Genomic DNA, 72,089 nt, shown 5'->3' on the forward strand with positions numbered 1-72,089 from the left:
ATCCAGTACGTCCCATTAGTTAGTAGGGATTACTCTTCCCTACTTACTTTTGAGCCCCTCATGAAGGCGGGACTTGCTGCTTTTGTGGCCACTCCTTTTCCATTACTTCCAGAGAATCTGTCGTTATGTGATGAGTTCCTGGCCTCTTACAGCAAGAAGACAGGCGTAGTCCAAGGAATGTCTATGACTTTGACATCTCGAGGCTTAGGGAAGGCTCTGTCTCTTCCCTCCAAAGGAGAACCTTTTGTGACCACTCGTCAGCTCTTCTCTAATGAAGAGATTCTGAAGCTGTTGCAAAAGCAGACAAGGAAAGTCCTTGATGTTAAGAAGGTGATAAACTCTTCAGGAGTTTCCTTTTCTATGATTACTGATCCCGTATGGAAGACGCTGTGTCAGTTCCTTCAGGATAGGTTTATGCCTGCCAAAACGCCATCCCACTATTTGTCCAAAGAGCTTTTCACAGCTTCCAGGATGGTGCTGAAAGGAGTTGCTATTGATTGGAGCACATACCTCCTTACTAAAATGGATCAGCATTTTGTTAAAGTCACCAGGGGTAATGTCACCAATGTTACCTATGGATCATATTTGTCTGCCTTCTTGACCTATTCAGGTTTACAGAAGACTGTACCTCCACCTCCTCCATCAGATCCAGTACCTCCTCCTCCACCTTCAGAAGAGTCAGAACCCATTGACATAGAGGATGATGATTCTCCGCCTCCCCTGGTCATACAGCGCAAACGCTTGAAGAGGGTAGCGGATAAAGCCCCTTCTGTACTTCCCTCAGTGCCTATCCCTGCTACTTCTGGCAGTGAACTCCCTGGGTATCTCACTTGCAATAACCTGTTCCGAGCACATCGAGAAGGATCCTTGGAGATCTCAGTTCCTTCCCTGAACAGTCTCGTCTCAGGAGATACCATTCCTTTCCTCTGCAAGGATATTCAAAGTTCCATTGAGTTGTCAGTGACAGCCTGTGTTCAACAGCTGTACGCATCTTTCTATGAAGAGCTCATGCAGTCCAAAGACCAATTGCATAAGGCAACCTCTGAGTTAGCTTCTGCTAAGGATACCCTAGCAGATTTATTTAAGCAAATGGAACAACAAACCCAACTGGTTGCCACCCAAAGCGAGGAGATTTCTTCATTGAAGACCCAGTTACTCGAATCTCAAACACAAGTTACTAGCCTTTCAGCAGAGAAGGAGAGGATGTCCAGGGAAGCGATGGAATTCCACGCTATCTTAGATGACAAGCTTTCAGCTTTACAGATGGCTAATGACACAGTGGCCAACCAAGCCTCCCAAATCCAGCAGTTGCAAGATCAGCTTGCAAAGTCCCGCTCTGTTCCTCCAAGCCCTCATGTTCCATTAATTCCTTCTCTTTCACAGCAGGACTTGGTTGCCCTACAGAGACAGGCTACTTTGTGCCCTCTATTCCAAGATAAAGTGGAAAGATTGCAGTCCAGAATGGACTTGTTATGGTCTACCTTTGAACAGTTTCAGGAATATGTCTTACCAGACCATTATTTCTTTGTCCACTACCACTTACAGAAGTTGGTCTTCTATATGAAGCTTTCCACGATGGATTTACCTTTTCCAGAGGATGGCTGGAGTGGGGCTTGGTCTGCTGAGTTATTGACAGAGGTAGTCAGAATGGTCTTTGAAGATTCTGTCACGCCAGACACCATGTTGATGTCATACATGTATCTACGAGGAGATTTGTTAATTCCAGATGAGGTAGATATGGCATGGTATGTGGGGGATGTGGTCTTACAGGCTGTTTTGTATGTCAATCATTTAGAGTTGCGCATAGCTGATATGTTTCAAAGTTATTCCTCCAAAGTGGCTGATTGTCAGGATAATTCGTGGCATCCCATGATTGATTCAGTGGTCCTAAATCAAAGACAAAACACAGCTCCTACCTTTGCCCAGAGTACTAATCAACTGAGGATGGATCTCTTAACCTATCTTTCCAAACATAATCCATTTGATGCTACCTTCTTTGATGCCTATCATAGACGATCTCTCTTAGGACCTTCTGTTCCTACCCTCCTCTATTACCAACAAATGGCTCACCGCTATGCTATACATCTTTCCCTTTGTCAATCTAATTCCACAATTATTTTACCTCTTCTTTTCCAACCTTCATCTTTCCCTCAAATTCCTATTTTCACTTACTGTTCCTTTATTGAGGATAGGGTATTTTCCCCTTCTCCACCCTGTCCTTCACCCCTCATTAATGTACCCTCCACATTTCCTATTTATCAGTTAACACCGTTCCTTAGTGATTCCTTACAAATTTCTGCCACTCCTTCTTTAACCTTTTCTTCCTTTTATGATTTTTCCTATCCTTCCCTACATCCACTTTCCCTTATTCCACTACCCTCTCCTAACACTTCCATATCTCAACCACCTCAGTTGGTTAGTGACTATGACAGGTTTGATAATCAGATTTCCAGAAGAAGGGGATGGAGTTCGGATGATTGCCTTACAGGACCGCAGATTAATTGGCCCGTAATTTCAGGAGAATGGACAGCTTCCAGTCAAGCTTATCAGAACTATATTCATTTTGCCCAACAATATTCACAGTCTGCAGATCCCTCAGTGAGATTAACTGCTCACTTTGCTTGGTACTTGGCGTATATGCATAGGCACTCTCATAATGATTCCAAGCCTATTTCAAAGTTGTGCATGAATGTCAATGTAAGCATTGATTCCCAGCAGCTGGAGATACTGTATTTTCATGCCCTCTGTTTGCCTAGCAGATACCTGGTCCTGTTGGAAAGGATGTGCTGTCTCCAATTTTTTCAAAATCCTCCTAAAAACTTTGTAGATGAATCCTTATCTATGGATCGATTCCGACAGCATCAATCTTTTAAGAGGGATCATCTTCATTGATACCTTTCCAATGTATGGTGGAAGCTTTTAATGAACACCTCTCTTTTTGAAGAAGTCATTCAGATGGTTGTGTTGCGTATTAGTGTTTGTGTTGTGAGTTCATTTATGTCATACGAACGTGGTGGTTTCCTATTGGATTTCGTGTACGAGCTACGTTTTGGAAAATTGTGGTGATGGGGTCGTGGTTGGAGAGTTGAAGCTGATGCTGAAGAAGAAGAAGCAAACTTTTATATCCTTTACAAATTTGTGGTGATTTTTTGTTTGATAAGAGGTGTTAATGTATAAAGGGTTTTCCTTTCTTTGTATTTTTATATCAGAAACAGGTTATAAGTTGGGGTCGTGGTGGATGGATTATTTTTTAGAAGATATTGAAGATCAAAGTTGAGATTTTAAATGAACTTGTATTCCCTTTTTCCTAGGTCGCGAGGACGCTTCCTTATTAAGTGTGGGGATATGTTGAGTGTTGAAATGACTTGTTTTTTGGCTGATTTTTGTTGTTTTTGAGAGCTGAATGGTTGATTTTATGAGATGATTGATTGATTTGGAAGTGGATTGAGAGTGTTTTGGATGATATTGATTGTGTTTTGGAAGTTCATGATGTTTGTTGATGGTTCTGTGATGTTCTGATAGGTTCTGAATGGTTCTGTATACCTTCTGTTTTGTTCTGTTTTGGTCTGTTTTGTTCTGATTGTCTTCTGTAAGGAGGGAAGGAGTATTGATTGATGAAGAATGAGATATTGTGAAAGCTTATTGAATGGTTTGTGAGAGTTTGGAATGATTTGAGAGTGAGTTATGTGGTTTTGATGATCTTCTGTAACCTTCTGTAGGTCTTCTGTAGAGCTTCTGTTTCTGTTCTGTTTCTGTTCTGTCTCTGTTATGTTCTGTACTGTAGCTGTTCTGGTACTATTCTGTAGAATGTTCTGTATGCTTCTGTAAGTGTTCTGTGGAATGTATGTGTGACTTTGGGAAAGTTTTCTAGCCTTGGAAAGAGGTGAATACAAGTGCAAAAGAGCTTAAGGAAGTGGAAGAAGTAGCTGCTGAAGACTCAAGTGAAGACTAGAGTGAAATGACAGTAGTGAGCTATGAAAAGACACTGTAGTGGCTCTGGTGACCCTTCATATCAGACATACCTCTTGGGAGGGGTATCCACGACCTAAGAGTGATTATTGAGAGTGATTTTAGAGAGATTGTAGTGAGGATATGATGTACTATTGATAGAGAGTGAGAGAGAGAGAGTCAGAGATAGCCAATTCTACTGAAACAGAGTGATTGTATATGAGAGATTGAGAGAGAAGACTATGAAGATATTGAAGATGAATACTATGTGATGTATTTCCATTCAAAGATGGTGTACTTCTTTGCTTTCTTTGTTCTATTGATGGATTTTGTGAAGATATTGAAGAATATGGTTGATTCTATTAAAAACCGTGGGAGATCTACATGATGCTGCATGAAGATTTGTTGTGTCTGGTGTTCTTTTCTTCATTGTGATCATATGAAACATGATAAACAAGCTTGTTGATGTTACAAGATAGATTTTCTTGCAAGAGAATTCCCTTTTCCTTGGTGTTCCTCTTGGGGCTCCACTCAGTGTTGAATAATCCCAACTCTTGTGTTGCATGTAATAAATTGTATGTGCTCATTGAAGGTGCTCTCTCAAGTGTCTATGCAACTAAGATTTACTGCATATAGCTATAGTGGGTCTCATGCCATGCTAGTGCTCAATGATGGTGCAAAACATGTGTAAACCTAACCCATGGCATGGAAGTATTTGAAAAAATCAAGAGATGATCCCTAAGTGTAATTCATCAAACAAGTGCAACGTGAAGTGCTCATGAACCCATAATCCCCATGAAGTGCATGAGTCTCCACGAGAAAACACTTGTTCCAAAATATTCGATAGCCATCAACAAACTCTAGCTCCAACCTATCCAAAAAATTATCAATCTTGACTAAGGCTATCAAGTTTCCATACTCAAAAATATAATAACAAAAACAAATCTTAAGCTAAATAACCATAGAAAATCCAACTATGAAACAACAAAGCAAACAACCACACAACATCTAAACTATAAAAAAAACTTTCTGCCTAAAGTTATCCTAGGGGGTTTTTTAGTTTTCATGAAAACACTTGACAGTGCTTCCACTGTGAAGCTTAGATGGTGATCCAGACATATGATAGGAAAAGAGCTTAGGGTAGCTGGAAGAACTCTGACTAGGTGAAAGAGAGATTGGCAATGGCTTTATAAGGGTCTTCCTTTTATAGCCCGAGAAGGTAGTCTGGTTGACATGTCTGAGACCATATTATGAACCTTTCTTAATCGGCCAAGGAATATTCTAAGGAATATTTCATTTATAATTGAGCCAAGGGTGTTGCCTCTCCAAACCCCCGTCAAGGGGGGGAGTGTTGGTCCCCTTGAGATCCCCAACCAAGGGCCACTTCCACTGCCCTGGGACCCATAATAAGGGCCCCTAATATCTCCCACACCATGCAACTCGATGCATTATGCCTCGAGTTGCTACCAGCATAACTACTTTATCTAACCCAAAGGCTAGATCCACAAAGATCACATTTTTTTCATCTGGTCACATTGACCTTATCTGACATATGCTTACACATGGCTTCTCCTCATAATGGGGACCTTATAACTTAGAGCACCATGGATCATTGATAGCATCTCATGAGGGTGGGACATTGAGCATATCTAACACAAAAGGAATAAGAGACAAGTGCACTGTTGAGAATTAGGCCTGTGTAAGGTTTAAATTTCAAAATTCATATATAAGATTGAATAAAAACTTAATGTATGTATTCCAAACGATTGATAATCAAAAGATTATCTATTTTCTCCTTCTTTGTGTCAATCATCACTGGAGCTTTCTTTCTTGGTTGTGAGCTAGGCTATGATGAGTGGAAAGTGGTCTTAATAGGGCTTGTGAGCTATTATCCTACGTCTTCTATATGACTTCTCCATCCCTTCTTCTCTCCTTCTCGGGTTTTCCCTGTTTGAGAGGTAGAGAGAAAAAGAGTCTGTGATGGTAGAAGCTAGAAAGATTGAGGGGACTTTTGGGGGGGAGAGAGAGAGAGGACAAACTCACTTCAACTTGGAGGAACAAGTGGAGGAGATCGACTTCTTACATGCGAGGGAAAAAGGAGCAAGAAGTGTAGAGCTTGTAAGCATGATTGTTGGGATAGTCAAAGCTTTAGAGATCATCAAAACAATGGATATCTAAACTACAATAATTAATGAGTTCTTTAGATTCAATTATTCACTTGATCTATTATGCTTGTGTGATAGGTTGTAGATTTTAGTCCAAGGCTAGTCAAGTGAGTGGGAGTAGATGATAGGAGAGCTTGTGGGTGTGAGAGATTGCAAGATATCTCGACTAGAGGAGGGGGCATGATTGATATGTGTGTTTTCGTCTAGATTCATGACACGTAGTCAAAGTAACTCTATATTTTGGTTCTATTTTTGGGACTTGACAAAATCTCTATTGTCAAGTCTTTGACCATAGACTATGGGTGGAATACACCAAACTGGAGTGAGATGGGCTTTCTCACCATGAAGAGCTTGATACAAAAACCTCATGCATCTTTGTTTAGGAAGGATAGATTAGAAGAAAACCAATCCATGGTTGTCTTTTTTTTTTCTTGGAGTAGGATTGAATATCAAAAGATTGATTGGATTGAGGAAGCTTTCCTTTTTGACCCATAAAATTTTGAAAATACAAAAACAAGGCATTAGCGCTTGATAGGTATGGTTTAGATTCACATTCTAGGCATTGATAAGCAATCATAGAATCATGTGTGTCTAAAGGGATTTGAGTGCAATAAATATCTAGTTTTTTGCTAATTTTTCCTTATTTTCATCATGCTTTTTATGAAGAATCATGATCATACTATGGGCAAAGCACTAGAAAATAACTAGCTAGTTGTAATTGTTGGCAAGCAGCCCAAAAAGCACAAGCATGGATGCATAGATAAACATTGAGTGCTTACCTTTTAGCATTAGAAAACAAGGATGATTTTCAGTTTTCAAGGGCTAAGTTTGCATTAAAAAGCATAATTTCATGATAGTATTTGTTGAGGGTAAAAGGGCATGTGCCTAGCTGCCCATGTATTCATCACACTAATAGTAGCCACATACTTGTACACTGTAGGTGGTTGGCACCCATCATTGTCACTTTATCCATTATTCTTTTAATGGCATTTGAATAAGGGAAGGCCGGTCACACATTCTGACTATTGGAGTTCCCACATATGGTGTCTCTCTCTCTTGCTCCATCCGCCATAGCTCTTGCTTTGCTCTTACTTACACTTGTGTGCTTCCACTCGGGCTCTACCTTTCACCTTATATCAAATCCAACCATTTGAGGAGCTTCCTTAACTTTTTGCCTCAACCTGAACTCAAAGATTCAACTCAAGGTTTCATGGAAACCATTCTTTCTTTCTCTCAAGGTATGCATTGATTCTTCTCTTCTTCTAGCTTGTTTGAGTTTACTCCCGCTTGTTGAGGATCTTCCCAAGGCTTAGCTAAGCCTTGTTGAGTGCTTATCGAGCTAAGGAGTAGCCATTTTATCCATTTTGAATGGATACAGAGCATGTTGTATAAGTTATAGATAGCTATTGGCAGCTTGATAGCACTGCCATATTTTGGCCATAACTTTTGCATACAATGTCAGATTTAGGCATTCTATAGCTAAAAACAAAGAGTGAAATGAGAGATATAAATCTATGCACTCGTAGAATTGGTTCCATGTAATATTCTATTCTCTGTTTCACATAGAAAAAAACTATTTTGGTTTGGATAGCAAACAATAAATTCCATAATGCATATTTGATGCTTCGAGGATGCTATTTTGGTACCCGGATGGTATGGTTATGCTTTTGGGATTGATTTGAGATTAAAATAGCTTAGATCTTATTGTCATTTCAGTGTTATAACAATAGGGAAACAAGCATTTAAAAAACTTATGCCTAATGCTCGTTGATGCTTTATGGGATACTCAATGGATGTACCACTACTTCTATGGTTATGTATACTTTCTGGTATGCTATGGTATGCTTTTGAGCTGAGATTTGAGCTCTATTGCATTGATCTTGGCTGTAATTACATGCCTTGGTTACTTTAGGGGCTTATGTGTAGTTACGAGCTTGAAGAATCTATTGGGTTTTATGCTCCCCGCTTATCCTTCATGTATCTTGGATACTCAAATGTCATATACTTGATGTTTTGAGCTTGCATTACTCAATTGGCATTTGATTTTGCTCCAATGGAAGTTACCTACACTACTTTGGATATTCCATAGAGCTTTGGATGTATACAATTAAGCTTGATCTTACTCACACTGAGATTACCGTGGGACACTTACTTCATATATATAATCTCTTGATATGTATTGGATGCAACCCTACAATGGGCTAATTCGATCACTTACTTTGGACTTAGCACTTATGTTTGTCAGTGTGTTATCGATGATATTTATATGCTTTTGGGTTATGTATTAAGCTTTTCTCAATGGGTGTAGTTCTCTTCTCTTTGCCCTAAGATCTCCTATATCTATGATGTCTATGTTTGTTGCATATCTGGTTAGTGACACACTATAATTGTGACAACTTTCAATGCCGATTGTTCCTATTCTTTTTTTCTTCATTGCTCACAATTGGGCATACTACTACTGTTTATTATAGCAGTGTGTTATTTTAGGTTTATGCATTCTATGTAAGGGTAGTTACTTGGATTTGATTACAATTTGTGGGCAGCTCACCATTTTGGCAATTCATCTTGCTTAGCCCTTGATTTGGTTATGATTTTAGGACTATTTTACTATCATTTACACCAACCTATTTATCTTGGATTGTGCTTTCATCTCTTGCATTATGGCTACTGGATCAAATGTTCTAGAAGCTCATAAGAATTAAGGATAGTTCTAATTTAAAAATTCCACGAAGTGTAGTTTATACCATCTAACTTACCTTCACTCAAGGTTGGTGGATGAATCCTCATTGTTTGAATTGTCGGTATAGCACCACCTCTATGTCTTTTCCATCATTTTCTTTCTTCAATTGTCTTCATCATCTCAAATTGAGAGAGAGAGAGAGAGAGAGAGAGAGAGAGAGAGAGAGGGAGAGGGAGGGAGGGAGGTTTGTTTTATCTCCCCTCCCACTTTTCCTACTACCATTTTTTGGAGCTTACGTGACCTTCAACTTACATGCTCTATCCTTTCTCCATTCATCAAGATTGTCAATGAGTTGAGATGGCTACTTAACCTTACCAATGACTACCAAGAGCATATTAAATCGTTCTTTCGATTAGATTAATCAAAAGCAAAGCAACTAGCACCAAGCACCAAGCATGCTCTTGTTTTACTTTATGAGAAGGGTGTCCTTGTGACATTAAGGTTGCACTCATGGGGAGGTCAAGAATACTTTGCTTTCTTCTTGAATGTGGAGAGAATTTACGACCAAGAAAATTTTTATGTGGAGAGAGAGTGGAGTTTACCACCAAGTGGTGGAACTGTGTGTGTGTGTGTGTGTGTGTGTGTGTGTGTGTGTGTGTGTGTGTGTGTGTGTGTGTGTGTGTGTGTGTGTGTGTGTGTGTGTGTGTGTGTGTGTGTGCGCGTGCGCGCGCGCGCGCGTGGGCGCACGCATGCACACACACGTGTGCAAGCACACATGCACATGTGCATGACTCTTGGATACTTTTGTCTAGGCTCAAAGCATCTATAGTAAACATGTTAACATTGGTTGGGAAAGAACCCAATTGAGCCTTACCATTTTCTAAGTCCTCTACAATGCTATATCTATTTGTTATGGTTTCTTATATCCATCTTCCATGACTGGATTGAATTGTGGTTCTTGGTAGCAGTCAAGATATGTTTGCCTTGTTGATCAATCATGATGCACATGTTTTCATTGCAAGATTTCATATGAATTACATGTTTCTTGCCTTCATTTAAGTTTATAAATTACAATTTTGTTAAATGTTAAAACATCTTGAGTATTAAAAAGCTCAATATGCAAACTGAATGTGAATTTTATATATATATATATATATATATATATATATAATAATGTCAAAATATCTTGAATTTTAAAACTCAATATATAGTCTTGATGTGAATTATAAAAAAGATTAAAAATTATAGTTCATAAACATAAGTATGTTAATATAATGTGTTTAAATAAAATGCTACTTTGGAAAGTTATATTGTAAAGTTCAATTCAAAGTTATTAGAGCAAAGCCATGTTGTAGCTTAGCTTTGGGATTTTGAAAATACTAAATTCTCACTAGATTTTGGAGGTTTAAATATATATTTTTATATGTCAATGCATGTTTCTTTAGTAAAGATACAAAGTTACACCTTAATACTTCGTACATAACATATCTAGGTTGTTTTATTATAAATAATCAGAGCAAATATTTGGGGTCTCGCAATATTGGTTTCACCACCCATTACTCTCATGGATGTTTGCTCAACAATATTGAGTAGTTCATATGCAAGCCTTACAACCAAAATAAGATACCTTTGTGTGAACTCTCTTTCCACACATGAATTGTATCTTAGGACACAAGTGCCCTAACTATTACTAACACTAGTGTGACGCACCGGCCTAATACCAAGTACCAAGAGAATCTAGGCATGGAGCATCTAGTCATGATTACACATCAAGAAAGCATATCCATCAACTACAAGTTTTGTTAACACATTCATTTATGCATAGATTTTGGTGTGAATGTATGCTAGAAAAAGAATGTGTAATAGGCATAGAAGGCTCTTTCTTCTTCTCTTGCCATCTTCCTCCTTTTACTTGTCAACACCTAATGTTTCCTCACAGAAAGATTGTCCAAAATCAACTTTCAACTGGGAATCGCCATTTACTTTATCATTTCCTTCAATATGCACAACAAGAATTGATCACCATCACACTAGATATAGACTTATTCCTTTTGATCTGTTGTTTTTAATGTAGCAACAAACTTGCTAGCCTTTTAAATGAGACTAGATTCAAATTACCATGCATATCAAAGTATGCAATATACGAAAGGACTGACATTCAGAATGCCACAATTTACAAAATCATTTCTGATATGAATGGTAATCTGAATCTAGTCTCATTTAAAAGGCTAGATTGATGAAGCCATTTCTAATACCAAATGTTAGATCTTTTATGCAACTCTTGAATGCAATACAAAATGAACAAAAGGTTTATACTTAGCAATAGAATAAATAGAGTGCACAAAAAACTTAGCTACTCAAAATTGTATAAATTGCTTATTGAAACATTAGTTCTAGATGTACAAAGAACTTTGCTACACACTACCTTGTCACAAGTGCAAATATTGAGCAAATGACGTTAATAGAATAATAGTGAAGAGGGTAAGGCGTCATCTACATGCATGAGTTTGTATGGATGGGAATTAATATGATAGGGTTATGTAAGTGTTTATCACACTGTCTGCACATGACCATGTGCATGTCTATATATATATATATATATATATATATATATATATATATATATATATATATATATATATATATATATATATATATATATAGAGAGAGAGAGAGAGAGAGAGAGAGAGTGTGTGTGTGTGTGTGTGTGTGTGTGTGTGTTAATGTATCTAAAAGGCCAATGTGCCCCACAAGACCAAAGCAATACATACAATGAAAGTGTGTTTCTCATCTGGAATGAGAAAATATGAAAAACATGCCTATAAGACTAAAAAGTAAAATAGTGTCCTATAAAAAGAAAACCTATCGATGATCTAAAAGTAAAAGTATAAAAAGGAAACTCTCCATCAATCATATGTTTGTCCTTTACGGAGATGTATCTCTGCATGGCTGCGGCATCTCGACATTTATCTCATGTGGCACTCAATGATGGCTCTAATTTGTCTATAGTATAAAAATTACATGGTACAACAAACAAAATCTGAGCAAGGAGTAGAGAACACACAGAAAATATGAGAAGAACATAAACTACTTTAATTTCAAACAAATTGATACAAAGATGGCTCCGTCCACTCGTTCGCTTCCACTGAAGCTTATATGGTGATCCAAGTAGATGATAAGTGAAGAGCTTCACAGATAGCTAGAAGAACTCTAACTAGGTGAAATATAGATACTTCCTTTTATAGCCTCGAAAAGCAATCTAATTGGCCTATCAGACCATATTATGAACCTTCCCTAGTCAATCAAGGAATATTCCCTTTATATGAGCTAAGGACGCTACCTCCATGACCCCTCTCAAATGGGCCATTAGCCCCATTGAGACCCCCAACCAAGGGCTGCTTCTACGGCCCCAAGACCCCAAAATAGACATCCATGATAACTCCCATACCCTACAACTTGATGTATTATTCCTCGAGTTGCTACCAGCGTAACACCTCTATCTAACCCAAAGGCTAGATCCATAAAGATCACATTTTTACCATCCAATCACATAGACCTCATTTGACATATAAGTCATGACCCAACCCAATGTTTGTACTCACACATGGCTTCTCCTCATAATGGGGGCCTTACAACTTAAAGCACCATGGATCATTAGTAGCACCTTACGAGAGTGGGACATTAAGCATATCTAATAGTATGGATATTTAAGCCTTTATCCAAGTGGACGTGGACACTTAGACTAGCTGAGTGCCATTGCTCATCCAAAGAAACATATACAGAAAATGAGGTCCAATGATGATATACTCCTATAGGCTGTGTAGCAATAGTAGTGGTATGTGCCATACTCAATCGTGTAGCAGTGAAAAAGTCAGTGCTGACCACTCTCTATCTATATGAGCCTCGCAAGCTATGGGAACCTCCTACTACATAGAATAGCTACTCTGTGTTGAGATGGCAAGCTCAATATGTGCAAATATTGATGATGGACCACCTGGCTAGATTGGTCTGCATGTCTATATTTAGCACATTGGTAGCCATTATGATCCCCACATGGCCTCTAACTTATCACTTATTATATTTAGTTTGTTGCATCTACCTACAGCTGGCATAGTTATAGTGTTAGTCGACTAGTATAGTCAGTTATGCACTATTTGACTTTGTAGGTCACTTTCCTTTATCTTGTATCTAATCTATATTTTTTTACATTGTATTGTGTTTGGAAGAAGAAGAAGAAGAAACCAACAAGAAAACATTTTGGCTTCCATCTCTCTTCTTGTATTCTTGAGTGAGCTTCATCTTGTGTGTATGGTGTGTGTTTGGTGCAGTAGCTCAAGCAAGTCCCCCCACCACACAATTCGTGAGTAAGCTTCATCTTGTGTGTATAGTGTGTGTTTGGCATAGCAACTAAAGAAAGTCCCCCCCCACCATGCAATTCTTGACATGGTATTAGGGCAGGGCTACTGAGAGAGACTGGAAGGTTGAAGTAAAGGAGATAGAGCATGTGGAGGAACTGTAAGCATGGCAGAGAAACAATCTCAAATTCCTGTGAGATTTGGTGTGTAAGTAGAGCACTGTATATTCTGCAAATTTTTCATTTAGGACTCTCCCTTTGGCTATATCGGCTACTAAAAGTAGGTGCACAAGTTACAGATTTCAAATCTGTAAGTTTTGAGATATTTGTCAAGAAGCAAGCATAAGTTTTATTTGCAAACAGGTTGCAAATTACATGTATTGTTGAGCAATCAGTAAAAAAGATTGCTTGGTATATTGCTATCTACTTGTTGTGAAAGGTTGCAAGAGACTTCCTTGTTTTTTTGCATCAATTTTTGTGATAATGGCAAAGAACAGTGAAAACCCTATTATTGAGAAGCTGCACAAGAGCAACCACCCATCATGGAAGTTCTATGTGACAAACTTCCTTATTGAAAAGGGCATTTATGAGTTCATTTCAAGTGAAGAAAAGGAGCCAAGGCTAAGTAATCTTGAAACTCACTGATGAATTAAAGGCATTGGAAGAATGGAGTGCAAAGGACCAAAAGGTGATATATTGGCTATCTACATTCATTGATAATACTATATTGGGTCATATCAAGAATGCAAAAACTTCACATACAACCACCCATCATGGAAGTTCTATGTGACAAACTTCCTTATTGAAAATGGCCTTTATGAGTTCATTTTAAGTGAAGAAAAGAAGCCAAAGCTAAGTAATCATGCAACTACACTGATGAATTAAAGGCATTGGAAGAATAGAATGCAAAGGACAAAAATGTGATGTATTGGCTATCTGCATTCATTGATAATACTATATTGGAACATATCAAGAAGGCAAAGGACAAAAAGGTGATGTATTGACTATTTGCATTCATTGATAATACTATGTTGGGACATATCAAGAATGCAAAAACTTCACATACAGCTTGGATAATTTTTCAGAACATATTTTCAGTAACTATAAAGGTACGAAAAGTTCAACTCAAGAAAGATTGAATACTTTATTTTGAAGAAAAGGAGCATTGTGTTAAATATGCTCAATGCCCCACCCTCATAAGGTGCCATCAATGATCCATGGTACTCAAAGTTGTAAGCCCCCCATTATGAGAAGAAGCCATATGTGAGCATGGATATTGGTTGAGTCCTGACTTGTATGTCAAATGAGGTCAATGTGACCAGATGGCAAAAAGATGACCGTTGTGGGTCTAATCTTTGGGTTAGATGGAGTATTTATGCTGGTAGCAACTCGAGACACATTGCATCGAGTTGCAAGGTAAGGGAGTTATTAGGGGCCCCTATTTTGGGGCTCAGGGGCCGTGGAAGCGGCCCTTGGCTGGGGGGTCCCAAGGGGTCCAGCAAGCCAACGGTAAAAAAGAATATTCCCTAGAATAATTCATGTCCGACTAGTGGAAGCTCATATGGTAGGCCGGTCAGGCCGACCTAACCGCCTTCGCTAGCTATAAAAGCTAAACCCCTTCATAGCCATCCATCATCTATCTTTCACCCAGTCAGAGTTGTTCCAACTAGCCTTAAGCTCTTCACCTATCTTCTGTCTAGATCGCCATCTAAGCTTCATAGTGGAAGCGCACTGGTGAACAGAGCCATCTTTGTATCAGTTGTTTGGAGCTAAAGAATTTTTTTAATTATCCTCTTATCTATCGTGTACTCTCTATCTCTTTCTCAGATTTTGTTTGTTGCATCGTGTAATTTTTACATGGTATCAGAGCCCAGGGGACTCTAGGGATCGAAGAGTACAAAAGAGGCAAAGGCTTCAACAGCAAAGAGGAATGATGTCGTCTTCCAAAAGTGGTTCAAACACTAAGGATTCGTCCACCAACCTTCAGCGAATGCAAGTTAGATGGTACAAACTATACCTTGTGGAAGTTCAAAATTACAACTATCCTTGATTCTTATGAGCTTTTGGAGACTGTGCCGAGGACTGATGCAGAACCATAGCCTACCCTCGACCCATCAAATTCTAGTGTGATAGTTTCTCTGAATGCAGATCTTCTATGAGCTTGGAAACTAAGGAATGCAGATGCATTGTATGCCTTAGTTACAAGTTGTTCTGAGAGTGTTCTAACTTTGATTCAACATACAACCAAAGCATCAAAGGTTTGGAATGCACTGAGGAGTCAGTATGAAATGCGAAACCAAGAAAGGATTCAAAACTTAGAGAATCAACTAGTAGTGGAGAAGCTTGTTGAAGGAGAGACAGTTGAAGCATTCATCGCTCGGATTAAGAATCTACGCGACCAGATGGGTAGCGCTGGGATACAAAAGACTAGCGAGGAGATAGCAAGGAGATGTCTTCGGATTTGTCCACAAAAGTTTGATGGACTAGTAACTACCCTTAATACTCAGATGAGACATCAAGCTTTGACTTTTGAGGAGTTTTGTGCATTATTCATGGAGGAGGAGTTGAGGTTGAAAGCTCGAGAAGGAAGCAACAATGGAGATGTTGAATTCTCTGCCAATGCAAAAGGCAAAGCTAGTTCCTCCACCAAAAATGATGGTGACAAAAAGAAGAAGGGGTAAGAAGAAGTTTCAAGGAGAGTGCTTCTGCTGCAAGAAGAAAGGACATGCAATCGCAGATTGTTGTGTCAAGAAGGAAAATGAAAAGAATGGTACCCTTAAAAGTAAAGGGAAAGAGATAGCCAATACAGTTGAAGCAAAGTTGAAGTTATTCATGGCGATCGTTGAGGAAGTGTGCTCCTCGGCGCAAGAAGAATCTACCACTAACTCATGGGTATTGGATAGTGAGGCCTCCCGTCACATGACCAACAATAAAGGTCTATACAATTCTATGCAGCCTCTACAAGAATCCATCACTGTGACGGTTAGAATACCCTGCTGCAAGCACAAGTACTATTTCTTTTGTTGCTGCAAATGGTGAAGTCAAGAAGCTTTAAGATGTGTTGTATGTTCCCAAAATTAGGAGAAATCTGTTATTAGTTTTGCTCCCATAACTGATCTTGGTCATGAAGTAAGGTTCAAGAAGATAGGTGCAAAAATTCTTGACAGTGCTGGAAAAGTTATTGTTGGCAAAGGAGAAAGAAGGAACAACATGTATAAGCTAAGTGCTCTTACAGCCACTGTTGGAGTGGGCATAAGTAAGCTTTGGCATGAAAGGTTTGGACACATCAAATTTGCACTATTGAAAAGGAGATGCACAAGCAAGGTATGGTTGCTCACTTACCTACAGTGATGATGACTGAATTGAAGGAACCATGTAAAGCTTGTACAATGGGCAAGCAATAGAGAAAGGCATTTTCACATGAAAGCAAGAATGGAGCATATGCTCCTCTAGAGTTGGTACATGCTGACTTGTGCGTTAAGATGCCTACACAAGCCTTTGGGGAATCTTCTTATATTATTTTGATTATCGACAACTACAGTAGGAAGATGTGGGTGTACTTCCTTCGTGATAAGGCTCAAGCTTTTGGTAAGTTTAAAGAATGGCTAAAACTTGTTGAGAATGAAATAGGGAAAAGAGATTGCCTAACCATTTTTGGGATGAAGTTGTTAATACTGCAGACTACATTCTTAATCGGAGCTACACAAAGGCTCTCAAGGGAAAAACACCTCATGAGGCTTACGCTGGTAATAAACCATCTGTCTCATATTTCAAAATTTTTGGATGTGAATGTTATCCACATGTTACAGATGAGAAGAGAAGCAAGTTAAAACCAAAAAGCAAAAAGTGTATCTTCTTAGGTTATAATGATGAGAAGAAGGCTTACAAATTATATGACCGAGAGACAAAGAAGATCATCACAAGCCGTGATGTGGTGTTCAAGGAGCTAGTGGATGACACTTGGGAACTAGTGGATCATCCCAGCAAAGTGAAAGGTTATTGGGGTAAAGTACAAGGCTGATGGTACCTTAGAAATGTACAAAGCCAAGCTGGTTGCCCAAGGATTTTCACAAGTTAAAGAGTTTGATTTTCAAGAGTCTTGTAGTGGCCGCCCACAAGTAGTGGCCAGTTTACCAAATGGATGTTAAGTCAACATTCTTAAATGGTGACCTCAAGGAGGAGGTGTACATGACTCAATCACCAGGGTTTGAGGCCTCCCATTCTGAGAACAAAGTGTGTAAGATGAAGAAGGCATTATATGTGCTGAAACAAATCCTGCAGAGCATGGTATCAGTGGGATAGATAAGTTTTTTTTAAGCTTAAACTTCAAAAGATGTGCCTCACATGCTAACTTGTATGTTTACATGGATGGTGAAAAGTCTGTAGTAGTGATTGTCCTATATGTGGACGACCTTCTTATTACATATGACTATGAAGATATGATCAACCAAACTCGAAAGGCTTTGAGTTCTGAGTTTGAAATGATAGACTTAGGCTTGTTGCACTATTTTTTGGGGATTCAAGTATGGCAAGAGCCAAGAAAGACCTTCATTCCTCAAAAGAAGTATGCATGGGAGATCTTGAAGGCATTTGGCATGACCGAGTACAAGGAGATAGCTACACCTATGGAGGTGAATGCAAAGTTATCCATTGAGGATACGTCAGCACTAGTAGACATTGGGAGGTATATGAGGTTGGTCGGCAGTTTGATCTACTTGTGTAACACCAAACCAAATATCAGTTTTGATGTTGATTTTTTGAGCAGGTTCTCAAACAAACCTCATGAGAGTCATTGGAAAGTTGGGATGCGGGTGCTCATATACTTGAAGGAAACTCTTGACTATGGTATCATATACAGTTCGAGAACTTCTCTTGTGGGGAATTGTGATGACTCAGATTGGGCAGGAGACAGTGATTCCAGGAAGTCGATTTCTCGATTATTGTTTCTCTTTGGGTTCAGGAATTTTCTCTTGGATTAGTAAGAAGCAGCCAATAGTGGCATTGTCTTCTACCGAAGCAGAGTACAATGCAGCTTGTTTTGCTACATGTGAAGCAGTATGGTTGAGAAGGATCCTATGGCATATGGAAGTGCATGATGAAGAACCAACTCTGCTGAGATGTGACAATCAAAGTTGCATCGCCATTGCTAAACATTCAGTGTTTCATACGCGCACCAAACATATAGAGATCTAGTATCACTATGTGGGTGATTTGATCGAGGATGGGATAGTGAAACTGGTCAACATAGGAGAATGGAGTGGATATCTTCATCAAAGCACTTACAAAGGATCTGCTTCAAGTTCACCTTTAGAGACTCGACATTGGGCTGAGAAGATAGTTCACATTGAGGGTGGGACAGAGGAGAATGGAGCGGATATCTTCACCAAAGCACTTACGAGGATCTACTTCAAGTTCATCTTCAGAGACTCGACATTGGGCCGAGAAGATAGTTCACACCTACAGGTGGACATTGAGGGGGGTGTTAGATATGCTCAATGCCCCACCCTCATAAGGTGCCACCAATGATCCATGGTGCTCAAAGTTATAAGGCCTCCATTATGAGGAGAAGCCATATGTGAGCTCTGGATATTGATTGAGTAATGACTTGTATGGCAGATGAGGTCGATGTGACCGAATGGCAAAATGGCGACCGTTATGGGTCTAATCTTTGAGTTAGACGGAGTAGTTAAGTTGGTAGCAACTTGAGGCACATTGCATCGAGTTGCAGGGTAAGGGAGTTATCAGAGGCTCCTATTTTGGGGTCCGAGGGGGATGCGAAAGTGACCCTTGGTTGGGGGATCCCAGGGGGACCAGCAGTCCCTCTAGTAGGGATCCGAGGACAACGCCCCGACCCGACGATAAAGGGAATATTCCATGGCCAACTAGTAGAGGCTCATATATGGTAGGTTAGTCAGGCCGATCTAACAACCTTTGCGGGCTATAAAAGCTAAACCCCTTCACAGCCATCCATCATCTAACTTTCAACCAGTCAAAGTTGTTCCAACTAGCCTTAAGCTATTCACCTATCTTCTGTCTAGATTGCCATCTAAGCTTCACAGTGGAAGCGCACAGGTGGATAGAGCCATCTTTGTATCAGTTGTTTGGAGCTAAAGATTTTTTTTTATCCTTCTCTTATTTGTTGTATACTCTCTATCTCTTTTTCAGATTCTATTTGCTGCACCGTGTAATTTTTACACATTGCAGATACTTTAGCAACGATTGATGAAATACCTAATGATGATTTGGTTTCATCTACTTTAGGTGGCCTTAATAATAAGAAGGCTTAGAAATCATTTGTTGCTTCTATATATGTACGGAAGTCATTTTCAGATTTTGATGAGTTTGTCTCTATTATGATTACCGAAGAGATTAATATGTAAGGTGAATCATCTAAAAGAAATGGTAAATAAGTCCAAGCATTTTACTCAAGTTCAAGAAAGAGACATGGCAGATTCTCTTCGAGAGGCCGTGGTATAGGACATGTTGGTGATAACTAGCAAAACATGTTAAATCAATAATTTAGCGAAATGCAAGTTTCAAGAGACCATGGAAATTTTAGAGGTAGGGAGAGCTCTAAAAAAAGAGGTGGATGATAAAACAAAGGTTCTAGCAATTTTGATATTGTTTGTCACTATTACGACAAAACATGACATATTGCAACTCATTGTTTATGTTAAGAAGTATGATATTTTTAATGGTAAATTGCAACAAGAAAACTATACATCATCTTTACAATAAAATGAAGACAAAAATAAGTGTTTGTTTGTTATACAACATATGATTAATGTTGTTACAAAGAAAGGGAACATATGATGATGTATGGTATGTTAATTCAGGTGCATCTAATCTTATGATCAGTCATGCTGAATGGTTTGGAGAGATGTAAGATTTACAAAATCTAGGTCATATGCAAATGAGTGATTATTCATATCATTCAATTTCACACACTAAAAGGATTCCCTTATCCTTGCATGATAGCCAAACAAAGAGTCTATCAAATGTATTACATGTGCTATCAATCATAAAGAATTTAGTATCTATCAAGCAAATGATAGAGCAAGGATTGCAAGTTCGATATAATGCAAAAGGTTATTTTATAGAAGACTTTAATAATAAGTACAAGTTAATCGCAAAATGAAGTAGAGTTGATCGCATTTTCACTTTAGATGTTGAAATTCCTACAATGAATATTGCTATGTATGCTAAAGGAGTGGTTGCAAACATTGAAATATGTCAAACGTATTGGACATGCAAATGTATAAATGTTGAAATTAATAGAGTCCAAGGGATTTGTTATAGGGTTACATGCTTTTAGAGTTGCAGAATTTTATAAAGTATGTGAAGCATGTCAATTTGATGTAATACAATATTTTTCGCATAATAGAGATATAAGTTAAAACATACTTGATATTGTATATACAGATGTTTGATAGCCTACACAAAATATATATCTCTTGGTGACAACAAATATTGTTATATTCATTGATAATTGTTCAAAAAAGTTATGGGTATATTTCATAAAGGAAAAGAGTGATGTATTTGAGCACTTTGAAACTTTCAAGACTGCAGTTGAAACAAAAACAAGCTTGAAAGTTAAGTGCTTGAGATCAAATTGAGAGGAATAGTTCCTCTCTAATGAGTTTAATGCATTCTTGAGGTATCATAAAATAAAGAGACAGTTTACTTGTAGGTATACTCCACAACAAAATTGAGTTGCAAAAAGAAAAAATAGGCATATTACAAAAGTTGCACAAGCATTGTGGTTGAAAAGAATATGTCAAAATATTTTTGGTCTAAAGCTATTCATACTGCTATCTATATTATGAACAAAACACCCACAACATCTACAATTCATGCAATTCATGGGATAATTCCCGAAGAATGTTTTACATGCAAGAAACCTTATGTATCACACTTGAAAGTGTTTGGTTATATTATATATATTCATATGTTAGATGAGCTGCGACGAAAGAAGCTTTATCCAAAGGTTTAAAAATGTATTTTATTAGATATTCTTTAGAGCAGAAAGGATATCATTGCTATAACCCTGTCACAAGTGAGTTCAAAGTATGGATTTTATTTTTTATGAGATGAGCAGTTGGTATGTATCTAGTGGTGATGCATTGAATGATGATGATTATATAAGTTATATGCAGAAAGAAAAGCAACAATCATAGAGCCTTGGTGAACTAGAAAGATCATTTGGTACTACATCTATAGTTAGCCCTTGATTTGGGAGACTAAGAAGTAGCCACGTATCTTCAAGTGGATCTACAAGCATTGCAAATAAAGATAAAGGAAAAAAAAAGTGTTTGATGGTAAAGATGTATCTACTAATCATTTGAAATTTGATGAGGATTCTACTGATTTGAAGAGTTTGGATGATGAGCTTGGTATTCCTTCAGTTAAGACACCACGTATACAAAGAGTACATGATAATGTAAAGACTCCATTAACTGATCCAACGATACATAAGTCTCATAGGATCAAATATCGTGTTAAAAGATTTGATTTTGAAAGTTAGCTCACCATTATACTTTTGGTAAATGTAGTTGCAGATATTGAACCCACTTGTTTTAAGAATGTTGTTGATCATGCTCATTGGGATGCAGTAATGGATTAGAAGATGGCTACATTGGATACCAATAAGACTTGGAATTTGACACCCTTATTTAAGGACAAAAAAGTTATTTGTTGTAAGTGGATTTACAAAATCAAACATAATGCAGATAGTTCAGTTAGCATATACAAGGCTAGACTGGTTGCAAAAGGCTATGCTCAAACATATAGCATAAATTATAAAAAGACATTCATCCTAGTTGCTAAGATAGCAATTATTAAATGTATAATTGCTTTGACAATAGCCAAAGGTTAAAATTTACAACAAATGGATGTCGGAAATATCTTCTTACATGGTAAATTACAAAAAAAGATGTGTATGGAATAACCAAATTATGATAATTTAAAGTATCCCACATACATATGCAAGTTAAAGAAAGTGCTTTATGGACTAAAGCAAGCATCTAGAGCATTAATTTTTACAAATGTCTAAAAAGTCTCATTTGGATGTAATTAGATATATATCAAGGTATATAAAGTCTACTTTACATTATGAACTTTTTTATGAGACAAGTAAAAATATACAATTATTTAAATATACAGATACATATTAGATTAATAGTGTATCAAAAAAAAGATCTACCAACGGATTCATGTTTTTCCTTAATAGTACAACAATTACGTAGAGCAACAAAAAAAACCTACAATTGCTTTATCGAGTATAAAGATACTACTATGACAGCATGTAAAGTGACATAACTACAAAAGTTATTAGGTGATTTGAATGTGTAAAGAGACGATCTAGTTACCATTCACTGTAATAACATGAGCAACATACAACTAGGTAAAACCCCAATGTTCCATGCTAAAACAAAACACATTGAGATACACTCACTTTATGAGAGACAATGTACTAGCAAAAGAGATTGACTTGGTATATGTCAACACACAAGATTAGATAGCTGACATTTTCACAAAGGCATTGGACACAAAGAAGCTTCAAAAATTTTGAATCTTACTTGGAATTACAGAGATATGATTAAGCTTGAGGAGTGTTGAGATGACAAGCTCAATACGTACAAATATTAATGATAAACCACTTGGCTAGATAGATCTACACATTTACACTTAGCACATCAATGGTCATTATAATCCTTACATGATCACTAACTTATCACTTATTATATTTAATACATTATATCTACGTACAACTAGCATAGTTATAACGTCAATCGACTAGTATAGTTAGTTATGCATTGTTTGACTTAGTATGCCACTTTTCTTTATGTTGTATCTTATCTATACTTTGTGTATATTATATTATATGTGAATGAAAAAAAACTAGCAAGAAAATATTATAACCTCCATCTCTCTTCTTGTATTCTTGAGTGAGCTTTCTCTTATGTATGGTGTGTGTTTGACACAATAGCTCAAGCAAATCCCTCCACTACATGATTCTTGGCATTGTACCTCTGAAGCTCCAAGAGGAAAAAACCCAAGCATCTCTTATCATCAAGTTGTATGATTCATCGCAAGGGTCCAAAACCCTCTCGAAACAAACTCTTTGTGTGTATGTGCGTGTGTGTGTGTGTGTGTGTGTGTGTGTGTGTGTGTGTGTGTGTGTGAGATTAAGGGGTCCCATGTGAGTGAAAATTACATCATCTTAGAGGGTTATGTGAGTATTTGTGTGAGTGTGTGTGTGTGTGTGTGTGGCTCTTAATAGGACAAAGTTACAAGTCTATAAGATAAAGTTTGTAAGATGTTCAAAGAGTGGGATTTGCACACACTTGCCTTCTACGCACCTTGGCATGCAAGCCTAAGTAGGAAATGTGTTTAGAGAGAGAGAGAGAGAGATGGGATTAAACAATTACATGTGGCCTATTGATCTTTACTTACATGGGTTCTAGCGCAAAGTTCTAGTATAGGTTTAGTTTGTGTGAAGCAATTGTATTATATAATTCTCTTTATAATTTAGTTTTCGTATAAGCCTTCAAGCAATTGCACCTTTTATTGTAAATGTAAGGGTTCCTCATCTCACTCTTTTGTGAAACCTTCATTTATAGCAGCATCTCCTTGATAAAGAGATCTAACTGCTCTAAAATTTTTATAGGAGTTACATGATATATGAGCTTTAACTATAAAAGAGGAATCATATAATTCAACTAATTGGGGGGGGGGGGGGGGGGGGATGTAAGGGCTTTGTAGCTATACCATGCCGTTGCTACCGATTGCACCTATATAGGGAGTAGTAGTGACTCAAAGCCCTGCCTTGTTTCCACTCTACGTGTGATTCCCTATACCCAGTGGTGAACCCTCTTATGTGCGGCGTCACGAGGGTGTAGTCCTGGGATGTGTCTATGTTGTCCCGCTTTTGGATTGAATAATACAAGAGTATACCTTGAGCTCATATCGTGTTACCTTTCTGTGCCGTGTTGAGTGCGTAACGAGTGCAGGTTTATCACAGAGGGGGGGGGGAAATGAATGGAGAACCCTTAAATGCCACTGAATAGGCCCTGTTATTCTACGTGGGAAAGTTCGACACCATTAACCATCCAATTCCTGTGTATTTAATTTCCTATGAGATATTCTCCCATGGGCAGGACATTCTCGGGAACTAAAGACATAAAAGCTGTGGCACAGTTGAATATCTCGGCATCAATTATATACACAAATCAGAGAAGCTGGAGGCTGTAGCCAAATCTGCACCTCTTGATCTCCTTTAATCATACAAATCAGAGAAGCTAGTGCCATACTTGTTACCCTCTTGGTCTCCCTTAATCTCCAAGGCACATGCATCAACAGTAACTCAAAGCCCAAAGCTCGTTGCCGCTCTTGAAGACTCCTCCTTTGAAGCTGCATTTTCCTGTAACAAACCTACACCTAGTCCACGCTCTGTTACACTAGGTGCTGGACCTGTGAACCAAGACCTTGCACTGACAAACCAGCTGCCAGTAACAAGCACAAGAACCCCTCCAACAGCAACCGGTGTATAGTTGAAACTCTCCCCCGTAATCGGGTATTGTACAGGTAGTGAAAACAGCACACTGATTATGGCAACCCATAGAACAGCTACCCACCCAACAAATACACCAAGGCGCCCGAGGTTGAATGGACCAGGTACAAATCTCTTCCGCCCTAACGTGATCCTAAATAAGGATGGCAATGCATAGGCAATGTACAGACCAATAGTAGCAATGGAGACCATTGCTTGGAAAGCTACCAAACTCCCAAGGGACTGAAATAACAAAGGAGAAAGAATTTCAGATGCATGATTCCAGAACCTGTTTCATCCTCTTCACCGATATTCTTTTTGCTGCAAGCCCGAAGGTGTTGATCACATAAAAATGGTTTGGGTCGAACATGAAATCATACCGTCAGAGCCATAATAAACGCAATGGCAGCAGAAAGCCAGACAGCATTGATGGGTATTTCTTGTTCATTAACTGAATGCCAGACACTTGACAAAGGCATTGCCCCATCTCTCGAAAAACCGTAAGTCACCCTGTAAGAATGAAAGATAGTGTTGGGTTTGTCATAAATCTCAAATCAAAGGACATGTATACAACAAACCGTGAATTGCTTGTTATGGAGCTCATGCCGCAAAAAAATACAGCAACAGCAACAACCCCCAGGCATATGATTCCTCCTGTTCCACACCCATATCTCTCTCTAAAAGCATCGTAGAAAATTTGGGCAATGGCATAACCATTCGCATCATTTGAAGGATCCAACACATGCTCTATGTCAGTGACGGCAAAGGTGATACCCAACACATAGGCCCATCCAACTACTACTGAAACGCCAACTGCACAAATTATACCATATGGACCATTTTTGTCTGATGCTTTCGTTTCTTCAGACTGCATGCATTGAGATCAACTTCCTTGTCACGACCATGTAAGCATATGCAAGATTTGAAAAATTTAAGAACTACTAGAGATCTGAACACGTTATTGACCCACAAAAGAGCTTTACCATGTTAGCAGAGGCATCATATCCAGTGAAAGTAAACTGGCTCATCAGAAGTCCTAGTAGAAAAATGTATGGATAACTGTGGATATTGTATGAATCATCTGTGTTAAAATGTCTAAAAACAAATTGTGTAGTTGCTCTTGTTGGGGAGACAGTTGGTATGAGAATCATAAGCACAATGACTCCTGCATGACAAGTAAAAAATCATGCTAATAAAAGCAATCCATGGGGTAGATGACTGTTATCATTCACACAACAAACAATTCAGAAGCATAACATCTTGTTTCAGGACCAAAACAAATGGCCATAGTTGAAAATGACACATGTTGCAGTACAATTGTTAAAATGGCCATGAAAACAAGCATGCTTACCAACAATGTTCCATGCAGCTGCAAATGTACCAATATGAGCAAGCCAATCAATTGAGATGCTATTTAAAGCTGCATGCAGAAAAAGAATGCATCCATGGAATGCTAACACCACGTATCTGGATGCCACATAACCTCCCCCATTAGCACCTCCTGTGCTCAGTAATATCATTATTTGGAGAAGAGTTGCCAAAGAATAATCAACACTTGCAGTCACAGCCCACTGCAACACCAGTTATATTAGATATATGGCTTTCGTGACTTGCAAGAGGGTGGTAACAGAGAAAAACACGACATGATCCGTGCAAATGTAATGAAATTTCAAGATAACTTGAGTTTTTGATTTGCAGACCTGGCCGACTACATTGAACCTGTAGAAAACACAACCATGTAAAAATCCGTGAGTCTAAAGGTGGTAACGTCACCAGTTGTCCTTTCCAAACTACCACACAAATAATCAAAAGAAAAGTGTTTAAAGTGCCTTCTTCTGTATTATGAAATCCCAATAACCAATTTATCTCAGGGAAACCCTATTTGGTAAAGTGAAAGTTGAAGTCATGTAAGCAGGAAATAACTATGATAATATTGGACCTCCTTTCATCAAAGGCTTACTGATACAATGGGTACAGGAAAATCACCCAGCAGTCACGATTTAAACCAAAAGGATTCCAAGATCAGTAGGAAATTCATCACGCTGGAAAGGGTGAATCTCCCACCAACGAAGATTGAGAAACCTCTATAACAATTCAACCATATGGAGAGTCTCCTTCCACACATTTGCCACAAAGGATCATTACAGAAGAGATAGATCATCAAAATGCAGGAAATAGGTGTAAACAAGTCTTAATCATAGATGAAGATTTGTTAGCCCAGCACATTGAGAAACATCCATAACACTAGAACCTGTTTCCTGTTTGTTGGCTCAATACATTGAGAAGCATCTATAATGCTAGAACCTTATGGAGGCAGCATCCTTCCACACATTTGCCACACAGGATCCTTCACAAAAGACACATATACACTAAAATGCAGGAAATGGTTGTAAACAAGCCTTCACATTGGAGACCTTGATTCCTACATGCTTTCAAAGAGGTGAATGAAAAGCCTTGATATCCTGCTTCTTAAACCTCTACCATATGATACACAGCATGTTCAATGATCCCAGAATTTGCTTCAGCAGACATTTTGACACCTTTATCATAGACCACACAAAATGTGAAATGATCCAAGAGCCCATTTCACAATTTGGACAGAATTAAAACATTATCAAGCATTTTAACTTGAAATTTGAGTATAAATGACCGATAGTGAACACAATGGGATCAACACATAGTTTTTGTTAGCAAACATGTCTTTGTGTGTCTTCTTATGTGGTTGTGAGCCTCAGTCTGTGTCAGAGGAGGGCTCCTGGAGCTCTGATACCATCTTTGTCCGTCAGTCTTGTTTTGTGACAGTTGCCTTCATCATAGGCACAAAGTTCGCTGTTCACTCTCTCACTATTGCAACCAGATTTGTCCTTGCCTCCTGCTGTCGCAATCATCTCCAGCCAACATCATCTTCTCTCTCCTCTCTCCTCAGTCAGATTTCTCCACCCCTTGCCTTTCAGAGGTCGGTGCCCTCACTGATGCGCCTAGGCACACATGCAGGGGCTGTTGTAGTAGTGTTCTTTCCTGTTTGTTTCAATTAAATTTGAGTTTTGTTTCTTTGTCATCTTCTGTGTTTTCTTCTCTTTGTGTTCCTTTCTCACTTCTGCACTACATGCACACAAAGTATCATTTGCAAGTGTGTTTTGGCATAGAAAGACTCTAACCTGCTGCATTTTCTCTCCTTTCAGCCCTCTTCTTGGCCTGTTCATGATCAATCACATGGAGATTTCATCGGGGACTCAATTGGTGGACCTTTTACCACAATTGTTATTAAACACGCCTTTCCTTTTTGCAGGTCTTCTAAGGACAAGATGGAGGAGGTTCAAGATGAGCTTGCATCACTTGGTATGGACATTTCTTCGGAAAATCTACCTGTGACACTTCTCTCACATCTTCGATCACTGACGTATGACGTGTTCTACACCAATCTTCTCACTTCTCGTAGCTAAGAGACTCTCACTTGTGAGGAGCTAGTCCCATTAGTGCTTGTGCAGGATGTATGTCACAATGAGATAGATTCTTGCAAAGCCCACACACATGGCCATGATTATGCAACTTTATCTCCAAGTACATGACTAGCCAAGCAAAAGAAAAGAAAAGAGGAAGAAGTTGGAGTCATCTTTTAACTTTGATACATATTTTGTGGGAAAGCATAAAGGATATCCCCATGTGTCCTCATTGTGGGAAGGCCTCACACATCGAGAAGAAGTACTAGAGGAAATACCCTCACCTTCATTCGAGAGCGGAGGGTGGATCTACATTGGGATCTACGTCGGAGCTTTCGTCTACCTCTTCTTTGTCAACCGCTATTACCACCGAGTCAGTGTTTCTACACATTTATCTAGTAGAGCCTTATTCGCTTGTCTTGTCTTCTGAGAAGCCTTGATTCATTGACTGTGGTGCATTGAGTCAAGGTGATTTGTTGCACGATCTCCGTTTGTCAAAAGGTATCATCCCTACTAATGATATCTCTTCGGTGCCTATTATTGGTGTTGTCACCTTGCCTCTATTGTCTGACCATCCCTTGAGCTCCATTTCTAAGGCCCTATATGTTCCTGACTCAGGCTTCCCTCTCCTCTCAATTTCTAGCCTTTTTAGACTCCAGAGCCGCATTGTCTTCACCAAGCCGGCTATCTTTGTTGAGGATTATTCTACAGGAACCACTTTTGCGATAGGTTGGCAAGAGAGGAGGCTATCTATGCTCCATTCCCCTTCCATTGTGTAGGGCCCTCCAAGGCACCTTTTTATTACCGCACCCATTCTTGATTGTGTACCATTTATCCCACAGGTTCCATCCCGTCCCCCACCATCTCCTCTGGTGGTTCCCTCGTACCTCCCATCCCTTTTAGAGGGGGGCAATATCAATGATGTGGCTATGGATTCCCTAGCCTTTCGTGTTCCAAAGGGGGCTTCCCAAGATCGTGAGGAGTTTCTTCAAGGTTTCCGATCTACTTTGAGCCTTTCCTTTATGCGGCAACCTCTTTTCTTCATCATCAAGCCACCATCCCCTACCACTTGTGTCAGAGTGCAGTGGTGCGGAAGCGTAGGACTGAGAGAGAGAACGCAGAGAGAGAAAAGAGAGAGAAAGAGACAGTGGAAGATGATGATCTGCTGTATAAAGTGTGCTGTATACAAAGATATGCAGATATGTACACGGGCGCAGTGTGCTGGACTGCGTGTCTCCACCTCGACGATGCAACCTGCTGTTCACCTCGAAGTCCGCTGCAGTCTGCACTGTCTCCTGTCTGAAATCTGCGAACAGAGACGGAATCTGCGCATGCCATCGGTCTGTAATCTGCGAGCAGAGAAGTGCAGGAGACTACTGAAGAACTCGGCTATTTATAGCCAGAATCTGGGCGAAAAACAGGGCAGGTCGGCTGCATTAAATGCAGCTGACTGGACTGCAGGCAGTCCGACTGCCACGTGGCAGTCCGACTGGACTGTGCAGTCCCGGTCAGGCGATGATCTCTACAGTCCGACTGGACTGTGCAGTCCCGGTCAGGCGATGATCTCTAACACCCCCTCTCAAAGCCTGGGCGGGGCAGAAGCCTGAGGGATCTGGAATGTCTCCGAAGTAGAGCCTAGGGAAGGGCCTTCGTAAACAAATCTGCAAGATTGTCCTCCGTCTTGCAGTACTCCACAGTGATGGTCTCATCCAGAAGCTTCTCTCTGATGAAGTGGTACTGGATCTCGATGTGCTTCGTCCGGGCATGAAAAACAGGATTCCGTGCCAAGGCCTAGGGAAGGGCCTTCGTAAACAAATCTGCAAGATTGTCCTCCGTCTTGCAGTACTCCAATGTCTCCGAAGTAGAGCCTAGGGAAGGGCCTTCGTAAACAAATCTGCAAGATTGTCCTCCGTCTTGCAGTACTCCACAGTGATGGTCTCATCCAGAAGCTTCTCTCTGATGAAGTGGTACTGGATCTCGATGTGCTTCGTCCGGGCATGAAAAACAGGATTCCGTGCCAAGGCAATGCAACTCTCATTGTCACATTGCAGCAAAGTAGGACGAGTCTGGGGGCAGACAAGCTCCTCCAACAATCTCCGAAGCCACACAGCCTCACAGGTGGTGGAAGACGCGGCCCGATACTCCGCCTCAGTAGACGAAAGGGCTACCACGGGCTGCTTCTTGCTACTCCATGAGATAACACCTACACCCAAGGTAAAACAATAACCTGTAGTAGACCGCCTGTGGTCCACATCACCGGCCCAATCCAAGTTGCTCCAACCTGCAAGTACAAGATCTGAACCATCTGTCCCTGCGGGATAATGAATCCCTAAATCAGACGTCCCCCGCAAATACCGAAGTATCCTCTGAGTAGCCTGCCAATGCACCGTCTGAGGTTCACTCATAAACCCTGCCAAGAGCCCAACAGCAAAACAAAGATCAACACGAGTGTTGAGAAGCCAAATCAAGGATCCAATCAACTGATGATAGCGGGAAGCATCCGCAAGGGGAGAAGCTGAATGGGAAGTGGCCTTCCAGTTCGGATCCATAGGAGTAGAAAGGGTCCGACAATCCTCCATCGCAAAAGACACCAAGAGCTCCTGTACATATCTCTGCTGAGAGATGAAGATCCCCCTCTGAGACTGATAAATCTCATGGCCCAAAAAGAAATGGAGTAGACCCAAGTCCGTCATCTCGAACGTCCGATGTAAAGCTGACTTCGTCTCTTGGACCTGCTGTGCATGATCACCTGTGACAATCAAATCATCAGCATACAACACAAAAAGCACACAACCATCCTCGGAAGTGTGAACATGAAGCTGCGGATCGGCCGTAGAACGCCAATATTCCAACTGAGACTGAAGGAACGAATCAATCTTCTCGTTCCATGCACGCGGAGCCTGCTTGAGGCCATACAAGGCCTTCTTCAACCTGTAGACTTTCCCATCTGAAGATCCAAAGCCAGGAGGCTGCTCAACATAGATCTCCTCCTTCAAATCACCATTGAGGAAGGCCGACTTCACATCCAACTGGTAAACAGGCCATCTCCTATAGCCAGCCAAAGCAAGAACAGCTCTAATGGTCGCCATACGAGCAATGGGGGCAAAAGTATCATGACAATCAATCCCTGGGCGCTGTGCAAAACCTTTAGCAATAAGGTGAGCCTTGTGCTTATCCAAAGAACCATCGCTAAGGTATTTGGTCTTGAAGACCCATTTGACGCCAATCACCTTCTTATTCGGGGGGCGGGGCACGAGTGACCAAGTGCCATTCCTCTCAATAGTCTCCAACTCGGCTTCCATAGCTTTCTTCCATGGTGCGGACTGTAAAGCCTCCTTCATGGAGGTGGGCTCTCGATCCTGCATAACACGGGTCATCAAACAATAGTTAGAGCAAACAAGCTCCGTAGAATGTGCCTGGTGCCGCCGTGACCGCCGCGGACCATCCTGTGGTCCCCACTCCTCAGGAACCCCCTCAATCCTTGAATCACGGAGTGTGTCACAGGCCCATCGAGGAGGAGGCCGAACCTCCCCTCGACTCTCTCCATCAGTTGAAGACTCTGGAAGATCCACCGGTGGTAACTCCTTAGGGGGGACCAGTGGAACAGTAGACTCTGTGTCAGAAACAGAATCATAATCAAAAGACGGGCTCCAAAGGAACTGTAGCAGGAGCCCAACTCTCCCCAGGATCTCCAAGAACGGGATACTCCTCACCCGTTGATATGACCGGAACCTCCACAAACCGCACATCACGACTAGTGTACACATCCCGCTTGACGGGATCATTCAATCGATAGCCTTGGGACTGGGAGCTGTAGCCAACAAATACCTGTCTTCGGGAAGCTGCTTCAAATTTATCACAGTGAGCCTGGGGAATGTGAACAGAGGCATCACACCCAAAGACCCTAAAGTAAGAAACATCGGGCTTAGTCCCAAAGTAAGCCTCAAAAGGTGTCATCCCATCAACGGCCGAAGTGGGGGATCGATTAAGGATGTGGACTACAGTAGCCACAGCCTCGGCCCACTGAACCTGAGAAGTCTCGGTGCTCCATCATGGTGCGCGCCATCTCGATCACACTGCGGTTTTTCCGTTCAAGAATGCCATTTTCTTGAGGAGTGTTGGTATTAGCAAACTCCTGGTGAATACCTTTATCTGCACAAAAACGAGCAAACTCATTAGAAACAAATTCACCACCCTTGTCGGATTGCAAGGTCTTCAATTTCCGGCCTGATCAGTTCTTCTCAAAGAGAAGCCAATCCTTGAAGTGGGAGAAAGCTTCTGACTTCAATGCTAAGAAATAGGCCCATGTCATCCTGCTGTAGTCATCTACGATCAGCATGAAGTACGAGCTCCCACGCAAGGACTCGTTCCTCATAGGGCCACATAGATCCATAGATACAAGCTCCATCGGTGAAGTAGACCGCCACGAAGCTGTGTGGGGAATGGCATTCCTATGCTGCTTCCCACGAATACAGGAGACACATGGCTGCTGGCTCACCACTATATCCGGCAACCCTCGAACAAGCTGTCCACGTGACGCCCTCCGAAGATAATCATAGTTGAGGTGACCAAACTGAGCATGCCATAACTCTGACTGTGTCTGAGAGGTAAGAAGGAGAGTAGAGAGGGCGGTGGAAGACTTCAATTTATAGATGTCGTTCTCCTCATATCCGGATGATAGAACCTTCCTTGACCCACGATCAAGGACGCGCACCGAATTACTGTCAAACTCCACCAAAAGTCCAAGGGAGAAAATCTTATGAACTGACAGGAGATGATACCCTAAACCTGGTACATGCAAGACCTCTGAGGTATGGGTACCACCACGTCCATCTGGAATAAGCTGCATCTTACCCCGTCCTGCAATAGACACGGAAGAGCTATCTCCAATGAAAATCTACCCACACGAGGGTCGCAACTGGGCAACACCATCTGATGAAGGAGTCATGTGCCGGGAGGCACCACTATCAACGATCCACTCTCGAGCCTGGGGAGCCGTCATCGCAGCATCAGAAGCATTCGGTGAAGAGTCCTCAATGACAGCTAGATGAAGAAATGCAGCTGATGAGGGTGCAACCACCGCTCCAGAATCCTTCGTGTCCTTCTTGTCTTTGTCAGGGCAATCCTTTTTCCAATGGCCAGTCTTTCCACAAATATGACATGTGGATTCTTTGTCCTTGTCCTTGTCCTTCTTTGACTTGTTATCCCCCTTCTTCTTCTTTTGGTCCTTCCCCTTCTTCTGAGAGGCTTGACCTGTCAATGCCTCCGACTTGGAAGCATTCTGTCCCTTTAGTTGTTCCTCTTGGTCCAAGACCATAGGAACCAACTCTTCCCACCGAAGAGTAGACTCCCGTCCCGAAGCAATAAGGGCGGAGTAGAATGTACCGAATCGTGGCGGCAACTGGGACAAGAGTGTGATCGCCATGTCTTCGGAGGAAATCGGCTTCCCCGCATTCTGAACCTGCATCTGAAGCTGTCTAAGCTTGTTGATATGCTCCCGCAACGAAGAAGACTTGTTTACGGACAAGGTTCGCATCTGAACCTCCAAAGAAACCCGCTTCATGAGGGTCATCCGGTTGTACATCTGATCAAGCTTCAGCCATATCTCCCGAGCCACCGTCAAGTGCTCGATGTAAGCTATCACGACTGTAGTATACGACAGAAAAAGAAAGGAACGAATCTTGGCATTCAGTTTGTCCCAGTGAGACTTAGCCTTGGCCAACTCCGCACGAGCATCGGAAGAGAGTTTGGACTCATCTCTTACCGAGGGCCGGTCGATCTCCTCCTGTACAAGCTCCGCTAAATCATAGGACTCAAGGATGGCCAACATCATGACGCGCCAGATGCAGTAGTTGTCGCCATCAAGCTTCTGATTTGCGGGAAGAGCCGGTAAGACAAGCACATTCCGGTCCATAATCGTCTGGAACTCCAAGTCAATCTCTGTAGACATCTTCACCTGTAATGCCTTCACAAACGCAAAAGCAGCCCCCCCTGACTGTGAAAACTCAGCCTGCTAAGGCTCTTCTGAGTCCTGAAACTTCTTCACCCGCCGGAGGCGATGAAAAAGCAAAACCTGCACTTGAAAGCTGAAAACTCAAACTTCCTCCTCGTCAAACAGCAATAAACAGCAGCAAATCCACCACCTGGACTTCTTTCCTGCGCGCCCACGCTCGCTTTAGCATTGTTCCGAGGCGCAGCCCTCCTGCCTGCCCTCAAACTCTGAAAAAGCAACCTTATGTCACGATAGAAACTCCTCTTCAGGTTGGTTCTGCGCTCAGTCAGCCCTCTAACACTGCTCTGATACCATGTCAGATTGCAGCGTGCGGAAGCGTAGGACTGAGAGAGAGAACGCAGAGAGAGAGGAGAGAGAAAGAGACAGTGGAAGATGATGATCTGCTGTATAAAGTGTGCTGTATACAAAGATATGCAGATATGTACACGGGCGCAGTGCGCTGGACTGCGTGTCTCCACCTCGACGATGCAACCTGCTGTTCACCTCGAAGTCCGCTGCAGTCTGCACTGTCTCCTGTCTGAAATCTGCGAACAGAGACGGAATCTGCGCATGCCACCGGTCTGTAATCTGCGAGCAGAGAAGTGCAGGAGACTGCTGAAGAACTCGGCTATTTATAGCTAGAATCTGGGCGAAAAACAGGGCAGGTCGGCTGCATTAAATGCAGCCGACTGGACTGCAGGCAGTCGGACTGCCATGTGGCAGTCCGACTGGACTGTGCAGTCCCGGTCAGGCGATGATCTCTACACTCCAATTGGACTGTGCAGTCCCGGTCAGGCGATGATCTCTAACAACTTGGCCCTTGGTCAATGATGTTGCTAGACAGCTTATGGCGCCTTCAATAGTTCCTCACTATCATCTCATAGTTGGATTCAAGGCTTGGCTCACCTATCCCCGACTAGAGTTTTCAAGGGTGATCCATTCAAGGCCTCTCCATTTCCGTTGCCCTTTGCTAGCCTTCTATTTGTCGGATTTTTATATGGAGAGAGGTCTTGCTCCTTGGATAGCTTTCTTCATTGATGGACTTCATCAGCATTGGCATTCTTCTTGCCACCCTCAGATCCACATCTCCTTTGGCCTTCCACCACATCTAGGATCTAAGACAAGGTATCTGTAGTCACATTGTTCCTTCTCTCTCCTGTGTTTTCTCCTTGTCGCCTTCTTCTCTTCATATTCACTTTTCTCTTTCTGTTGTGCACTCTCATATCATATTCCCTTTTCTTTTTTACTGCTATTTTATAGGACAGCAGACCTATCAATTACAACACCTCCTTTGCGATCTCTTCTTTCATTTCTTTGTTTTTTCAAGAAAAGAAATTTCTATTAATAACACCTTGGAGAATAACCTAAGGTAAAATACAACGTACAAGGAACTCTATGAAGAGTAGCAAAGTACATCACAAATACAAAGGTTGTTGAGCAATCAATCTAGTGGATTGTAACGCCAAACCATATGAGGGACAATATGTGATACTAATACCGACTGTTCTATGGCATCGCCAATAACGACGCTTTTTGCGACGACGGGGGCAAATTTCTACTATCAACTCTCAAACTCTTAGCTTATTCTTTCAAACATATACTCTATGTTTTTATACATTTTTATTGATATAAATATTTTACTACCAATTATATAAGACTAGTATTTGCATTTCAAACGAACACATCAATAAAAAATTGTGCTCTTGAATAAATGCTTGCTCATATATTGTATTTGTTCATGCTAGTCTAATTTATCATCTATGTCCCCATCATGGTTAATCAAGTCCTCTATAAAGTAGAACTATGATCAATACATAACTAGTTGCACATCATTACATTACAGTCAGTAGCCATTGTAATTCTGAGTTACAATGGCTACTAATTGTAATATAATGATGTGCAACTAGTTGAAATGTAGTGATATTCAACCATTTAGAGCATCTCAGTTAACATACTAGTGCTTTGAATCCCATGTCCACAAAAAAAACTCTATTCTCTTCCTCATCCTCACAGAACTACATTGCATCCTCTCCCATCTCCTGCGAAGAGTGTAAATGATTTCTATCTAGATCCTTGATAGAGTCTACGCTGTGTCTATGTCAATCTTATCTACATTTACTTGCTTTGGCTCAAGCGTGTAACTTGAATTCTCAATCAAGTGCAAGTTACAATGGCAAAAAACCAATCTCTCAAGTTGAGCAGTCTTCAATTTGTTTCTCTTTTTGGTGTGAAACAATGCCCACAGGCTCCAATTTCTCTCAGCAAGACCACTACCACAATCCTACGAGAGAATATGGATAGCCATCCTTTTCTGCCAAATTCAAATAAAAGAATAAAAAAAAATTCAACACACTTATTTATGTTACAAGTTACAACATACATGCATCATTGTATGATGTAACATGTTTATTGTTTAAACTTTACTCACCAATATCAAAGCATAATTTCCATACTTCTCCCACCAAGACACAAGCTAGAGCTCTATCTTGCATAATTCTACTGTGGGGCATAAAAATGAGAGAGTGTCATTATGAAACTTGAAGAGATCATCCTCAAGTCACATAATGATGAAAACATATCCGCCAGCCCACTTACTAAAATAATCTTGCAACCCCTCTTGAAGCTCCTCACTAGCATATTGATCCTTATTATGCCAAAGACAATGCAAGCAACGTGCAACAGCATGGATTGGTTTGTGAAACCAATCCCATCTCCTGTTTCACTCTGTGTGAATGTCCTACACTCTATAACATATATAAAAGTTAACCTTTAACCTACATAGCAATATAAATTATGAATCATGATAGATCATAGATTCATAAATATGATTAAAAAGGTGAAATTAGAATGAATGGTCATTGATTCACTTACTTATCTCGAGACAAGAAGATGGTTCTATCAAGTTGTTGGGTATTTCACTTACGCCTCACTTACGCCTACGCTCACATAGGAGTGTCGGTGATTAGTAGGACATTGGGGCACTTTTTACTCTCAATAGGAGAGGTTTTTTCCCCCAGACTTATGGTATTATTTTGTATGTGCTTATGTCACACACTTACGTGCACTTATCATGTTCGGGTGTGAACACCCCCTACAACCCTAAGGTTTAAGGGTTGTACCTTGTACTTTCAATTTACACTCTTTCAGTCTATTGGGTGTCGTGCTTCACTCTCACATTGTCTACTAATTTCTATATTGAGCTTCGATCCTGTCTCGATCTCACATTTGGTATCAGAGCGTTGACTTTGCTCAGCTCAACTCAGGTTCTCCTCAGCTCCGCTCAGCCTTCGGGGAGCTTCTTGCTCAATCCAGCTCTGCCTCCTAACGCAACATACTTCCAGGTTACCACAATAACCACCAGCACGTGCAAGTCGTCCTGCTCTTGCCAGGCCATCTCTGCCTTCAGCACTTGTGTTGCGCCCCTAAGCCTCTCCTATAGCGCTATGTCCTGCACCATCAGCTCACCACGCCAGCAATCGCAAGCGTTCTGCCCTACAACGCCCCTGTTCTGGCCTCGTTAGCTCCTCTAGCTCCTGCCGCCTGGACTCCAAGCGCTTGACACCTCCTGTCCACCCCTATGCCACATCCACCTACAGCGCCGCCTGTACCCGCCAGCTCATCGGGGAACGCCGCCTCTACGCCACCCGTCATCTGACAATGCCGCCCCTTGCCCTACGACGTCCAATTCCTCCCGCCAGGTACAAGCTGCCAACCCCCCTCTCCCCCTGAGGACGGCTACGCCGCCCAATCTGCCTGTAACCTACACATGCGCCTGCACCTCCGCCTACATCTCCTCCAATGCCTACACCTATACCTAGTCGACTATAATTCAATGGTTTTTTTTTTCTTCTTTTATCTTTTTTGTTCCAAAATTAATTTCTAGAAGAGGGGGTTTCTACCCAACCAAGCACAGAATTGTGGATACGTGTCCCAGACACTGTTGATGCAAATTCCTAGGCATAATCATCAGAAACTTTGGGGCTTTTATGTTTTTTGAGGACATTGGCACATGTACTGCAATTACAGTCACACTGATAGACTGTTTTGATCAACTGTGTGGCAAGAAATTTTGGGGGTTTTGCTGATACATTGTTGCTGAACACCGATTGCACCTTGGACTGTATGCATTAAAGACAGTTTTGACAGAGTTCACCTCTGTGTACTAATTGCATAAAAGAATTTCTTGCAATTTCTGAAAATTTTCAGATTTCCAATTTGGTCCCACTTGGACATTGCTCTTTCGCTTCTTTTGGTAATTCATTATCATGGCAAATCAAGGAGAAAAAGTCTTCACCTATGTATCCAAGGAGCACAAATTGGATGGAAACAACTATTCACTTCGATTCTTCATGATGAAGAATATACTTGAGGCGAAAAATCTTTGGGATTATGTCAATGGAGAAGAATCTAGACTTAAGAGTTGTGGCTCCAACTACTCCTCCAGGAGGACGTGCACAACGGGCACCTCAGCCTGCTCCACTTCAGCCACTTCCCCAAAGAATAGCAGCTCAAAAAGCATGGGATACACGGGATGCACAAGCTTTGTCGCTGATTGCATTGGCAGTTCAGCAATCCATCATCCCCCACATTCGTTCAACAGCTTCTTCACGAGAAGCTTGGCTAACTTTGGAGCAAATGTTTGCACGCAAGAATGAGACTCACATCTCTTTCTTAAAGAAAGAGCTAGAGACATTGAAAATGGATGAAGGTGATTCTATTCAGGATCACTTGAACAAAATTCAGGACTTGCGTGAGCAACTCATGAATGTTGATGAGTACTATTCGGATGCACAGATGATATCTACCACTTTCTGGCTTTATTGCACTTGTTGAAAACCAGTCTGGTTGTAAAATTAAGACTCTCCGTTCGGACCGAGGGGGGGAATACATGTCCTCTATGCTGAATTCTTTTTTGAAGCTGAAGGGCATTGACCATCAGTACACTACTGCTTCACAGCAGAATGGGGTTGTAGAGAGGAAGAATAGGTCACTCATGGAGATGGCTAGATGTATGCTGAAAGCAAAGAGCTTGCCACACAAGTTTTGGATGGAAGCCATCATGTGTGCTTGCCATGTTCTGAACAGATGCCCCACCAAAGCATTGAAGAAAATTACACCTTTTGAGGCTTGGAACAGTCGGAAACCTTCTGTTGGACACTTTTGTACCTTTGGGTGCCTTGCATATGCACACATTTCAAAGGTACTCAAAAAAAAGTCGAATAAAAAAGGCTGTCAAATGCATTTTTGTGGGATATAGTAGTGAGAGCAAAGGCTACAGACTCTATGATCCTGTTTTTAAAAAGGTGTTTGTCAATAGGGATGTACTATTTGATGAAAAATCAGAATTGTCCCTGGCTGGTTTAGACACGTATCAAGCTGCCCGTGATGTATTTAAAGGGCTGCTTGCCCATTACATTTGGTGTTTCAGTTGGAGTTTCAGCAAGTGAACTCAATGTTCAGCCAATTGCTCCTTTGGAAAATGCAGAAAATCAGCCATTGGCTGATCTAAATATTCAGCAAAGTGCTGAAACTGAAATTCAGCAAGAGCTTATGCACAATCAGGAGGCAAGACAAATGCCTAGATAGTATTTACAGACTATGAAAGATAGTCATTTGGATGCACCCATGGCTACTCATACTATAAGGCAAGCTCATATGCATGATACTATACATACGATGGAGTTCATTATGGCAGCAAGCACCCTTGATGATGAGAAGCCTGAATGTTTTGAGGATGCACAACAGAGTGTACATTGGATGGCAGCAATGCAAGTTGAATTGGATTCTATGACTAAGAATCAAACATGGTATTTGGTGTCTTTGCCCTTTGGAAAGAAAGCCATTGGAACAAAATGGGTCTACAAGTTGAAACGAAATGCAAATGGATACATTGACAAATATAAGGCAAGGCTTGTAGCTAAAGGCTATCCATAGAAGAAAGGCATTGACTATGAGGAGACATTTGCTCCTACTTCCCGCATGATGACCATCCGGTCTATGGTTGCTTTGGCTACTCATTATGGATGGACTGTGCATCAGTTGGATATTAAAACTGCATTTTTACATGGGGAACTTCATGAGGAAGTATATGTACAACAGCCCATTGGTTTTGCAGTTGAGGGCTCGGAGCACTAGGTTTGCAAGCTGAAAAAAACTTTATATGGCTTGAAATAAGCTCCTAGAGCTTGGTATGCAAAGATAGATGTTTTCTTGCTTAGCCAAGGGTTCATAAACAGCTCATCTGAGTCTACCCTTTATGTATGTAAAGAGGGGGGATCCATGCTGATCATCTGTCTATATGTTAATGATCTCTTGCTTACAGGGACACATGTTGATCAGATTTCAGCATTCAAACAAAATTTGCAGCAAACTTTTGACATGTTAGACTTGGGGTCTTTGCATTATTACTTGGGCATTGAGTTCATACATGATGCTAGAGGTATTGGTTTATCACAGTCAAGATACATTGATAAACTTCTTGAGAAGTTTGGCTTATAGGATTGCAAGCCAGTTTGTACACCAATGGAACCTAGACTAAAGTTGTCATTACATGATAACAGTGATTTGTTTGATATACACACGTATGCTCCACCAATTGGATGTCTTATTTACCTATGCAACACTAGGCCGGACATACAGTTTGCAGTTTCAGCCCTGAGCAGATATATGCATCAGCCACGCATATCACATTGGCAAGCTGTTAAGTATATCTTCCGTTACTTGCAAGGTACTAGATCTCTTGGATTGCTTTATGCCAAGGGGGGACCACTGCAATTACATGCTTACAGTGATTCTGATTGGGCTTGTGATTATGATTCACATCACTCCACTAGTGGCAATTATTTCTTTCTTGGCTCATCTTGTGTATCTTGGCTTAGCAAGAAACAGTCCATTGTTGCCACATCGTCATATGAAGCTGAATACAATGCAACTTTCACTACCACAGTTAAATGCATATGGATTAGACGTTTTCTTCTGATCTGGATGTATCTGTTACGGAGCCTACTTCTTTGTTCACTGACAATCAGAGTGCCATTGCAGTGACACGGAACCCAGTGTTTCATGCACACACGAAACACATGGAGATACATTCTAACTTTGTCAGAGAGAGGCTACATGCAGGTGATATCAACCTTGTCTATTGTCCTACCACCAGTAATGTGGCAAGCATCTTCACCAAAGCTCTTCCTCGTGACAAATTTGAAGCATTTCACAATGCTTTAAATTTGATCTCTTTTGGTGGCGGATGATCCTTGTACTCTTAATCACTCCCAAGGGGGGTTGTTGGGTATTTCACTTATGTCTCACTTACACGTACGCTCACATAGGAGTGTCGATGATCAGTAGGACATTGGGCACTTTTTACTCTTGGTAGGAGAGGTTTTTTCCCCCTGGCTTATGGTATTATTTCGTATGTGCTTATATCACACACTTACGGGCACTTATCGTGTTAGGGTGTGAACACCCTCTACAACCCTAAGGTTTAAGGGTTGTACCTTGTACTTTCACTTTACACTCTTTCAATCTATTGCATTGGGTGTCATGCTTCACTCTCACACTGTTTACTGATTTCTGTGCTGAGCTTCGATCCTATCTCGATGGGCCTCTCCAATCTAATTCATGTACTACTACAAAAGGCCTAGAGTACTACCCTCCATATCAATGATTCTCAAAACTGTGTAGATGGGAGTCAAAGATTTTAGGAATGCAATTGCATCCTCTCAATAGGCCTCATCCATGACATTTCTAATAAATGTCAAAGCTTCAGGTTGCTCCCTCTCATCCCATGCAATGCACTCTTTAGAGACAACTGTCCTCAAGAGACCCTGGCGGACTCTAACAAGTCTCTCCACAACAATAAACATGTAAATGAAACGAGTGGCTGATGGCTTCAAAAGATCCAAATCATTATTTGCCCTAAAAATTGCATGCACTCTAGGCCTCTTTGTCACAAACTTTGCCATGCTTCTACCTCTCTTGAAGAGGTCATCTATCCATTCAACCTTTTCCAAATCCTCCATGAGTAGATCCAAAAAATGTAATGCGCATGAAATCCACATGATCTTAGAGAAGTCACCATCTAACAAAGCACCCATAGCCACATAGTTACTGCCATTGTCACTGATGACTTGCACTACATTCTTTACACCAATCTCCAAAATGGTAGCCTTGATGTGCCTATAGATGTAATCATTGTCCATGCTCCCAATGTGTCAATGGCACGCAAGAACATGGTCCATTTGCAAAGGACACTAAGATGTTATACACATTCCTCCTCACATCTGTCCATCCATATCACAAAATAGTGCGACCATACTTCTACCAAGTAGTCTTCAAAAGCTGCATCTCTAACTCTACAACTTGTTTCTCTCTAACAAGCTCATGTGTACGCAAAGCCTCATAGTAGTCAATGGCCATGTAATTCGTGTAGTATGGACACTTTAGAAGGTGTCACTTTAGTATGTGTATACCTAGTGTCTTCACATTTAAAAGTAGTGGCACTAGGGACTAGAGTTAGTTGGCTTCTAGTCAATTGGTGGAGGGCTAGTTAGGTGTACCTTCCCTCTATCTTTTCGGTTCAGTGAGTACACTCTATTCTCTTGCTTCGACTCACTCACTATCATTGTCTTATTTCTCTCTCCTCCATAGCTATACCTGATTTCTCACAAAGATGTCCAAGATGTTGTGCTCTTGGACAAAACCTGCCTATGTGGGGTGAATGATATCTATATCAATGGGGCTAATCCAAGACTAATCAGTTTTGCAAGGATCTTATAGGCAATTCCAAGCAAAGTCATTGATCTCCACATTGCGATCTCCAATCTGTCCCCACTTCCTTTGGGAATCAAGTGAGTCAATCCAATCCCTTGGAAAGTCTCTCTCACATGACCCCTAATGCCATGATCTCCTAGAAAGTTGAGATGAGGCCGACACTTATAAGATCCCAATAGCTCAAAAAGAACTTACCCAGTTGGAGTCTTTTCTGGACACTTGCCTGAGGATAGTGACAAAAGCGTCCTCTACACATCCTCCTCTGTAAAATGGGCTATCAAATATCTGCTCATCCTGTCTACAATCACCTTTTTTGTGCTCTACCATACTCTCTCTCTATCCCTCTCATAGCCTAGGGGCCTAGTAGTGAGTTCAAGCAAAGCTATATAATATTGTGTAGCCACATATCTCGCCTCCAAAGGCCCCTATGCAATGGATCCATCTGGCCTCTAAATCTCTTAACATCCTATCTAGAGTGTTATGGCCCTATGGTGCAGTTGAAAATCTATTAACCTTGTCACCAGACTGAGTCCTGAAAGAAGCTCTCACATGAAACATGTACTCTGATCTAGTTTCCTTCATAGTATCAATCTTTGCTATGGCAACCTGTATCCTCTCAATTGTCCATCTGCACCTTGGTCATCTCTCCTCTCCTCTCTATAATGCAAACAATGATGCTCTAGCATATCTCTCCTTCTTTAAAAGGCCCTCTCTCCTCCTCGTGGCCTCCTCTAGGAACAAGGAACTACTCTCCTATAAGCTCGCGCTGTTGAGCTAAAAATGCATTAGTCTAACTTAAACAGCCCAAAAAACACTTAATTAATGAAAAAACCTTATTATTTTAAAAAGAAACGCAATCCTAGAGAGTAACTATGTCCCACATGCCAAACCCTAATGTAGGTGTCCCAAACTTTCTATAAATAGACATGCAACCCACCACTCTCCCTCAATCTCATTTTTGCAAGTTTCAGGAACCGTATCTCTACTGCCCACATCCCATTTATTAAGGGCATCGCGGTCAAAACTGCCCCTTGCAATTGCTATCATCCGACGCCTAATTCCAATCTCTGACTCCACCCATTGGCTATTTCTTGCATCTTTTTGGCTATTGCCTACATCTTGGAGCTGTCACCTAGTATCCTAGAGCAGTCGTACTCTAGAGCTTGGATTTATTACTAACATCATCAATTGGAGTTGTCCCCATCACTTACACACTATCGCCACCTATCAAAGATTTGTGTTTGTTGAGTTTCTCTCTCCTCCAACTGTCGCCTACACTTCCTACACAGTCTCCAACTATCGCTCAGTTTTTCTCCTCAAGTACCTGAGTTTTTAGTCTTTCTTTCTCCTCAGTGCCTGTTTGCATCAAATCTAACCTCTCTGACTATGTTTACTAGTGTTTGACACACAAAGGCTGCCTTGCTACATTTTCAATTCCATTTCCGAGTACGACACACTCTCCAGCTCATAACCTCTGTCTTGATCCTAGTCTCTAGAGATGCAAGAGTTTGACATTCAATATTCAGTGCATAGTGTGTTTGCTACATAAGCATCGTATATTCAGTGATTATTTACTTCATTATTCATTGTGTTCACTGTCTCTAAGTTACCCTAACCCTAACTGTGTTCCGTGTTATCAGTTTCGCTTCGTAGTATAATTGGTTTTGTGTTTTCTATGTTTGGACCATTTTTTCACTTGGTATCAGAGAGCTAGGTACTCTTTGACAAACCTTGGCCTTTGATCACAAAGCTCATCTACAAAGCCAAGAAGAACAAAAGGATCAAATGACCTTGAACTCATTCACACCATCACTCCAATCTCCACAACCAAACATGGACAAAAATGATTAGGAGTGGGCATCCCAGCTTGCTACTACCCGATTTCATATGGGCGGAGAACCATCGGACTACCATGGAGTCCAAAGACCATATCAGATTATTTCCATTACTAAGTATGATCTCATCCTTATGCACAAGGTTCAATAGGAGGTTGAAGGTAAGCCTCAGTTATCTCCTTTAGATTCAATACACAGAACTAATAACCTTGCAGGACCTTCTGAATCTCCACTACGAACTGGCCATCCACAAGTGGAACCTGGCTTGGATTACACTCCACTTCCATAGTACTCCTTTTTTCCAATGCTAGGTACAAACCCTTTTGTGTCAAATTCTATGCCAACTGATTCTATATTTTTTGTTGGATGCTTGCCAAGAAGGTACTCTTCAAAATAACCTTTGGTTTCTAAGTAATGAGAAAGACAAGTATTTCTTTATGAACTCAAAACTAGGTAAGAAGCTGAAAGAAGAACTTGTAAGTATTGCTTCCCTTCCTTTTCTTTCAAACAATTTTGTTTCTCATGGTCAATTCAATTCTCAATCTAATGCATTTAATGAACAAAAAAAACCATTCATGTTTCCCACAACACCACCTATCATTAATCCATGTAGGCTCCCACCCATCCCTACCACATCTTCTATTATACCTTCCTTTATACTTCCATTATGTACACCCCATTTACCATCACACACCACACCAGGGGTTTTGCACACTTAGACACAGCCTTAGGATCTCTATATACATGTTTCCAAGTGGTGTACCTATGACAAAGGCTTAACCTCCCACACACACTTTTGGGTTATCCCTCTTAAAGTGCATCCCAAACATACTCGAGTGTGGGTTCTTTGGTACAATAGTTTGCCTCTTTGACCTTACCTAGTTGTGTCCCAGCTGACATTTGGACATGGCTATCATGTCCCAATGCCTTCACCTCCACCTATGATACCATGTGGAACTATAACAATTTCGGTACCTCCGTATCAATCGACACTCATTGGACATCAATAGCCTATTTTTGCCTATCCACCATTACCCTCTCCTCCTCCTTATCCACCACCATCTTATCCTCCACCCTACCCCACCTATCCACCTTTACAAACACCTCATGGTTCTAGCTCCTCATCCACCATGAATGCTTTTAAATGACAAGACTCGTTCAACAGGTCAAACTATACCACTTAGTGTAATTTGATGAGGCATATCTTGGACTCACCTCATGGTTCTAGCTCCTCATACACCAAGAATGCTTTTAATAACACGACTCATTTCAAGGGATCAAACTACACCACTTGGTCTAATTTGATGAGGCATGTCTTGGACTCTCAAAACCTATGGGATTTAGCGCAGGGGTTGGAATCCCAATCTAATCCCACACTTATTCCATACAAGGTTATCCACTTATGAAAGGCTTGTAATGCCTCCACTATTTTCGAGCTTATGCAAGGCTTATTCCTAAGTTTCACTCTCAACTTCAGCATTTTGACTTAGCATCCAAGCGTTAGGCACACTTGACTAACTGCTATGCGGCTCAAGATAGAACTCATCACACCAATTTGAATCATGAACTCCAGAATTTTAAAATCACAAACAAGGATGACTTGAAAGTTAAGCTAGCTAAGAATCGACGTCTTCTCACTGCGTTCTCAACCACTGGGGCTCCTAAGTCATCTGACAATCAGGTTATCTTGTTTCTTAATAAGCTGTCGAGAAAATATTTCCATTTTATACAGGAGGTGATTTCACAACCTCAAATGCCCACATTTTATGAGTTTGAGTGTCAATTGTTGCACTACATACCGTTGTTCAATCAATTTCATAATATGTCCTTGAGAGAGGAAGCTCTCGTCACATCTTCTTAGAAGGGGCAGCTCATTCTAGAGCAGTTAGTTTATTGCCTTTCAATGCATTTTCTCCTTCAAACAGGTTTTTGTTTGCATTTCCCAGGCAGTTTTTGCATACAGCAGTGTACCTCACCTATTGGACATTGTCCACCCTTTTCGGGATTTTTCTGAGCCCTATCAGGCACTTTTACCAGCATTAAATGCTGGTCGGCCACATTTTTGGCCCCGCATTGCAATCAGCCAAATTTAGGGTTTGTTGGCTATATATAGCCTACCCCTCCCACATTAACATTCATCTTCCTCCTTCCTTGGCAAGTGTACACTCCGACTCTGTCATCTTTCTCTATCTCTGCTCCTGCTGTCATCATCAGCCTGATCTGGTGCCCTCATTGACACTGCGGGTTGCATGCAGGGACTGATCAGTCCTCCTACATTCAACATTCTTTCCTTGCTCAATGCAGTCTCTCTTTGTTCCGTTTTCTCTGTGGTCATGTTCCTTCTTCCGTTGTGCACTCACATGGTATCATCACCTAAGAGAGACATTGAGAGGATTTCTCATGGAGGAAACTATCTCAAACTGCCAAACAGCATTGCCACATCAGTGTTTTGCTCAAAACACAGCTTTCTTCTTGAAGGTAACAGCTTCTTTTGTGTAGGCGACACTATTTCTCCCCCAAGCAAACCCTCTACATCAACTTCCTTGTGATCCTATAGCCTTTTCCTCCTATTTCAAGGCTATCTACCACCAAAACGCAAATTTCTTATGGGTGTCTTGTAGAATTTTGAAGATGTCTTACAACTAGTTTCATGGCTTTGATGATACACGTAAGGAGCCTTCTTAGCACTCCTCCAAACGGCAACAAGATTATCGCCAAGATTATTGCATGGATTGTGAAGCATGGAGGTCACCTAGCTCATTTGTTAAGGAACCCTCTCCTCCCCGTTCTCTCCATGTCTCACAATAGGCCCGTTCTGCTAGCCTCCATATGCCATCCATGGCACCCTCTATACAAGTACCCATACTCCCTTCTTTGCCCAAAGAAGACCAACTTGATAGTTCAAATTACTCACTTTGGTCGTGTAAGGTGGAGTATATCCTTGATACCTTCGATCTTTGGGAGTTTGTTACCCACCCTATTTGCCATCCAGTGGAGCATCCCACCATTGGATTATCAATGGATTGTGCGACCTTATGGGATTGGCTCAACTCTAGAGCCCAATCTTTCCTCTCTATGAGCTTACATGATTCTATATTAGTGCATGTGTGCAAGTTGTGGAAACGAGCAGAAGCGTGGACAAAGCTTGCTTCTTTGTACCATCAGAAGACATTTGCCTACCCGATTACTCACAAAAAAAAATTTATGGAAGCTCGCTCTTGATGATTCTCCATCCATGAAGGATCATATTAATAGGTGAGGATATGAGGAATGAGCTTGCATCCCTTGGTAAGATGATCTCTTCAGAGGATATGGCTATGATTCTTTTGACTCAGTTGCTATCTCCCTGGTTTGATGTCTTCTACACCAATCTTCTTACATCAAGGACCCATGAGAAGCTTCTATGAAAGGACCTTGCCCCACTTGTTTTGGAGCATGATGAGCACACCACAGAGGTTGCCAATGGATCCACCTCCACCAAAGCTTTTGTTATAGGTTCGAGGAAGGAAAAAAAGAAGAAAGGAAAGTCCAAGGCTAAACCATAGGAGAGTTCTTCAGGCTCTAACTCTGATTTGAATTAGCCTAAATGTCCATATTGTCAGAAGGGGGCATATCCAAAGAAGAAATGTTGGAAGAAGTACCCTCACCTTCATCCAAGAGTGAAGGATGGAGCTAAAACATCTGAGTCTTCCACCTCTACTCCCACGGTTACCCATGAGTCAGAGTTCCTTCATAATGTTGACTTGAAGAAGCCTTCTTCAATGGTTGCCTCGTCTTCTCAAAGGCTTTGGCTAGTTGATAGTGGAGCTTCTAGTCACCATGAAGTGATTTGTTGCAAGATCTATGCCCTTCTAAGGATTCAGCCACTATTGGTGACATTGTATTTGTGCCTATTACTAGTGTTGGCACTCTGCCTTTGTTTCCCAATGATGCTTCGAGCTCCTTTCACAAGCCCTTCATGTTCCGGACTTGGGCTTTCCACTCCTCTCAATTTATGGCCTTACTAGGCTTGGTACCCAAGTTGTCTTCACCGAGCAAGCCATTTGTATTGAGGATTCTTCTACATCGGCTGTTATTGCGACACATTGGCAAGAGAGCGGGCTTTATAGGCTTCATTCCTCTTCTCTCATGCAAGGTCTTCCGAGGCAATTGTCTATTGCTACACCCATTCCCGCTTCTACACCATTTATTCCATAGGTTCTTCCCATCCCCCACCTTCTCCTCAGGTGGTTCCCTCATATCCCCCATCCCTTTTAGAGGGAAATGATCTCGATGATGTGGTTACGGATTCCCTAGCCCCTAATGTTTCAAAGGGGATTTTCCAAGATCATGAAAAGATTCTTCATCGCAGCCTACATCAACAAACTTCATCGACATTGGTATTCCTCTTCCCACCCCAGGATCCATTACTTCCATGGCCTTCCACCACATCCAAGATTTGAGAGGGGGTGTTAGTAGTCATGTTTGTCATGCTTTGTCATCTCTTACCTGTGAGCCTTATAGATGAGACTTTAGGAGCTCTGACCTGTTTGTCACTTATTTTGACAAAGAAGGTAGCTCATTCTAGAGCAATCAATTTATTGCCTTTTAGAGCATTTTTTTCTTCAAACGGGATTTTGTCTACATTTCCTAGGTAGTTTCTACATACAACAATCTACCTCACTTGTTGGACATTGTCCACCCTTTTCGGGATTTTTCTAAGCCTGTCTAGCATTTTTACCAACATTAAATGTTGGTCAGCCAAATTATAGGCCCCACATTGCAATTGGCCAAATTTGGGGTTAGTTGGCTATATAGTCTTCCCCTTCCACACTTAGCATTCATCTTCCTCCTTCCTTGGCATATGCACACACCAACTCCATCTCTTCCTCGATCTCTGATGTTGCCGTCATCATCAACCTGATCTAGTGCCCTCACTGACACTGTGGTCTACGTGCAGGGACTGATCGATCCTCCTTTTGTATTCAAAATACTTTCCTTGTTCACTGTAGACTTCTTTCTTCCTTTCTTGCAGTCTCTCTCTATTCTTTTGTCTTTAGGTTTGTGTTCCTTCTTCCGTCACGCACTCTCACAATATTCAACTTTCATTATTCATTCATTATCTTCTTCGGTGTGTTCATTGTCTCTAAGTTACCCTAACCCTAATTGTGTTCTTTATTAGGCTATGCTTTGTCGTACGATTGTGTTTGTTAACTATAAACGAGTATTTCTTTAGAGTAACACCATGAACAAAGACAAGACGGAAGCGTGAGTCCAGAACATAGAGAACCTCTATACAGAGAGTGGAGATGAAGAATTGGAAAATAAAGGCAAAGTGCTAATACCATAAATAGACACCAATGAACCATGGTGAATGCACCCTCCTAAGAATGGAGATCTTGGAGCGAAACACCCAAACAATTCATATTCTCAGCATCACTATCAATGAGCTAGGGCCTCTCTAAAGACAAGACAAACAAAGAAAACTCCATCTAATGAGTCTAAAGGAATATTGATTTGTCACATAATACCTCCCAGCTGATATTTTTGAGCCCATTGTTAATGCTTTCTTACTTGAGAGTGGCTACCCTATGAGATTGTCCTTCCCCATTCAATTGTATGGTTATTTTGATTGAGTCTTTTATGTACATTTGACCTTGGATTTCAGTTGAGATGTACTGAACCATCTTATATTGTCTAGATAAGTAGACCAGACTAAATGTGAAAGCATTTGATGGATGTTGTTCTCTGGGATTAGGCCTGGATAAGATGCAAATAGATTGGAAAATGAAAGCACGGCTGCACACACATGGAAGACACATGCTCTGGTTTGTGTATTATGTCCGCATTAAACATCTAGGCTCATTCCATACATGAGATCTGAATTTTCCAGTTTTTTGACACAAGGAACACACCCCCAAATTCCCACTGCGCTCCACTACTACCTGGGAGAACAAGCAAGAGTCATATTGGGATTGTCCCAATGTGCAGGCACGTCCTTTGATCAGTAGTACCAACTGCACTATTCCCACATAGCACATCAGAAATCAGCCTTTCATGTGTTAACTAAAAAGTGCTTGAGCATTTACACAAACCAATCGTGTATACCCTAGTGATGGAAGATGGATGCTGAGTGAATCTTAATACAGTCTTGGATCTTCAGCACAGAAACAAATCAAACAAACACACTTGAAACAAAGCAGCTCGTAAAAGCGAAACAAAACATACCAGCCAGTGATCCAGGATGAAAATGGCCCCCACTCTTTGCCAGCCAGTTGGTAGCTCCAAAAGTACAAGCCTCCAGATGTGGGGTAAGCAGAGCAAATCTCAGCCATGGATAGAGCGACGAACATGGTAAAGAAACCCGCAATGAGCCATCCATATGTCATAGAAACGGGGCCTCCATATGCCAAGCCCGTGTTATACAGAGTGGTGACTCCAGTGAGGATGGAGATGATGGAGAAGGAGAAGGCAAAGTTGGACAAGACTCTGCACACGAAAGAGATTGATCACAAACTGAGATATGGAACGATCAAAACCTGACAAAACAGAAATTTGCACCAATGTGTGTGCGCACATGCGCACATTTGTTAGTGAATCCAGGAATATTTAATTGCTCAGTGTACAAAGGTGATTGCATTGATTATCCTGAAAAATTGTAAGGAGTTTAACTATGCACAGGCAATTCCGTAATATCGTTTTAGCATATGTAGGACCATGTGAATTTGGAATTTGCACATGGATGCTCGTGAGTTTAACGTTCTACACAGACACACTGAAACACTCAGACTGTATGCATGTAACCACCCATTGTATGAATTGCTTATTGCAGTAATTTTTTACAACTGACTGGGATTAATGTGTGAAGTTCTATATACCTGCAAAAACGTTTTGATCAGTTGTAACTTTGCAATTTGATAACACACACACACACACACACTCTCTCTCTCTCTCTCTCTCTCTCTCTCTCTCTCTCTCAATCGAAGATGGAGGCTTACGACAGGTCACGTTTGAGTTCCTGCTTGTAGCCGAGCTCTTTCAAACGCTGCTGGCCCGAGTCAACAACACCCATGGCTAGAACGTCAGTATTTGCGGTGAGATTATTCACCGCCTTTGGCGCTCTAATTGGCAGATAACGACTCTGCGATTAGCAGCAGAAATCAACTAAACATTGGCAGTAGGAAAGACTGACTCTCTCTCTCTCTCTCTCTCTCTCTCTCTCTCTCTCTCTCTCTGTGTCTGTGTGAGACAGCGAGCATTGTCATGGCATCGGCCAGAAAGGTTACTTGAGTGGCACGCGACATGCACAAGCCTTGTACGTTTGCGTCTTTGAGGGCATACCATTTAATGCAGCTTCACACAAAAATTTGAATGCGTCATTAGGTGGACCCTTTGAATAGCCTTTCTTGAGGGCATACCATCCTTCCTGTGGCGGAGCATGGACTTCACTCTTTTAAAAGGAACATACGTGAAGCTGCCGCAAAGCAACCTCATAACTTTGTTTCCCTCATGTCTTCCCCACCACATTGTATTTCGTTTTCCTTATCTTTCTCTCTTCCAACTTTATTTTCTTTCTCTCCCTCTATAAATTTAATCTTCTCTTTTCGTCTCCAAATTCTCTCTCTCTCTTAAAATTTATATTTCCTCTCTCTATAATTTTTTCTTCTCTCTCAATTTCTCTTTCCTCTCTTTATTTTTTCTTTCCTCTCTCTAAATTTTTTCACTCTCGTCTCTCTCTTAATTTTTCCTCTCTCTCTATCATGGTGTCAAAAACACTTATTTACAACACCTTTAAATTAAAATTTTGTTTTTTTAATGTTTAAATTTAAAAAGTGAGAAAGGGGGAGAGAGAGAGAGAGAGAGACAAAGATAATTTTAAATAAACTTTTAATTAAAAAGACTTTTTTAATATTTAACTAAAAGAAAGGGAGGATGGAAAGAGACTGAGGGAGCATTTAAATTTTAAAAATGCTTTTTTGAAATAATTTAAATTTTGAATCTATCTAATTAAGAAAATAATATAAAACTTTTTTCAAAATAATTTAAAAATAAGAAAAATAGACTTTTTAAAAATTAACTTAAAAAAAATTTAAAGCTTTAAAAGGGGAGAGAGAGAGAGAGGTGTTTAAATTTAAAAAGGTTTATTCAAAAGATTTTTAAATTAAAAATTAATTTAAAATATTTACTTTAAAATTTTAAATTTAAACTTGTGTAATCAAAAACATTTATTAAAAAGAAGAAAGAGATGTTTAAAAAACATTTAATTAAAGAGTGGCGAGGAAAGAGAGAGAGAGGAGGACGTGTCAACGACACATGCAAGAGAGTGGGGGGAGGTTAATTTAAATAAGGCTTGATAAAAATAGGGGGGGAGAGAGAGAGAGAGAGAGAGAGAGAGAGAGAATATGGCTTATTTAAATTAGAGATAAAAATAGGTGTAAGAATATGGGCTTATCTTACCCTGTTTAAATAAGGCTTGATAAAAATAGTGGGGTGTAAGAATATAGGCTTTGTAGCTATACCATGGCATTGGAACCAGAAATACCTATATAGGGAGTAGTAGTGACTCTAAGCTCTACTTGGTTTTCTCTCTACGTGTGATTCTCTATACTTAGTGGGTGAACCCTCACATGTGCAGCATCACGAGGGTATAGTCCTAAGATATGCCTCAATGTTGTATCTTTTGGTATCATGAATACAAGGGATTCCTTATTGATATAACTTGTGTGCCTTTCCGTTGTGCCATTTTGTGTCTCATGACAAGTAATGACTTGAAGTCCCATGAAGGTTCGTAACACATGGTATTAGAGCAACTCTAGCACAGAACATACTAGCTCGAGAGGGTACCAGGCTCAAGGACATGGAGGAGATCTTACCATAACACATCGCACAAAATGCAACACGATGACCTTGACATGATGCTACACGAAACGACACAACATGACGCGACATGACACGGTCCGACACCCCCCGTCGTGAGGCCCCCCGAGTGTGTTACATACTGAAAATTGGAAGAGAACTTAATGTGCCAACAAAGTTGAGAGGAAGCCGTGGGGTGATAGGGATGCGCGGCATACCATTCAAAAATGTCTTGGAGAGAGCTGAAGCTGTGGAAGGACACTTTCTTTAAAGAGGAAGATGAGCTATGTCACAGGCTCAAAATCACATACAAGAAGAAAGAGCGACGACTCAAACTGATTGAGTAGACCAAGAAGACCATCAAAGCACTGCAAAAGACCCACAAAGGAATAGATGTGCTACACAACCTCAAAGGGAAAGCTAAAGAGCTAGATGAAGACCTAGAGGGGGTTGACTACCAAAATTGATCATGGTGCGCAAAAAGAGCCAAGATATGGCAAGTAAAGATGGCCCAAGACCTCGACATGGAGCTACAAGAAGACATCATGCTGAGGTGGAATTGGGAGATGGCCTCTAGATCTAAAGAGGCCAAAGAGTGGGTCGAACCATACTTGAAGCAGATGAGAGCCAAAAGAGTCCAAGAGTTGAAGAATGAAGTGAAGCCAACCAAAGAAGAACTAAGGAGCCAAGAAGAGAAGAAACAAGTGAAAGAAGAAGAAGACTTATGGTCAAATGAAGATGAAGATGAAGACAAGGGAAAGGATGAGCTCAACCTAGATCGTGGAACACCTCGTCCCCAACAAGAAGGAGCCGATGGCTACTACCACAACTACTATCCTGAAGACTACTACCAAGAAGGCTACTGTGAAGACCAACACCTCTACAATGAATATCCCCCTAAAGGAGGTGGATACTACTACCCTAAATATTTTCCCATCAACTACCACCCCAAACGAGAATACCTCTACACTGACTAGCCCTATCTCGAAGAATGCCAACCCAAAGAAGTTTCAGAAAGAGGAAGAAATGATGGAATATTATGCGAAGGAAGAAGGATGCAAAATGGATGTATGTTCAAAGGTAGATAATCTTAAGAGGAGTTAGGATACATGCAAGAAGAGGAAGATAGGTGGACATGTCAGAAGGATGAACCCTTGCACCCCCATATGTCATAGCCCAGCTGAAGGAAAAACCAATGTTAAAAAAAGAAATGAGAGAGAATGAACTCGATTCTGATCTTGGAACACCCTCGCCCATTGAGATTGAGGGTGAGGCCAAGTGGCGCCTTCTTGTGAGACACAGGATTCCTTTGATGAAGAGAATGATGAAGAATTAGATGAAGAGATAGACTTAGAAGATGAGAATGGAAGGGTAAAAGCACCTTGGCAAGGTATCCACTACATGGAGCCAACACTTCTACCTTAAATGATGATATAGGTGAAGGAGAAGAGAGAAGCAAAGAGTTAGAAGAGAAGAAAGTAGAAAAGGGAGAGGATGAGCTCAGCCCTGATCTTGGAACACCTCTACCCCAACAACCCAAAGAAGAAGTGAAGGGCAAAGAGGGGCTCAGCCTAGATCTTGGAATAGCTCGACCTTGACAACCCCAACCCCAACAAACAATAAAACCCATAAAGTGCAATGATAATAGGCTAGAAAGAAAGTTGAAGGAGAGAATCATGCAAATATGGGATGAGATAGAAGAAGATGATAGGAAAGAATAAGGAAACGACTTATTAGATGGAGCCATAGAGAAGATCAAGGAAAAGATGAAACAAGAAAAGAGATAGAAGAGCAAGTAGAGTCAACTAGGAAAAAGCTAGAAGAGAAAGAAAAGCTCAAGCAATATATGAGAAATCAAGTAGAAGAAAACAAGAAGAAGAAAGTTAGGAAAAAGATTGAGCAAGTAGAAAGAGACAAAGGAGCCAAGTTAAAAGAACAAGTATGAAGAACTAGGAAGCCAAAGGAAGAAGATAGACTAGAATAAGGAGAGCAAGAAAAGATAGACCTAGGCAAAGTAGGCCGAAAAAAAAGAAAGAAAGATAGAGAATGAGGAGAATGATAATGAGACAAAGCAAAAGGCAAAACCAAATGCCAAGAAACAAAGGCAAGCCACTAGGGCCAAGATGAGAAATGAGAATGAAGATGCCTCCAAAACCCCCTAAGCTGAACTCCTAGCGAAGGATGAAGCAAACAAGCTTTCAATCCAAGGCCACATCCCATCCCAACCAACTCGGATCAAAGTAGGAACCAAGTGCACTTCAATAATGGAGTCATTGGCTACACCTTTTAGCCCAAAGAGGAAAACCCTTATAAGCTTAGACAGAATGAGTTAGAGGATAAAGCCTCGAACAAGGGAGAGCATAAGGGAGTGCTCACATTACGGTCCGATCAAGGTAACTTACTGCCACGGAAGGGAATCTTGCTAGAGTTGAGTCAGAGAACCCTCCAACTCATTCTTAAGGTGAATGTTTTCGGAACCTGGAGCTCGTTATGGCCATATGCGATGCTAGTAAAGATTAAGATCTCGCCATTCAGGCTGCAAGCAGTACAAGGAGTTGTCATCTCGATCCTATGGATCTATAACACACCAAGCACTCCAAACATGGGCATCACCCCAATAACTTTAATGTTACCTCTACTTCCACAACCCAAACTCTGAACTAAGTGTGATGACTTAGTCCATTTCCCCCCAAGAACTTCAACTCCTAATGAGGCTAAGAAGAACCAAAGAGGTACCATACACCAAGACCACACCTTTTGTGCAAGAAGGCAAGCTGAACCAACTAGTTTGTCTAAGTTCAAGACAAGCAAGAAAGATTAGGCAAAGAGGTCAAGGAAAACAGGCCAAGTTTAACTTGACAATGAGGCAAAAGTGTATTGGCAAACAAACCAAGAAACCCAAGTCCCCAAGTCCCAAGGTGACGGCACAAAGAAAGGGAGGAATATCACAAGGAGCAATGCGATGGATTGCCTACCTTGAGGTGTGGCACAACATGGCTACAACCACGTCACCATGCCTTGACCCCAATAGTGTGACAACTTGGGATCATGCCAATAAAGCTTGGCATGCAAAGCCATAAGCGCCAAGCCCCATCAAGTTAGGCCTATGAAGCCTCCACTCCTCAGTTGTGATTGAGTCGAGGGTGGACTGGAATGCCAAAGAATTTAAAAAAACTATGTCTAGATGGGTAGACTAGCTAGCTTGATAGAATAAGTTTTGTTAAGACCCCCAAGTTGTAGTGTGGCAGGCACTATCCAACTTGATAGAAAAGGGTGTGTTAAGACGCCACTAATGAGTCGAGTCATGGACCAATAGGCACTGACCACCTTGATAGCATGAGTTGTGTTAAGACCCCGGAATGAGTCAAGAATCCACTCTTAGATTACTAAGGACACCAATCTATTAAGTGAGGATAAGTGTAAGGGTATGGGCTTTGTAGTTATACCATAGCGTTGGAGCCAAAAACACGTATATAGGGAGTAGTAGTGACTCTAAGCTCTACTTGGTTTCCACTCTACATGTGATTCCCTATACTCAGTGGTAAACCCTCACATGTGTAGCATCACAAGGGTGTAGTCTTGAGATGTGCCTCAATGTTATATCTTTCGATATCATGAATACAAAGGATTCCTTATTGATATATCTTGTGTGCCTTTCCGATATGCCATTTTGTGCCTCATGACAAGTTATGACTTGAAGTCTTGTGAAGGTCGGTAAACAAAGGGGGGGGGGGGATTTGGGATATTAGGTAGGTTCAAGAGGCAAAGGTTCAAGGCCTCTGAAAGCTACAACAAAAATAATATTGTAGATAGATATGAGTATTTTATATTGATAATACAATGGCTTAAGAAAAGCTAAGTTTATAATCAATGTCTAAGTAGGTACTAAAGGCAAGGACAAGAGTGGTAAAGTGGGCTTTAAGCCTTGTGTGCTAAGTTAAAGCTCTTCAAAACCTGCTATGTTGTCATCCTCCCCATGCACTATACTACATGGGGCTTGGCCACCAAGCTCCTAAGAAGGGCGCACAATCAAGGATGAAGAGAGTGTGGGGTCAATTAGTTCCAAGGAGACCAAGGTGCTTAAGAGAGGAAGAGAGAGGAGGAATATACTATTGAAATTGTAGAGCCATGATGTGCTGAGTGATGAGTCCATTCATTCAAAGAAAAATCACGTGCTCCTCTATTTAAGGCAAATCCATAGGTGGTGTTAGAAATGCTAGCAAGGTGCATTAACAAGAGCATAGAGGAGAGACCTAATGGGGTGGCAAAGAAGGTTGCAATTGACATGGACAAAGTATGTGCCAATGTGCTATGGTTTAGTACCAAGTATGTGCCAATGTGCTATGGTTTAGTACCAAGGCCATATTGGTGCTCTTCACAAGCAAACTACCCATGGACACAATGACATGGTTCAATGCCATTCTCAAAGGTAAAAGTAATCTTGACCAAATCTACTATGGTGGTAGGGGGTTTTTTGAGGATGTCTTTAACAAGAAGCCATCCAAAAGGTATTACAACAGGATGTGTACTTGTAGGGGCTTGACTTGGTGTATGCAATGTTGAGACATGACTCCATCACGAAGGAATGCCCATTCCAAGTTGAAATCCTAGACCCTCCAGCATATCAGTGGAATCTACTACCTAATATCACTAGGGGTCTTGGCAAACCACTATATATCCCACCATTAGCATGTCTCTTTCATAACCATTTTTGCATGCTATAAAAAAACCCATGAAGAGAAGCCTAAAACCTTAGTGTTAGATGTACCATGTGTGGGTGAGCTATCCTTCAAGCTAACCCGAAGCAAATTTGCAAGGACCTACTATCACTCTAGATTGTGGGGACACTACTATCTAGAATGTTTGGATAACAAAGAAGAGCCTCAGATCACTATGATGCAAGCTAGTGTGGCACCATGGCTGGAGGTGGTTAATAGCAACACAAAAAAGGAAGACAAAGTGAAGGAACATGAAGCAAGCAAGCATGGAGATGATGAAGGCTAGCACATAGTCTCATGACTCTGGAAAAACAGATTCTTACTGAGCCTGTTTTTGCATATAGAAGGGGAAACCAAATGTGCCTCGATCCAAACTTGAGGTTCCAAATAGCATGGTAGCAAGGCCTCCACCGACCACGAACTTCTGGGGGTTGGGGGGGGGGGAGGGTGTGATACCCAAGGGAGAAAAGGCAAGCTCTGATGCTTCACTAATATTAACAAGATTCCTTTGGTCCAGCAACTTGATGTGGAATATTCTAGTATCGATTCAAAGATACAATTGACCTTGTCAAGGTGCAGTCTTGGGCTTCGGTGATGCAATGTATTCGAGATGGTTACAAGAATGGATGCCCTTGGCAATGGTGGGGACAGCTCCAAGGAGGAGGAATGGATCGACAACTTTAACATGGTAGGAAACGTCTTGGATGCTTTGACATGATGAAGAGCTAGATGCATGGCAAGGAGCAATAGATAGCATTGATCTTGTAGAGTAGTTGCAGATACGGAATAAAATCAACTTACATTCAATATTTCACTGAGCCACCTAGGCTACTAGGCTCGATTGGGTTATCGGTACAAGATGGATGCAAGCAAATGGCTACCCCAGTAATCTTACAAAATGTAGATTTCGAATGCACATCGTTTTAGACCATTTGCCTGCAAACATCAATTTGCACTCCTTTACATTAGAAGAGTTTGTGGGTCGGTCACTAATGGCTAACTGCAAATAATAGGCATTTTGATCATATCGATGTTCAATGCATAGTGGAAGGTGGGGAAGGGCAAGAAGTTGAAGCATGATGATTTGAGGACATTGCAGAAGGTGCAGCATAATATAAGACACGAAGGGTGGTGGAAAAAATCAGTTTACTATACTGAAGAAGTGCATGCTGCGGAAGCGATACTGCATTGCTAGTTGTTGTTGTTGCACTGTTGTATCAGAAAGCTTATTGGAATGAAGGGGCTCTTCCCAATTCTTGGACTAGGTCCATCATGGCATCGGTCCCCAATCAAGCGCAACGCACCCACCTTAGTCACTATTGGCCTATTGCATTGCTTGGAGTAGTGTGTAAAATATTCCCTAAAGCACTCGCACTAAGGCTTACTACTATCTTGGAAAGATGTATTAATCCTCATCAAATTGGAAATGGATTTATCAAGGGTAGAAACCCAATAGATAATGTGTTCAATGTTATGTTAGAAGGGGAATGGGCTAAGATGTCCAACCAGGCAACAATCTTTCTACAAGTGGATGTCAAGAAAGCTCTTGACTCAGTAACCTAGGAATTTCTAAAAGGACAACAAGCAAAGTGGGTGTTACAAATAAATTGACCAGCATTCTATTTATTTTAGCTATCAACGCACTTGAATGGATTCTTGTTGGAGCCATTCAACATCAAGGAGTAAGGTAGGGATGTCTCCTCAGTCCCTTGCTCTTGCAATCACCACACACTACCCAATAGGCAATCTAGCCCAAAAAAGCGACTTGCATGGAATAAGGTACTGAGGGAAGCAATTAATTGGTTAAGGTTTTGCAAATGACTTATTAATTATGCTCCAAGCCACTATTCACAATATGGAGAAGGCTATGCATGTTCTAAAGATCTACAAAGAGGTGGTTGGCTTCAAGATCAACTTACACAAGTCTACGTTGATTAGTCTCATGGAAGAGAGGTACTTCACATGAGATGGCCAGGCAAAATTACCAAAAGACATAGAATGTACAAATACCTTGGCTTTCCAATGGAAGTAGGAGTTGGTGAGTCAAAGAGAGCATAATGGGTCCTAGACGAGGAAGGTAGTGCCCAATGATGCACTTGTTGGTCAAGCTATGCATGCACTTGCGCTCTTGTTTGACGAGTGTTTGACCAACATACTCTAACTAAGATGCATCGATGAACACTCATACATCACTGCATTTGATGGCATGAAATCATGTAAATCACTTTACACCATCCTAGTACACTAGAGCATGTTGTATCCCTATACCATTAGGCACTAGAGATTCACTTTACACCATAAGCACCTAAAGCACACGTGCAGTAGGACACAACTTACCCTAATGCACCCATACTCACGTACAAAAGTGCCTAAGCAAGTGCAATGCATGACATTGTGACACACATAGCCATGCCATGAATTCTGATAGGATTCTCTTTGTCTCAAGATCCTAGATTCTTTTCCTATCGGCAATGAGGGAGTTCGCAAGGCGGTGAGGTGAGAGGACACACACATGATGCATCATACCCTAGTGCTCTACACTCAACCACTATAGTGCACACCCACTATTTATATCATTTAGGGTGCTCTTACAATACACACTATCAAATTCACAATTGTGTTGCTCAATATACCTCAGGCTAGAGCAATCACCTTGCCACTTTAGTGTCACATGAATGCACACATGTTATATGTGTGGCATGGCACACGCCCATGAGCAGTTTACATAGAACACTAGGCACACTAGTAGGCTCGCATCCTACACACCCACATCATGCCAACTTGTTGCATCATCCCACCATCAACCTAGTCCAACCACAAGGTATAACTCTCACCAATCCCACTAACACACATGCACCAATGCACCAAGTGCATACTTGTACTCAAGTAGGGACCCCTTCACATTAGAACACTACACCACTCACATCCTATACCAATGCTGCACACACATGCACTAGTGCCTCACTGCACATAATAACCATCTCTGTAGCAACCCTTAGCCCTTCACATAGATAGCACATGCACTTAACCACAATAGTGCACCAGACACACTACAACAATACATTGTAATTCAATGCCCATACGAGATATTAGTGCACTCATTGTGGCAAGCCCCACATGTGCACACAAGCACTAAAGGCCCTTTTTACACAAAATATCCACTAGTGCACAAGTGCACTAATGCAAACATCTTGCGCCATAGTGCATAAACACATGTATGCACCAGTGCACCTATTGTCCTTGAGCACTCCATAGTGCACTCACCTTGCACCCAGCCTAGCATAACCACCATTAAGTAGAACCTTAGACCTACCCTACACTCTTGGATCCATAAACTAATGTGTATAACACAATCTTTGTATCACAATATCCATGTGCAGTAGTGACCCCAGTGCATCAATGCATCACTACTATACACATAAGCTTAGTAAACACCCATCAAAAGTGTGCCTAGCTTGCCATTATAACTATCTTATTACACGTAGGCACACATGTAGTGCATTGCCTATACCAACTCAACCCTAGGTGCACACTAGCACACTAGTGCACTTGTTACCATAACATCTAGTGCACAACACTCGAGTGCACTTATGCACTAGAGTCTACACTAGGGCCCTTTGCACACATACCTCTCATGCACCAACTAGAACACAAAGACGTGGCACCTTTAGTTGCACCCACACCGATGCACACATGAAATATAGTGCACATACATACAACCAACCCACCTTAGTGTGCACACGCACTCAAACCATCTTTCATCCCCCCAGCATTCCATGTGCATTCTCTTTCATCCTCTCTAGAAGTCACATAGCAATCTTAGTGCACGCACACTAATACACATATAGAAGTGCACCTAATTAGTTGGAAACCATACTTGTGCACTCATAGCACATGCAAACTCAATCACATGCACATGAAACTTGTGATCTAAGTCCCCCCTAGTTGCACTCACTCCCATGTGTAACACAATGTTGAGAGTGCATTAGTTCATCCACTTTTTGTTATAATTCCATGCATGCCTAGTCTCAAGTATGCCTCTATACATTAAATTCACCCACACAAGTTTGTGCACCATCCTCATGCACTCACATTGCACTTGAACTCTGCACTCACTCCTTATCAAGACCCACACATTATAGACACATAAGCCCCCATTCATGCAACTAAGTTTAGGTGAACTCAAGGAGAATGCTTTGTGAAAGACCAAATCACATGAGACCAAGAAAAAGATAGAATAACTATTCAATACTAACTATCCAATAAATGTTGTAAGTTGTTGTTCTTTGAAATCACAAGTTGTTTGGAAAGGAGAATCTTGTTTGTACACAACTCACACGCACCAGGTAAGTCATAATAAATCGTGCTTGCTCAATATTAAATCAAGACAAGAGACCTAGAAACAAGAAATAAAATGGCAACTAGAGTAGTGCTTAGGGATTGAAATAATCCATGTCATAGGTGCATGCACTTGCAAAGTGGATGAGATCTCCCAATGCCCATATCTACCAGAGACTAACTCAACCATCTCTACAATACAACAACTCATTTTCTCAAGCAATGGTGTGTTGTGTGTTACGAAGTTGCTATGGCGGGAAATAGGATGATCACCACCAGTGAATAGCACAAGAATGTTAGTGTTCTCAAATATGACCTAACACATTGTGAGAATACATCCTTACACCCATCATTGAGGCCCACATGATAACACCCCCCCCAAGCTAATGCTTCGTCATCTAGTGTTTAACAAACAATTCACTGAAGAGAAGCTCCATGTCTCAAGTTGGTTCAATGGCCCATATCTCCTCAATGACATCACATCTTATCTTTGTGAGCTGCTAATTTGATCTGATGCCTTGGACACCCTAGCAAAATTTGAGTACAACCTAGGTTTTTACAATTGGTGGATTTGCAAACCTTCGTCTCTTGTACATCCTTAACTAACCCATTTCCCTTGTAAATAATAATAAAATTGTTAACCATGGAAACTTTACGTACACATATGACCCACTCTCCCATGCTAGGAAGCTTGATCCACTTTTGCAAGGGGAGATAGGAAAGACTTGAATTGATTAAGACAAAGCCAATGACCACAATCAACATTAAATTGACAAGAACAAGGTCAAAGGCTACAACCAGGACTTCTAACCATTCATAGCCTTGGAAACTAAGAAGCTAGCCTCCAAAAGTCAACCTTCCAACCAACAAATCAGGCTACTAGATACTAAGCAATCAAGACTTCTCCCTAAGACACCATCACTAGGCCAGAACAGAGCACCCACCCAATGGCTTTCACAATAGATGCGCAAGAAAAAGGATAGAATGATGCATGTAGAATAGGATCCCTTGAGTGAATGATTGAAGGGCTAAGGGAAGACAAGGCCAATGCACTAAAAACCAACCAAGAGCTACAAGGAAGACTAGAGAAGACATAGGGGTAGTATAAAAATTTATTAGTAGATTAAGAGAAGGAGACAAAGGGGCTCCAAGCTCACTTGCAGGCTCCTGACAAAACATTAAAAGAATTTTAGGAAAGGCAAGAGTAGGAACTTCAAAATCCCCTAAAGGAGCGCGACTCAATGCTTGTAGAGCTTCAGATCTAGTTGAAAGAGCATACAACTATAGTCAAGGATCTTCAATGAAAACAAGAGATTCAAAACCAATTGAAGGAGTGCGACACAATGCTTAAGAGGATTCAAGGGTAGCTAAAAGAGTAGAAGTGCCCTATGAGTAAGCTTCAAGACCAACTTAGGAGACAAGATCAATCACTTACAAGATATAGAGCACATCCATGTCAAAGTGATCAACCACTAGCTCATCCATGTCAAAAATGAAGTAGCCTAGGAGAAGGAAAAGGTACAATTGAATGGAAGAAGATACTAAGAACACCAGAAAATATAGGGACAATGGAGCACCTCATATGTAGACTGACAGGAAACTATCTCTAGCAGTTTGATAGGGGCCATGAGCTTGGTGGAACATGACACACATGAACTCTATGAGTCCACCTTAACAAAGTTCACCAAGGACTTGGGAGCAACACTGTATAGTGAAAACCTGCATCAAATCCAACTAGAATTCTACAAGCTAGTCATGATAAAGTAGCAAGATTTGTTTAGGGAAGCCATCATGACAACGTGTATGCCTTAGTCAGAGAGCATAAAAGAATTCAAGGTCTAAGTGCGACTACTTTCCAATACTTTGGTAAGCATGGAAAGATCCAAGGGATTAACTTAATGGCATAGAGGGCCACCTAAGAAGACCTAATTCGACAACTAGCACAAAAGGGTTATCAAGAGCATGCTTAAGAAGCAAGATTGATACAACTTGAGCCACCCCAACCAACCTCACCCATTGCCTTAGACCCACCTACAATCATGTACCCCCCACAAACCCACTAGATTTACCAAAATTTGACGTAGGGGAGTTAGACAACTGGCCAGAAATAGCTAAGATAGAAGATCTAGAGCAAAAGAAGGCCTACATGGTCATGATCTAGACCTTAAAGCTCATCCATAAAGAGTAAAAGATTATCCCATCACCCCTTGAGCTTTTACCATAGGAAGAGAAAGGAAATCCAAGGAGATGGGATAGAAATATCAAGCAAAGAAAGAGGCCAATCCTATAGTGAAGTTTGAATTTAAAGTGCACGAGGAGAGCAAATTTAGAAAGCCACTTCCCTTGTGCACTATGCAGCAGCTTATTCAAACAACTGAAAAATTTGCTACTAAGTGGCTCGATCCCCTAGATGTGGAGACATACTAGAAGTCTTGCAAATTGGAAGGAAATAGGATAGCTTGGTAAGACCTCATGTATTCTCAAAAGACACAATAGGCAGATTCTATTTTCTATCCCTACTCAAGAAGGCATAGTTGAGATTAGCAAAAAAATAGAACATGGGCAAACAATTTCTCAAAAAATCCCAATATTAGAGCCACCGATGTAGATAGGACATACTTATTTCAACCTACTACATAATTTCCTCATTTGCGTACTTTGCAAGGGAATTTGCTAACTACTCACACTCGTTCATCATCACTTGCAACTACCTTCGCCTTCTCATCAAGCTCCTCCATTACTCCCTATATGAAGACGAGCTACACCCACTCTTCTTCGACATCAACATAGAAATTGATCAAGTGGTGATGGTTTGTCTTTATCTTCATGGTCTAGTATTTCCAGCATACTGTATACAATTTATTGAAGGACATGGTAGATAATAGAGCTGTCATGTGCTCACACTCATTCTTTCCAGAGACTTCATTGTAGCTATGCAAACATGTCAAGGAGTACCTTCTCAACAAGGGATGTCTTGAGCACACACTCAAATCCATATTTGAGTGATTTGTTCCTTTTGGTACCTAGTCCATTATTTATTCAAAAAAAGAGAGAAAATTAAAATATAAAGAAAAAAGAGAAAAAAGAAAAGAAAATCCTATGCATATTCACTACACATAAGACAATCCCTAACCCTTTCCCACATCATACCCCAAGGCATATCAAGGGCAAGGCATTCCAGGCTTGCTTGGATGGCCCGTCACCCTAAGCAAAGCATTGTACCTTACCCTTTCACCAATTTTGTCCTCAAGTATGGGACAACATTCAGAGTAGGCTTGGAGCTCAACCCATCTCCCAATTGCACAACAGGTGCACATCACTACAGTAAACAAGTAGACACACCCCTTAGGGAGAGCATAATAATGTGACATATACACATCTAAGAGAAATCCATTGATATCAATGGTTGGCAAGTACCTTGATTCCATCAATCAACAACAACTACCTACTAATTTCCTTCTTCCAACTGAACTTTCTTATTTAGTTAAACCTAAAAAGGTTCGCACTTCTTTAATTGTTTTTGGAGGTGGCCATTCTTGAACATTCTTGACCTTGGTTGGATCCACCGCAATTCCTTTATTGGATATTATGAATCTAAGATACTCTATCTGCCTTTTGAGAAGAATGCACATTTCTTCCTCTTGGCAATAGAGTTTATGTGTTATCATTGTTTCAAGGACAATGCAGAGTTGTAGTTCAAAGTCTTTATCTTTCTTGGAGTATGTTAGGATGTCATCAAAGAAGATGATGACAAAATCATCAAGATAAAGCCGAAAGATATTTTGCATTAATCTATTGAAAATTGCATGGACATTAGTCAATCCAAAAGACATTACAATAGTAGTTTTTGGAATATTTTCCTCCTTGATTCTTATTTGGTATTAACCTAGTCGTAGATCAATCTTAGAGAAGACTTTCACTCCCTATAGTTGGTCAAGGAGCTCATCAATCCTTGGGATTGAATACTTATTCTTGACTTTCACCTAGTTCAACGCGTGATAGTTAATGCAAAGGTAGAGGCTTCCATATTTCTTCTTTTGAAATAGGACTAGGACTCCCCAAGGTGAATTGCTTGGTCTAATATACCCTTGATCAAGAAGTTTGTTGAGTTTCTCCTTCAACTTGATAGCTTCTCAAATGGATATTCGGTATGGTTTCTTAGCTACTAGAGTGGCTCCTAGCACTAGCTTAATCTCATGGTCAACCTTCTTTTGGGGTGGGAATTTGGTTAGTTCCTCTAGAAATACATCTATGTATTCCTTTAGCCAAGATGGTTCTTTTTTGGCTTCATCACTCTACTCAATCTTATTAATCTCAATTAAGTAGACAAGTAGGCCTTTCCTTCATCCTTTAATAGTGCAAGAAGCTTTTGCCATTATATCCTAGGCTTTTCGGCCTAGCCTTGGGTGGTCACTTGCTCCCTTTTCAGATTCTTGGATGTAACTTGGTCCTTTTCCACTAAATGTAGGTGTCATTGGGGATTAGATAATCCATTTCTAATAAGCACTCATAGGCTCCCAAGTTTGTAACCCTAAACCTCATGTTGGTAGGATTGCCTCCTAAGTTAAATTCCACCTCACTAGATTACCCTATAGAAATAACTTTTTTTTCCATCGGCTAATTCTACCACAAGCTTGGATGCAAATGCAGTCGATCCCTAACTTTCTTGCACACTTTGGTGAAATAAATGAATGAGTGCTTCTATAATCAATCGAAATTTTAAAAGATTTACCTTGATAAGTCACAGATGTTTGAATTGTTGAGAATTGGTAATTTGGTTCCTTTCTATTGAGGGCAACATGGATGGTTGCTCTTTCCGTCTTTGCCTCCAAAGTAGGGTCTTCTTCTTCCTCCAATTCCTTATGTGTTAAAGAGGCAACTTTCCTTTTGCCTCTAGCCATAGTAGATCGGTTTTTGCCATGAAACTACCCTTGGTGAAAAGTTTGATTAAGCTTCAAACATTGTCTCTTGAAGTGGTCAAGTTCATTAAAATGGTAACATTTTTGTGTGTTATTGTTGCCACTTGTTAGGACAAAATTTTGAAATCTATTTGACCTAGCCTTCTTTCTTTGGTTACTTTAGTATCTACCTTGGGCTCTTCTAACGAAGGCGCATGATCCTTTGTTCGGAGATTTGTGTCTCCAAAATCAATTATTTCTATGCTTTGACTGAAGCTCTCAAATTTATGCATGTTGAAAATCAGATAGACGCATTGCCTCAATTGTATCCAATGGAGTGTTCAATCCATGGCAAAACTTTGTCACATGTTGAGAGATATCCATGGGTGGTGCAGACTTTAGAAGCAACACAAACCTCAAGCAATAAGCTTCCATGCTTAACCTCAACTGGCACAAGGTGAAGAATTCATTCATCTTCATGGTTGGATAGGTTGGTAGAAGGTATCTCTCTGCACACAGCTTTATTCAACTTATTCGAGGTGATGGCTAACTTTGAAGCTCCTTGGTCTTTACACCATTACTTCCACCACATGTGAGCTTCTCATAATAGCTTTAATTTGTCGATCATAGCTCGATTAGAAGGGGTAGTTCCCACAACAGCAAAGGAATCTTTCATTGACTCGATCCATATTTCTACCTTGGATTTCACATCCTTTTCCTTGCCATCAGACTTGGGTGGTTTGATCTTCTTGAGAACAAATTTCTTCTCTTGTGTTTTGATAGGGCTAAGAGCACATGAGTACCCTAGGATTAACAAAAAATTACATGATCAAATTCACGTATGGCATGCTATAATTTTCTCTCTCACTTAACACTCATGGTACAAGATTCCCACAAATTTGTGCTTAAGAACACAATCTTAATCTAGTGAGTACATAACGTTGAAAAAGTAACGGACACACTTTTTATTATTCACGATTGCAATAATGGTAGTCATGTTTATTATATCAAGAAGGGGAATTTTGTATGGCTTGAAAGGAATTTAACCTTTCTTTATTTAGGTTTCCATATCCTAATGTATTACATTTCTCTTACAAGGATCTAGGGATGATAATCAGATACATTGATATTGTAATAGGGTGGTGGTTTGATATGGACAACCATGAGTCTATACTATAAGGAAGGTTGAGGAGACCATCTATGTGGTATCCATAGTGACTACAATGGCCTTTCATAGCCACTTTATCTATTGGGATTACCTTCATCACCTCATTGTAAATATAGCAATCTAGACAAATCTATTGGCCACTTGTGAACAAGGTAGAATTTCTTCTAGACTCACAAAATGTAAAAGAATTCACAACCCTAAATGTTTCTATCCATTGTGTCCTCTTTCAATTGGTGTGGATGTATGGAAGATAATTGGCATCAATGTAGCAGAATTTCCCATCACAAACCCAGCATCTCTCTCAATGCAATGGCAAAGATCATATAGTCAACCCAAGATGGCATAACCTCTCTTCTAAAACTAAAGTCAGAGGAATGCATCACCAATACATACATATCTCAGAGTACTAAAAAGCATTTCTAGGCTTGACCAATATGTTAAAGGTTCATTCCACATTAGTAGTGAGAAAACCTTCAAAAACCTAGCTTGGGTTATCAATTGTTTTGATACATGTTTTGAATGCACATTCTTTATACTCTAATACCACATGGTATGTGCTTGATTAAAGAGCCTTCATCAGTGGCATGATTTTTTAGTGGTCTACCAAGAGATACTTCTAAGCGATGCCATCTAAGACTCCTTGGAATACCATGGATTTTATTTCCTAGACTTGCTTGAATCCACCTCATAGGGGAGGGCTTTGGCTATTTTCACAAGAATCAACCTAAATCCGATCCTTAAAAGAGCTAAGGCCACCTAACAATCTTCTAATATCAATTGTCAAGTGTCAAACTTTGCATGAAAACACTCAAATTAAAGTGGACCCATGTCACACTTGGTTCAAAGAGAGTGAGAAACAAGGGGGAGTGCAGCATGTCAACCCCTCTTCCTGTCAGGCATAGTTTCACTTTAGTATCCTGAAACAATAGGAAGTCTTGATTTCTACTTGATTTCCTAATTTGAGTCAACGTATGACTTTCTAAATAATGCAACTTCGAAGAAAGCTCTTAGCTAACTAAGGCCACCAAACCTTAATATGAGCCTGATTTTGTCCTCCCTCTTTTCTTTTGAGATGGGTATTCTCTAGTAATCCACCAAGTTTCCTACCCCTAACTAGTGACAATGCACCCTTATCGCTTCCTAACATGATATCCTCCCTATGGAGAGACCTCTCACAAAGGCAGCTTGTTCTAGCTTTCGATCCAGTTAAACAACCCCTTTGATCTTGGGTTTTTGCTACTAGCCTTGGGGAAGGTCCAATACAATCCATATCAACCTCTTATTGTTAAGATTCATAATCCTAAATCTTACAAATACAAACATTTCATCCATTGATTCTTCAATCAATCCTAAAATGCACAATTAAAAATGGAATTTACTCCAGTAGTCAATCCCTACAACAATCCTTTGGTTCACTCTTTCCCTTGGGATTTTTCCTATGGTTTCCAAAGTCTTGAATTTTCCAATCTTCTTGGAGAACTAAGGTTCTCTCTTATGTTCATATTTTTTACCTTAATTGCATTATTTGAGCCCATTTACACTCAAAATTCTTTCCTAGTTTGGGTTACACTCTTGCAATCCTTCAAACTTCCAAAGCTTCAATCCCATGGTTGATGATCTAGCTGTAATTAATGAATTTGAAACACTCGTGTAGCTTCACCTTTTTATCTTCTCTTACATATTGATGAAGAGTTAAATGAGTTTCCTCATTTTCTTCAAGTTGACATGATGATGTCAATCTCTTGGAGCTCAGATGATGGAATATAGGGCCTTTAAGATGGGCATTAAGGCCTCCTCATTCTCTCTTTCTTTTAACAAAATACAATACTTAACCATATATGATTACTCCCTGTTTGGAGCTCAAAAACCCTTTTCTCTCCTCTAAGACTATCCCTTAAGGTATTTCACCAAGGTTTCTTTAGAAACTTAGACGAAAGTTCCATCTTGTTATTTCAATGGCCCTCATTAGGGGGATGCCATTTGGGTCTTGTTACTCTAGTGGCCCACTATCATGTAATATGATTTACCTCATGAAAGAGGTTTTCCTCTTAATCATAGCATTCTAATCCTTATAAGGATCCCAAAAGGATAGTATTCTAGATGTATGAGCTTTGAGCAAGGCATTATTCTTGAGAAAGACATAAACACAATCCCAAGTATTTTCTATGGGAGATTTACATCATGTACTAAAGATAATATTTCTAACTAGAGTTATAACGTTCCTAGTTGATTTACTTAGTTAATCTACATCAAGCCTTGCAAGGGAGGGTTCATAAATCAAAATCATTTCTAACCTATAACTTCTTTCTTCTTCCAAAATGAGCATCAAAATATTCATTTACATTACAAGGGTTTGTATGCAATAGAATAACTTGGGATTGGTTTGGTGGAGTTGGTGCATTAGCAACACTTACTACTATGTTTCCTACTCCCACACTTGTAGTTCATGTGCTTCTTCTCTTGGGTGCCATCTCTTTGTGGATAGCTTAGGTGGTCTTAAAGAAAATCATTGATGCAGGCTAAGACAATGGATGTGATGCGACCTGAGGAGATTCCTTCGTTGAGTATGGGAAGAAGGGAAAGGTACTTGACTTTGATGGAGAGGGGGGGTCCTCCGATGGGGGCTTGGAGTCTTCATGTTCTCTCTCTCTCTCTCTCTCTCTCTCTCTCTCTCTCTCTCTCTCTCTCTCTCTCTCTCTCTCTCTCTCTCTCTCTCTCTCTCTCTCTCTCTCTCTCTCTCTCTCTCTCTCTGTGCCTATAGTGTTCCCCAAAAACACACAATGCCAATGGTCTAAAACCTTAGGCTCTATATGAGCCTTAGAAGAGGCATGCAAGGCAGGGGGAGGGTTTACCCCCTTTCCTCCTCTCTTTTTGTGTTACTATCAAGGATGTTGTTGAGTGTTTGCATGGCCAAGTTGCCAATTTTTTTGTAGTGAGGTAAAGAGGCAATGTTGTGTGTGATGGGGAGATGAATTGTATGGTGGTGATGATGGCAAGACAAAGGGTGGATGGTGGCGGGAGTAGATAGCCCACAAATAACTAATGTAAAGTAAAGTTTTTTTTCCTTTTGAAACCCCCCCTTAGCCTCTTTCACATGCTGAGAGGGGCAGGGAAAAACAGGTGCAATATTATATAGTGAGAGCATTGTTTGATAATAGCGCAAACACCTTGCCATGAATATCATTGTTTGGACCCAATTTGAATATACAAATTTAGCTAGTCATGTAGTCTCGGAGTCTATCTTGTAATTAGCAAAACATCAAGGCCTCAACCTATAGTATTGACTTGACGGTTCCTAAACTACAAAGGTCTCCTAAACATTTCTCTAATGCCCACCTAAGAAGAGTCACTTTGTAACCAATCAATAGCTGAGAGTGGACTAATACCATACTTGG

At 40.8% G+C, this 72,089-nt stretch overlaps 1 protein-coding gene across 1 annotated transcript; it reads right to left on the minus strand.

Moving 5' to 3' along the window:
• Positions 1-24,223: 24,223 nt before the first annotated feature.
• On the minus strand, positions 24,224-52,042 carry LOC148010131 (amino-acid permease BAT1 homolog). The gene is made up of 8 exons (XM_087672445.1): positions 51,715-52,042; positions 50,945-51,205; positions 26,399-26,417; positions 26,050-26,269; positions 25,682-25,863; positions 25,277-25,566; positions 25,079-25,208; positions 24,224-24,941 (listed from the first exon to the last, which is right to left on the minus strand). The coding sequence occupies exons 1-8, from the start codon at positions 51,786-51,788 to the stop codon at positions 24,513-24,515; spliced, it is 1,605 nt and encodes a 534-aa protein (XP_087528571.1). The 5' UTR covers positions 51,789-52,042; the 3' UTR covers positions 24,224-24,512.
• Between the last annotated feature and the right edge of the window lie 20,047 nt (positions 52,043-72,089).

Source organism: Lygodium microphyllum, chromosome 30 (assembly GCF_053477565.2).
Source record: "Lygodium microphyllum isolate KBCC chromosome 30, Lygodium_microphyllum_v1.1.10, whole genome shotgun sequence".
Lineage (NCBI taxonomy): Eukaryota > Viridiplantae > Streptophyta > Polypodiopsida > Schizaeales > Lygodiaceae > Lygodium > Lygodium microphyllum.

Bases quoted from the DNA above. Each gene is read 5' to 3' on its own strand.
- LOC148010131 (XM_087672445.1), bottom strand. From the start codon at position 51,788: ATGGGTGTTGTTGACTCGGGCCAGCAGCGTTTGAAAGAGCTCGGCTAC. The intron at 51,206-51,714 runs GTAAGCCTCCAT...TTTCGTGTGCAG, and splicing joins GAACTCAAACGTGACCTGTC to AGTCTTGTCCAACTTTGCCT. The intron at 24,942-25,078 runs GTATGATTTCAT...TTGTTATTTCAG, and splicing joins CGTTTATTATGGCTCTGACG to TCCCTTGGGAGTTTGGTAGC.